Source organism: Protopterus annectens, chromosome 1.part2 (assembly GCF_019279795.1).
Source record: "Protopterus annectens isolate FY-2018-M chromosome 1.part2, PAN1.0, whole genome shotgun sequence".
NCBI lineage: Eukaryota > Metazoa > Chordata > Ceratodontiformes > Protopteridae > Protopterus > Protopterus annectens.
This window is the reverse complement of record NC_056727.1, coordinates 615,409,237-615,481,325: the sequence shown is the minus strand read 5'-3', so window position 1 is coordinate 615,481,325 and position 72,089 is coordinate 615,409,237.

Below are 72,089 nucleotides of genomic sequence, written 5' to 3'. Positions count from 1 at the left end.
CACACATAACATAATCATAACATATTCCAACATAAATATATGTAAATGTGTCAAAACACAAATCATGAACTCATGGCACAACTGATACTCAGATTGCTGTATCAATGTATGGTAAACAATAAGGAACACAGACACATCTATGTAACACACACATATTTCTACAATATAGTAGCATGAAAAAGAGAAATCACACAGGATATAATGCAGAAATTTTAATTTCAGAAAAAAACATAACACAGTACAGTGGTATTGCAAAAATGTGAGTCAGCTATGTGAAGTACACTACTGGACATACTTTAACACAGTCTAGGGTGACCTAACTGATGTCTCACACCATGGTCAGCTCTACTGTGACTATGAACAGATGCATCTTGCCCTGATTCTTCCACAAAGGAGATGGATGGGGCTACAACACCATGTTGAAATGAAGAAGCATGACTGTGACCCAAAGGGCTTTGTGACTGGTTGAACCACAGCAGGTGTGTCTGGTCCCCATCAGAAACCTGAATACTCACTTACTTGACTTCTAAAATGCAGAGACAAAAAGGCTGACTACTGCACAACACCAGTGTCCCGGCACACTGACTTTCCATTCCGGGTAAGTAACCACTTACCAATCCAGTTGAACTTTGCCCCTTACCTCCATGGTAGTGCTATCTCAGAGTTGGTATATTTAGTTAGGGGAGGGAGTGGGGGGTGCAGCTCCCACATGGGGGGTGTGGGTTTGCTTTCCTTTAGTTTTACTTTTTTGTCAGGATGGCCAGTGGTTACCTGTCCATGCTCTTGCCCTTCATGCATGACATGTAGCTGGTGTGTCATATGATCTGTGGCATGGGAAAGTGCACAGACATCTGAATGATCCCAATGTTGTGACCACTCATTTACCTGCAGGAGAAGGGGGGACACCATCTGACACATGGCCATGCACAACATCTGCTCAACAACATCTTCCATGATGCCCTGTTCCTGGTTGTTGTGTGGAACTGCCAGCAGCAGTGCTCTCAACTGTGGTGTGTTGGTCAACGGCCTCACCCTGTTCAACATCCACTGTGGCATCATCCTCTGAATGGCTAGACAAATGGACCTCCACATCTGAGGCTAATATGCTACAACATCACTGTCAAACTCATGGATGGGCTCTCCAAACAACTTAAGGTCCTCTGTGCCAGGGTCCATACTACCATGCTGAGACACATCTTGAACCACACCATGATCACTGGATGGGCTGCTGGATGATGCAGATAATTCATGTGCTACAAGATACAAAGACACAGATCAGGACAGTGTACCTACATCACATGACAGATATCATCAAATACATATAGCGTATATATATCTCACTGCAATGTGACAAATAATAATGACTTTACACGAGGTCTACTGCATGTATGTTTCACTGAATCTACATAAAATAAGTATATAATCTGTTTACATGACTAACACACATGACATATGTGATGCAAAAAAAAAAAACACACCTAGCAAAAACTCTTAGGAAGAGGATGGTTTGAACAGGAATGAGCTTCAACTTGTGTAGAAAAAAAAACAGCATTAGTGCTAACATCATTTACACCATTAACCAGGTGAAAACAGTTAAACTGTACAGAATTTGTGACATATACATACCACTCATTTGTGCTCTTGAAGTTGTTGATGCAGCCTGACCTAGAAATGGTAAGAAAGACACAGTATTAATGGAGGTCAACTACATTATTAACAGCAAGGACAAATATGAAACATACATAATAGCATACCACTGAAAGACTCCTGCTGTGTAGAGGTTGTGGGTTGTACTGTGGATCATGCAGTGGGAAGGTAAGGAGAAACATAGCACAGTCATTTATTGATCAAAAAGAATACTGACAGCATCACATATACAGCACAGTATAATGGGGTCATGATGGATGTTGCAACTGTACACCAGATGGTCTGGTATTGGCAAATATTGGCAAAAATGTCAGGTATCACATGTGCTACACATTGTTGAAAGCTATGGCAATTTTGCTGTAACATACTTGATCTGTCTGTACTTGAAAATGCACTGCTTGCCCCTCCACTGGATATACCTGTAGTGAACAATGGTAGGGAAACAACAATATTACAGTAAACAGCAGTGTGATAAAATGAGGTTGAGGGGTTTATATCACATTGTCGAATACTTACTTTGTCAAATTGCTGTTCATCTAATCCACATTGTCAAGACCTCTCTTCATCGAATGGCCATTTCATCAAACTTTTTCAAAGGAAAAAGTAATGACCAGCCAACCTAGCGCCTGTTACTAAATTCTAAATATTTAAAACCCACCCAAGTTTGGGGCTTCACCCCCTCACCCCCCCAACAAAATATAACAACTCTGAGATTGCACTACAGTGGGAAAAATGGCAAATTCCCAATGATGACCAACCGTCACTTTTTCTTGTGAAAAGTTCAATGAAACAGATGTTCGATGAAGAGATATTTCGACAATGTGGGTTCAACAAATAGCGATTTGACAAAGTAAGTATTCGCTTAAAAGATATTGACTAGAGGTTGAGACGCTAACAAGGAAGTGTTCACAATAACAGTACACAGACACTTACCTGCCATTCATTGCTTCAATCCTGCAGTAGATGGACCTGTGAATATTAATGCAAACAGCATTACAAATGTAGTTTGTACTGCTGTGTCTGTAACTTAATTGTACCAATACATGCTGCTGTAAATCAAAATCAGGACTACATGAATATGTATGCTACAACAATATGCAGTAATTGTCTCAATATATAGCCCTGTAATGGAAATAAAGACATACGTGTTCATCCTGGAACTCCAGCTTCAATCCCACCACTAGGGATGCATCACTCCCTCTTGCTGTATGCAGTGAGGCCAGAAATATTGTGATGTCATTGGGGGTCAGGGTGGTCCACTACTGGTGACATCCCTCGATCTCTCATAAGATGCTGCTCTGTTCGCTGCATGAAGGATCATGTCCGAGCATCACCATCTACAGGCTTTGTGGGATTGGTTGTGAACTCCCACTGTATTAATCATATTGGTGAGGTCTGTCCATATTTCATTTCTCCAAACAGTATCACCTGAATGACCTAGGAGTCTCCTTCCATGTTGGCTGAGAGCATCAATTATGATGTTATTTTCCTTGGGGAAGTCCCCCCTAGGATGGTTGGCCATCTGCAAGACAGTCATACACATATGATAATAGTCATGTTTGAGACCATTTATGCATTTTGTTCTGTGAGCAGCATATGTCAACATAAACAATATGCTTTCCGATGCAATGCAAATGTCTGTATTATACTGTGTGTTGTGATGCCCGTGCCCTGGCCCAGCAATTAAGGAGCCTCAATCCTCACCACTAACACCAGGGAGAGGCATCTCATATAGGAGGAAAGGATAACAAATACACACAGTAAAGTGCAATTTCCCTTAAGAGCACACAGAGATCACAGTCAGTCTGGGGCTGATTGCTCCCTTGCTCTCCAGGTCCCCAATAAGACTCTCCATTGGCACAGCTATAGGGTCCAGATCTCAGCCAGCTGGTCAAGCTAAAACCTCAAGCACCCTCTCTGTCCAACCAGTGCTTTGTGTCCCTGCCCAAGTAGCTGACACACACACACTTTGAGATAAGAGTTTTATACAACCACACAGACACTCCTGGGGAAGGCTGGAACAGGCTGTCCAGCTGTGCCCCTTTTACCCAGACTATACGGTAGAAATCTGTCAAAGGAAAAAACTTCAAAGACCAATACACGTAAGGTTCAGTTAAGGCATATTTATTTACTTGCCGCAAGGAGACAAAAACATGCAAATACAAGGATTTGTCTAACTACTAACAGGAAGTATGCTTATTCTTATACTATTTTACAAGACATGGCCTTCTATGGCTGATGTAATCAAACACAACTTTCAGTATTGTTCTACAGCAGGTGTTACTCAGATTTTCTGCTGACATGACTAGATTTGTGAGAAACTTTTGAGAAAAACAACCTGGCCTTGGTGGGCACTAATTCGTTTACAAGCTTCCATTGTACAGTGTTACATTTCAAGGTACTCTTCTAATTCAGATACAAGCAAATGCTGATTGCAGTTCATATTTTCAAACAGGCTTTGTCCTAATTATCTATAGCTTCTACAGCTGTGTATTTTCTCACAGCACAAACGGAACTTCTTGTCTAAGCTTCATACAAGTAGTATTGTTCTATTGTTTTCCTAACATAAGCAGGAATCATCTGCTTCTCAGTAAATTTCCAAGGCACAAGCAAGATTTTAGCTAACAATACAAGGTCAGAAAAGCATCTGCAGTTTGTACAGATTTATGCAATATGAAATAGAATAAATGTGCTAACCCTTTTCAAGCTCTAAATGCACTAAGCATATTACTAATACACACATTAATACATATTTTTCTGACATTCCCCCCTTTTAATATTTTTATTCTACTTTCAAAATAAGCATAGACAGTTTGTTTTCTTCTACCAACCTCTTCCACTTAGGATTTGCAGTTAAGAGAGTCATTCAGGTTTAAACTTATGAAAGCATTTTCAATCTTTTAACAATTCTTCAAACTCAGTACTTTGATATAAGGTTTCAGAAACTGACATGTCTATAAAGTCTTTAATCAGTCTTTTCATGCAGGGGATGCCACAACAAACACATACTCCCAGTATGAGCATTCCTACACAAATGGCAATCAGGATGTTCATTAGAATGGTACCCCACCTCCCAAACCATTTCTGGAAAAAGTCTGTCAGTGGGTTTGGGCCTGGTTTGGTCATGGCTGACACTTGCTGAATTACCTCAAGATGATTGTCTATCTCGTGTTTATGGTCAGGAATATATGAACAGCATTCTTCTTGGATTAAAGCGCAAGTACCACCTCTCGCTGCTAGGGTGAAGTCGAGAGCCATGCGGTTCCGAAGCACTACAGTTCTCATAGCATTCAGTTCATCAGTCACCAATTTGAGAGTGGAAAAAGTTGCATTACTCATTACTTTGAGAAGTTTCGACAGTTTTCTCAGCTCCCAGATCAATTTCACTGCTCCATATGCCGGTAATATGCCTGCCCATGATATAAAGCTATCACTCAAGTCCATATGTGTCAGTCCTTTGCCTATGGAATGATGGTCTTTCCAACATGCATCGATTTGTCCCACTGGATTTACAGGTTTCTTGACGACCTCTCGGACATTTCAAATTTTTCCTCAAGGCAAAACTGCAGTGTGTCGTATGGCCAGAACCAGGTAACCCAAAAAACAACTGCCGGACCAATTCTCAGGTAACCATTTGTATGCCTTTCTGCCACACACAAAATAACAGTCCTCTACTTTAGTAGTAACCTTGCTATGAATATACACTCTCCCTGCATGAAACATTTTTCTATCTATGATAGACGGTTGTTTATAAAGAACAGAATTATGTTTTACTTCATCAAGTGTTTTGTGCATCAATCCAAGAAATGAATCATAGTTTGTATTACAATAAAGATCTACATTATTACCTTTAGTGTAACATTTATAAGGAACAGTCACATTGCAGTTGCTCCAACCCACCTGAGCAGTATCATTTTTATAAAAACACACAGTTCCCTTTTGTGGAACAGACAAGTGCAATGCTATTTTATCTTGTGATGTAATGGTTGAGGTATCATAAATCAAGTTCTCCCAGGTCTCATTTACCCCTAGGGGGACTGTAGTCATTAATAACCCCCGTATGCTGTCGGCAAAGCTGTGCAAATCCAGCAATTCAAAACACTGAAAGTCTCAGCATACACATATTTAATTGCCTGGTAAGTGTTAAAGTTTGGATGCCAGTCGATGAGTAACACTTCATGTTTATTCAGTTCAGTCTGTGTGGCTGGGAAAAGGAAAGGCCACAACAAAAAGATTATTGTCACTAGTACAGTTAACAGTATGATTATGTAATACTTCTGAGGAAAGGGTTGTTCTGCATTCTTTTACTCTTGGCATGTGACAAGATTTTTGTCCAGTTCAAAGTTTTTTACTAATTTACAGTGCGTCAGGTGGATCCAGGAGGCACGCTCCGCTATCTTGACTGCAGTGTGTGTCGACAGAAGCACTTGATATGGACCTTCCCACTTTGGTGATGCCCAATTCTTTCTCTTTAATGTCTTCACCCAAATCCAAGTTCCAGGGGACACTGCCACTTCTGATGGTTTGGTTCATTCTTTATCTGAAACAGAATTTGACTGCAAGAAATGTTTAGAATTTAACAAGTTTTGCATGTACTCAGCTAGTGTACTGTCAGCTTCCTGGTCTGCGGGCATGAGAGATTTCCACTGAGGTATATAATAAGCCCTTCCAAATAATTTTTCAAAAGGAGTCAATCCCTTTGCATTCAGAACAGTTCTCATGCTCAACAGTGCCAGGGGCAGACAGTGCACCCAATTTCTCTGCGTTTCTACTATTAACTTCCTTAGCTTATTCTTTAAAATCCCATTATGCCTCTCTACTAGCCCTGCAGATTGTGGGTGATACGCACAATGATTTTTTAAAGAAATACCAAAATGTCTACTTAACTGTTGTATGGTCTGGTTTACAAAGTGTGGGCCATTTTCACTGTAGATCCTTTCCGGAATGCCGAATCTAGGGATGATTTCTTTAACAAGAACTTTGGCCACAGTTGCTGCGTCTGGATTTTTAGTCGGAAAGGCTTCCACCCATCTGGAAAACATATCTACAATGACAAGACAATACTTCTTATTTTCACATTTATTCAACTCTATGAAATCCATACAGATAGTATGAAACGGATATGGTGGTGTAGGGAAACTCCCTTGCTTGGGCTTTAACGCCCCTTGTGCATGATGTTTATTACAAACATGGCACATCGAACAGAATTTTTTAGTGTAATTTAAGAATCCATATGTCGTGAACACTTGGTTCACCAGCTGTACCATCCCCCCTGTTGAGACATGGCACTGCCCATGGCTCAACAAAGCTGCATATCTAAACAAATTAGATGGCAATATCGGTTTCCCTTCTTTAGAGATGTACAGCCCCTTTTCGAGAATTGCTCCTCGTTTTACCCATCTTTGTTTTTCAACTTGCATAGTAAGTGTCTGCATTGTCTTTAACATTTCTAAGTCTAAAATCTCAGAGGGTTGTAATTCCTCATTCAAAAGAAATACTTCTGAAGCTGCCTGCTTTACAGCTGTATCAGCTCTCGCATTACCTTTTGAAATCCTGTCCTGTTGCTTGGTATGAGCTATGCATTTACAAATAGCTACTTTCTGAGGTAACTGAATAGATTCTAAAAGATCTAAAATAAACTGTGCATGATTGATTGGTTTGCCAGTAGATGTTATCATTCCTCGATTTTTCCACTGTTGCGCAAAAACATGTACAGTAGAAAAAGCATACTGGCTGTCAGTAAAAATGTTCACACATTTATCCTTTGCTAAGGTACATGCCCGTGTCAAGGCAATCAATTCTGCTGCCTGTGCAGATAAATTGTGTGGTAAAGATTTCACTTCTATAATCTCAATATCAGAAACTACTGCATATCCTACTAGGTTCTGTCCTGCAGGACCCCTTTTGCATGAGCCATCCACGTAGTATGTCACCTCAGCATCATCCAAGGGAACATCCGTAAGGTCTTTTCTAGGCAGTGTCTTTTGCTCAATTACCTGCAGGCAGCTGTGTGGTGTGCCATCTGCAGGGGTTGGGAGCAAGGTAGAAGGGTTCAAAGTCGTACATCATTCAATTGTCATATGAGGTTGGCTCAACAATATAGTCATACAGGAAAGATGCCTAGCAGGGGAAAGATATGCTACCTTCTCTTGCAGTAAAATAATCGTGACTGCATGAGGCACTCTCAATGTGAGAGGGTGGAACAAAACTACTGAGGCCGAAGCCTGTACTGCCATTGCAGCTGCAACTACTGCTTGTACACAGTGAGGTAAAGACCGTGCCACTGGGTCCAGTTGTGATTAATAATAAGCAATAGGGCATTGCTTGTCCCCATGCTGTTGTGTTAACACTGATGTCATATAACCTTGCTTACAATCTACAGTTTGGAAAAAACGTTTATGATAGTTTGGTAATCCCAAAACTAATGAGGACGCTATTAACTGTTTCAGTTTGCAGAAAGCAGATTCTGCTTCTGGTGTCCATTGTAACAAATCCTGTGCTGCCATAGGCTTTTTATAAATCAGGTTGGTCAACAGTGCAGATTCCAAGGCATAGTTTGGAATCCAACTCTGACAAATATTAGTCGTACCCAGGAAGGACATCATTTCCTTCTTGGTAGTGGGTTTTGGTGCTTCCAAAATTGCTACTTTTCTGTCCTCATCTAATGTCCTACCCTCCTTGAATATTACATATCCTAGGTATTTAACTTGTTTTTTCCAAAGCTGCAGTTTATTTTTGTTTACTTCAGTGGCTAAAAATTGTAATAGCGCTATGGTATATTCTTTAAAATCTTGCTGGGTGGGGGCCGCCAGCAGGATATCATCAACATAAAGCAAAATTTGGCTACCTCTTGGTGTGGTAAATCCCACCAAGTTGCTTGCCATTTCTTGTGAGAATATTGTTAGACTTTCACAATACCCCTGTGGTAGTCACGTATATGTATACCTTTTCCCCTGAAATGTGAATGCAAACCAATACTGGCTGTCAGGGTGGATCGGTATCGAGAAGAACTCATTGCTGATATCTACCACAGAAAAATATTTCTGTTGAGGTTTTAAATCATTCAACAGGGTGTGTGGGTCTGGCACCATAGGTGCCCTTGGTATTACTGCATCATTTACATCTTGTAAATCTTGGACCATCCGCCACTCTCCATTCGCTTTCTTAACAGGAAATAAGGGTGTGTTACATGGTGAATCAGGAGATTCCACCAGCACCCCTTCCTTAAGTAAGGCTGCTATAATAGGTTTGATTCCTACCTCTGCATCTTTTCTTAAGGGATACTGTCTTTTTTGTGGTCTAAATGCTGACTTTGGCGTAATAGTAACTGGTCCCGCTGTACGAATAAGTCCTACATCTGATTTTCCTGTTGACCAGAGAGTTTCTGGTATATTCTGTAAGGCATTCTTTTCCTCCTTCAATAGGAGTGCTAATCAGCTGTCCTTGCTAGACTGCAAGTGTACAGCTGGGTGGGACTGAGTTATCCAATTCAACTTCTGCATTTGTATTCCCTGTTCTGACAGTTCTAACTCTGTCTGTTTTTCCCATCTCGTGACTTTTTCTCCTAAGTCTACCCATTTTACATTCTTGTCCTTAGTTAAGCTAACATGTGGTAATCGATTAGATTTATAGAGTGCAAAGAACTCCTGGGCAATGTACAGCTGGCTACACTGTTCCCTTCCATGTCCCAGTACAGATTATGTAATATCAATCTGTTTGCACAATTTCTAAACAATTCTTGCTCATATTCCTTATCAGGTCCTGGTGTGTTACAATATTACAGAGTACAGTGCAACAAATGCTGTTTATCAATGTCAAGGGAGGGGAACTTGCTAATGGCTATGTTCATCAACTCTTTGGTCACTGCCCCTGGACTAGTCGTAACCAAGTCTTGGCTGTACCAATAAAACATTTTACCCTCCGTTTGCACTGCAAAGGTATCAATTTGTCACTGTGCTTCCATACCCTGCATAGTCGGAACTACTGCTATACCAAATAGCTGCATAAGGTCTCTGCCCAAGATGTTTACTGGGCATTTTGCAGAAACAAAAATTTTGCTTTTCTGGGTCAATCCTAAAACAGAATCAGTTATCACAATATTATGGGAGAGGGGCTCCCGATACAGCTGTCCATTAGCTGCTTTCACTAATATGTAATCAGGTGACTCTGAATTCTCTGGCAGTTTGGAGGGATGTATCAGGGTCCGTGATGACCCTGAGTCACACAACAATCTGACTTCCCTCCCTTCTACCAGGAGTGTAACTTCTGGTTTTGTGTCTGCTAAATAAAGCTCTAAGCTCAATAAAGCCAAATCTAATATTTAATTTTCTTCACTATCCGTGACTTCCTGCACTTCCTCTATTTTTTCTGTCACATTCTTTACTCCCTCTATCACATTCTCACTTGTCCCTTCTCTGCTATCCCCTTCTAGTGATTCCTGACTATCATATAGTCAGTCCTCACCCTCCTTGTCTTCCATGGTTACTTTCTTGTTTTTCTTGCAATCCCTTGCCAAGTGTCCCTTTTTACCGCATTTAAAACATTCACCCCTTTTCTTTCACACTTCAAAGTCCTCTGATCGCTGATCAGATTGTTTGTTTCCCTGGGCATTTCTCTTGCCTTTCTTCCCGGACTGTACTACATAAACATCTGCTCCATCATCTACAGAAAATACTTGGGCTTTCTTTTTCTTTTTGATTTTAAAATGCCTTTCGGCATGCCTAGCATATTCAAGTAATGACTGCAACCTGATTGTATGATGATCTACCATGTGCTTTGTAATAAAGCTGCTTATGGGTGCAATACTGCCTTTCAAAAATGCATTCTTTAACTGCTGCTCATATGGGGAATCGTGTGTCTGATCTTCAGGAACCTGCATTCCACAATGGTTATTAAAACATTCTAATAGTCTGGCATAATATCTGTCAATAGTTTCACCTTCCTGTTGGATGCATTGATTAATGCAGGTCCAGTCTGCCCTAGGCTTCCATTTCTCAGAGATTTGGTCTGTAAGACCTTTCACTCTGTAGTCTAACTCTTCGCTGCTATGTGGGAGGGGCCTGAGCGCAACTTCACGGGGATTCCAGTCGCCACTAATCATGTGCCAATCTGGTCCCACAATTTGTCTGACTACTTTTTCTACCTCTTCTCTGTTTAAGTTATAACTTAGCCTCATTCCTTGCAAATCTTCTAAGAACTTTCTAAAATGAACTTTTGGATGGGGAATTCCCTCAGTGGCTTTCCGGATGTCTTCCGGAGTCCAGGGTCTATACACTAGGATAGTTGGGTCCTGACCTTCTTACCCTGACTGAGGATTAGGCACTTCTATAAGTGGGCATATTTCTTCTTCACTCATAAATCATGAATTTCTACCCGTTTGATATAACTCAATGTCCCCTTTTGAATTTCCTGCCCGTGTTCGAGACCTGGTCTCGACGGGATCTCTAATAAACAGTTTCGCTTTTGTAGTGTCTCTACTTACAGTGACAGCAGGATATCGCAGGGGTGGACTAACCTGTTCACTTGCCTCATATTCTGGTAAGGGAGGCGTCGGGGCTGATGCTATTACTAAGTTATTGTCCTCCTTATCTAAAAACATTGCTTTTGAATTATTACTCTTTTGTTCCCTTCGGTTTACTTCCTCAATCCACCTGTGTGCCTGAGGAATTCCTAATTGACGTTGCTTTTTTACCTGACCTTTAGAATCAGTTTTAAGCTGTTTGGCAAGTTTGACAAGCAAGGATTTTTCTAATTTACCATCAAATTCATACTTATTAACCCATTTTGAGTAGTATTTAATATTATCAGCACTCTGTGACTGCATGTATTTCACGTCTTCAGTTAACGGCGGACTTTGGGATCTTTTTGTACAATTATTACCCATTTTGTTCTACCCTTTTAATCGTTACGTAACTCCTTATTTTTAACGTGGTACCACGGATTTTGTTATAGTCTCTTCAGAATGACTGCCTACCTGCTCTGTTTCCCTGATCTATGACAAGACAGTAATCTTTTTGTCCCTGACTTGTATAAACAAAGTCTTAACAGAAAAAATACAAATCTAGTCCCTGATCTAAAACAGAAAAAAAGGTAGATTCACCTTACCTGACCCTTCGTGATTGATCACCTGGTCCGAGTAAACCCATCCTTCAGTCACAGATCAGAAAGTGTCTGGCCCTACAACAATTCAGTCGGAGGGCTTTTCAACTAAGAAGAACCAATGTGGTTTCTTCCCCGTATGGTTTCAAGCCACCTGGCCTGTCTAATCCGAGGCGAAGTGAGGGTTTCCGGTCCGAAGGAACAATCTGTCAAAGGAAAAAACTTCAAAGACCAATACACGTAAGGTTCAGTTAAGGCATATTTATTTACTTGCCACAAGGAGACAAAAACATGCAAATACAAGGATTTGTCTAACTACTAACAGGAAGTATGCTTATTCTTATACAATTTTACAAGACACGGGCTTCTATGGCTGACGTAATCAAACACAACTTTCAGTATTGTTCTACAGCAGATGTTACTCAGATTTTCTGCTGACATATCTAGATTTGTGAGAAACTTTTGAGAAAAACAACCTGGCCTTGGTGGGCACTAATTCATTTACAAGCTTCCATTGTACAGTGTTACATTTCAAGGTACTCTTCTAATTCAGATGTAAATGCTGATTGCAGCTCATATTTTCAAACAGGCTTTGTCCTAATTATCTATAGCTTCTACAGCTGTGTATTTTCGCACAGCACAAACGGAACTTCTTGTCTAAGCTTCATACAAGTAGTATTGTTCTATTCATTATTTTCCTAACATAAGCAGGAATCATCTGCTTCTCAGTAAATTTCCAAGGCACAAGCAAGATTTTAGCTAACAATACAAGGTCAGAAAAGCATCTGCAGTTTGTAGAGATTTATGCAGTATGAAATAGAATAAATGTGTTAACCCTTTTCAAGCTCTAAATGCACTACGCATATTACTAATACACACATTAATACATATTTTTCTGACAAAATCACTGCCACCACCCAGCTAATATTTATTAGCTACTCAAATGACCTTAAAAGAGTGCCCAATTATCACTATGCAATATTATTATCCAAATGGTAAGTGCGACTGAACAGCAAGACTTATTTGGAGTGACTTGGACAGTAATCACTATATACATGCAATGTACTCTAGAGCTTAAATTAACTCTACACAAATCAGCTACAGTTGAAAGGTTTAAAAATATTTAATAATAAATACTAAAAACACAAGACAATACTTCTTACTATACAGTGCTAGTCAAGAGTTCAGAGATCACAGAGCAATACTTAAAATAATTCAGTAGTACAGTTCTGACATCACAGAAAAACACCTAGTTTAATCTTTCTAGTTTCTAGCTATTTCTAAGAGAAAACACAAGTCTAAGATAAACTTACATATAGAGCAAAGGCAGTGCTGATGAGTTGGATGGTCAAGACAAAAAAGCTTAATGCTCTCAGATTCTCTCTGTTTTTAAAATCACATTCCTGGTTCACATTACATCATTCTTCACACTTCCCTGAGTTCCCAGGCTAACAGGCTACATTCTTTAGTAAGCTTACACCAGGTCAGGAAGCAAAGCCATTAAGGACATTTATGCATACAAATTCTGGCCATTCAATCTGGCCTTAAAACAATAGCAAGAATTCCTTCATCTAGACCGGCCGGAGAAGTGTTTACATCAAAGGGCCACAACATGCTTTACTTGGTCAGTAGAGTGCATTGTTGTTAAATTTTTGTAACAGCATTTTTCCATTTAAGACAACAAGCCCGTGGCTTACATTAATATTTACAAAGGACAGAATTATCTCCAAAATTCTATCTGGCTAGGCAGGCAGTCTTCATCTATCTTCACCCAACCTTCACATGTGTAATGAATACTAATGCGACATAATACAAGTAACATCAACATAACTTGTAATATCTTTACAGTTTGTGAGTGGGATTAGCACCCCTGACAATACATATGTATTACACGTAGGTCAAAAGACAACAGCATTATGCCACATGAGTCTGCTTGCATGTCACATCCAAACACTACAACAAGTAATTTGAGGAACTAATGGAATGAGTGTGTAAACCTCAGGATCCATAGCCAGGCTATAGACTGTACAGATCCATAGCATATTGCGCTAGTACTAATAATATCTTTGTTAAGGATCATCATTGAAAACATATCCATAACAGCAACAGCACATGGTTTTAACAGTTTTGTCAGGAGACACGAATTAAGAAATATCCATTTCAACATCACATACTAGATACAGATAATGTCGGAATCCATAGCTTTCCATAGTTACACAACAGAGTGCAAGGAATTACCAGTAAGAAATGCAGATGATCAATAAATTGGCCTTTATATACTTTTGACATTTGTAATGGAAGTCTGTCTATGCAACTGCGTATGGGACTAAAATAATCTATTTAGAAGAACAACACCTGTATGCATAAAGTTCAAAACAATATCACTCCAGTAACTTATAACAACTTTGGTTAAAGATGACATTTTGAATAAATATTAATTTAAACTTTTACCGTTTGGAATGACTAATTTTAAAAGATTTACTAATCACCAAAACAGAAATGCTACCAATTCCTAATATACATCTTACTCCAAATCACAGAATCAAAGTGCACCTTGTGTGCACCCACCTTTAGGTACCATTTATGCCATACATAATTAATGACGTTCATGTTTTTGGAATCCCATTTGCGCATATCCATGTTAATTGTCTTTATGCATCGAAACACCTAGGTATGGCACATAACCACCCAATAAGTATCAATAAATGATAGCGAGTGTTGCAAGTGCCTGTTATATTTGAATAATCTGATTACATGATATCAGTGCTACTTTCAAATATTGATTTTGATACATTTACTGATCAGATCATTGCTAACTGTGACCTGAGTGGAACCTCAGTGAGCATTTTTCTAGTTTTTGTATTGTCCAGACTTTTTAAACTTGAAGATCATGATGGCGACTTCAAGGAGGTTGAGACATCTCTGTATACCCAACTGAACTGATGAGATGACACAGGTGTTGCCTGTGTATGCTGGATTGGAGCAGAGAATGACAGCCAGACCCAAGAACTTCACCGTGATCAACATGTGGAACTGGATCATGAGGGAGCATCAACAAAGGGCAGGGCTCTACCACACTGGAGTGCATGTTCATCACTGCTATGATGATACAGTCAATACAGTGATTCCAATCCAACTTATAGAAAAGCTAATCAACCTTGGCATAAATAAAGGGCTATGCAACTGGAGCCTTGATTTCCTGACTGGAAGCCCACAAAAGACCTGTGCTGACAACACCGGAGTACCCCAGGGCTGTGTGCTGAGTCCTCTACTGTTCACAGTCTTTACCCATGACTACTCTGTGAAAACACCACATCATCAGATTCACAGAAGACACCACAGTGGTGGGACTCATAAGTGGTGATGACAAGAGTGGGTATATGAATGAGGTCAACTCCCTGATTGAATGGTGCAATAATAACAATTTGTACCTGAACATCAATAAAACAAAGAAAATTATTATTTACTTCAGAAAAAACTCTATCATGCACCTGCCCTCAAGATCAACAGTGAAGAAGTGGAGAGAGTCCAAACTACAAAGTTCCTGGGGGTACACATATCAGAGGATCTTTCTTGGAGTACAAACACAGATCAGCTAATTAAAAAAGCCCACAAGCAATTACATATCCTAAGAAGGCTTAAAAAGCAAAGCTCTATAGGAATGCTCTAAATATCTTCTATAGGGGAGCCACCAAGTGCATTATTACCAGCAACTGCACTGTATGGTTCAGTAGTAGCACAATGGCTGACAGGAAGAAGCTGCAAAGAATAATAAGAACAGCAGAAAAGAGTCTGGGCACTAGTCTTCCTACCTTACAGCAGCTCTTTGAAATGAGATGTAAAAAGAGGTCCCACAAAATACTGAATGACACTTCTCATCCAGCGTATGATTTGTTCACTAAACTTGCATCTGGTAGAAGGTTATGGAGTATCTGCTGCAGGACCTCCAGACTGATGAACAGTTTTTGTCCAACTGCAATAAGACTCAGACATAAATCTTGATGTATCAAAACTAAAATAGATTGTGCGGTCTCATTTTTTTCCTTTTTTTATACAGGAATTCTGTTTATTTATTGCACACTAAAATGAATATATTCTCATTCAAGTGCAATTCCAATCACTTCCTTATGTGCAATATTACCCAATCTCACCTCTGTGTATCGTGTACTTTTCTTTTCATGTGTAATTATCAGGTAGTCAGTGTTGTCAAGTATATATAAATAGTGCACAAGCATGTGCGTCAGCTATCAGTCATTTACTTATGTACTATAGTTATTGCTTTTCTTTAATGCCTATCATGTCTTGTCTTTTTATATATGTTTTTTCATGTAGAAGAGCTGACACTTGAAATTTCATTTAGGTAGCACTTGTGTTTCCTAAATGACAGTAAAGTTTCTGTGAATCTGTGAATCTTTGATGATCTGCATTGGAAGGATACAGAAGATCTTCAAAGGACAATTGCTGACGTGCAGAGGAAGCCTGTGGATTTCTATAGCAAGTCTCATAGCTCTACATATACCTGAGCATTGCTACAGATTTTACAGATATTTCTCTGTCCCATATAGATCAGATATATGTTTTTATAAGCATGTATTAGCTGCTGTGACAATTAGCACATGGAGATAATTAAGAGGACATGGTATTCCTCTTAACGATCCAAATCCCATGGTGTTAATTTATTTAATAATGTGGAAAATATCCATAATTGTCTCCTTTGCAGATGTACATATGCTTTACATCTAACTACATGATTTCACATATCCACTGTCCTTGTGCATCACAGATGCCAATGGTGGCTAGGCCATGTATGACTGTGCAGTTTGTAGTTTTCCATTATAGTCCCACAGTATCCCCTATTGCACAATTACACATTAGAATAAAAACACATATATTGCATCCTTCCTCCTAAACAATTACAGAGGTATATTTATTAGATTTAAAAAAGTAATGCCTCTTCAACTGCTTACACATATATTTTTAGTTATGTGTTGATAGCTGTTATTTCTTTACAATAAAAGGCCCAAAATTGTTTGCATTTTCTGCATTCATCCATTTTCTGCAGGAGTTCTAATAAACACATGCAGTACCTATTTTCTAACATGAAATCCTTGCTGAATGTTATCTCAGCCTGTAAAGCAACTGGCCAGCATGTCTAAATGTTGGTGTGCTGTGGGTTCCAATCCACATAGGGGAAATATATATCTGTACCTTTTAACTTCACTCATAGCATTTTTTGGATGAACCATATTGCAGTACATGTTGTGTGTGGTAATGACTGTCTGATACAGCCTTAGAATTTCTAAAAACATGGCTGTAATCCATAATGGTCTGATAAGATCAGCTTGAGGGCCTGTTTTTATTTTTGTAAGAATAGCATGTGCTGACTGGTAGCTCAGACTGTAACCAAACAACCAACATGTCTATATCTTGGCATGCTGTGTGCTTAAACAAAGAGAGAAGACACATATATCACAAGCTGTTATCTTGCTTTAATATACCTATAGGATTTATTTATAGAAGTATATTACACTTATTGATATTGATGTATATTTTGGGCGTAGCTGTAAATAACTCGGTTATTTGTCAAATTCCTGCTAAGATATCCATAATCAGTAGCATTCTGTTAACATTAGCTATCTAACAATGGGAGGCAGTACATTTTGTTAAATCTTGTTATATGTCTGAGCAATTTTTTTGGTTAATATTGTATACTTTGTAAAAGTGATATGAAGGTCTGTTTTCTCATAAAATTTTAAAGTCAATAGTAGAACAACTTCGTCCTCAAATTTTGAGAGACTGGGATGGCCAGACTGACAAATTAAATGAAGAACAGAAGATGCATGTATTTTCCTAGTGTTGTACAATTTAACAAGGAATATCATGGTTCTCACACATATCTTACTATGCCCATAATGTACAGCAACATGTATGATCCCAGTCACAGAAGCTGTATGCTGCATAACACTGTCACACTGCCTGAGGGATGTATGCTCTCCATTAATGTTAATGTTTCTTAACACAGTGATAACATGAATGCATTTTTCCAGCTGTTTAGTTACATGAGCAGCATGTGTTCATGCTTTGCAGTCATAAGCCAGGATAATTTTCGGTAAACATCCCCCATTCAGATGATGTCATATCATAAACTCTTTTCACTGCATGCAAAACATACTTTTTTCAGTTAATATGAGTTGGGTAAGCAGGTAATTTTCAAAGTTAGAGTCTGGATGTAGATTGCGGTTGCAGGTTTGAATCTCACATCTGTGTTCAAAGAAGTTAACACCTGAATATAAAAATGTCAACTGTGTATTGTGGTTATCTAATGTTCTTCAGAAATAAATTTCTACAAACTGTAGTGAGAAATGTATATCAGTGTTATTTGAGGAATACATTATTCATATATTTTATTTTTTGATCTCAGACGAGGAAGATTTTATGGAGTGGATGCACAGGTTTGAAAATCAGAGGAGGGAGACAGGTATGTTATTTTACCTATTTTATGAACTGAAATGCATCTTCTCCTGTTTACAGACTTGTATTTTTACAATAACATGTATATTGATTAGAATGCAGGAATACCCATCATGCATCAACAACTAAATGAAATCATTACGCAGTAGCTGTGCTTAAAACTGTGAATAAAGTCTAACAATGCTGATATTTTATGTAACACTGAGCCATTGTTTTAGCACACATGTTTTGAAATGTTCTCCACAACCTAAATAACAGTTGGGTTGGTATAGTTGTCACATGTGAACCTGTTGCTAATAAACAGTTGTAAGTGTTTTTATTAATGTTTGTGATTATAGTTTGTTATACTTGTTTGACTTACTTTTTCTTATGATTAGTTTGTTGTGTATAGGCTTCCCATTTACAGTCTGAATGACTGTTTAACTTGCTATATTGATCTTTGCACTGTTGTTAATAGATTGTGTGGTATGCCCCTCAGTTCAGCATTGATAATGCATCTACCTTGAAAACCCTGGGTGTTTTTTATAGAAACATTGTTATAGCTGAGGTTGATGGACACTTGAGCAGATACCCATTTTAATGCAGCAGTTCATATTGAGCATGGTCTGCTGGTCAACATTGTTATTGCATCTGTTTCCATCTCCTTGGATCACATTGTTTTTAGTATTTTACTCATTATACTGATGTGTGATCAGCCAAATATCATGCTGCCTGTCACAGATCCTTGTTATATAGCTTGCCTATTGTCCACAATATTGTCAGATCACTTTCTCCTCATTTTAACAGACATGTTCTGGTTGCTCATATAAATCAATGAGTACAGACTGTACAATCTATTCATTTGTGAATTCCATCAGAATCTATAAATCCAAGGTGATATATTTTAATGATACATGTATTGTGGAGATATCTGTAGTTGCATCTCAGTTTACTGTAAAGAGTGATGTAAATATATATATTAAAATAGCCTTGCAGCTTTGAAGCACATATTTTAAGTTAGTGGATAACATACATAAATATCCATAGTTGTCTGAGATGTTTCTCCAACTGCTCTTGCAAATTTATGTTATGAATGTCATGCAGCTTACTTTGGGAAATTGTTTATTTTTTTCCTATCATAATGGAGTCAATTACATTCTGTACCTGTTCTTAACCTTACTGTACAGATTTGTATACATATATAGCTACACAACTATCAGAATTCTTGAATTGTGATCATCTTATTTACACATTTCTAGAGTGCGCTGTTGATATTGCAATACTCCTTTGTGTACTGAGCTGTTCTGAGTTTCTTGTACATTAAAATATTACTATGTTATCCACAAGTTTTGAGCTGATATTGGCATAATGTGAGCTTTACAGAATGTGCCCCAGTGTACTGAAAATAGTCACATTGATAAAGCCACATAGTATTACTTATAACAATATTATATTTGTTGTCTGTTTTCACTTTTTTGGCATTAAAAAGCATAAAGTACAGGGTTTTCCAATTTACATTGTAATCAACATCCAGACAGTTAAATATCATTTTAAACCTTACTGCTTTTGAACAGAATTCTAAAGTTGAAAAATCTATACATCCAGAGTCCCAGGATTTGAAATGATATTGAAGTGCTCTTCTAGTTGTTTTCAGAAACCAGAGAAAGCTTAGTAATAAACTATTATTTTTTTAATTGTATTTGCGGGATATTAAAGCTTGGATTATATATAATGTTTCTGAAAATAAAATCATAATGATTATTTGTAATCTGTCTTCAAATGTGATGTGTTTTTCTATATAGTTATTAATGTATATATGGTATATATGATTTTTTCATAATTTGCACCTTTGGTTTCCTCTGTTTTCATAAAAGTAATACCAGAGTATGATAAAGATGTTAATTCCTTTCCTGTGATATTATTCTGTGTAATTTGTAATATATTTTTATTAATAAACATGTATTCTGATTTTATATTATTGAAGTATAAACCTGAGATTTTTTTCAAATTGTTTTATGACTAGTTGTAGTTCTTCTAATGATTCTTCAGAATTTAATGTGGTGATCATAATGTCATAAGAAAAAAAGCATAATATTAGAGTTATACTTGTTAGATACTTCTATTCCTTTTATCTTTGTGTTGGAACTTATTACTATTTGGTAAAATTTCAATGACTACTACAAAGAGGATATGAGATGCAGTCATCTTTGTTTCATACCTTTGGTCAGAGGAATAGAGTAAGAAGAAAAAGGACAGAGTTTAACATAAATTTATAAGTTTTATTACTGATATGTATACACACACACACACACATGCACACACACACACACACACACACATATATATATATATATATGTATATATATATATATATATATATATATATATATATATATATATATATATATATATATATATATATATATATATATATATGTATATATATACTTTTAAAGTTCAAAGTTTCAAAACTTTGAATTTCTTATGTTCGAGACCAGAAGATTGAAAGTTTTGAAACTTTGAAACTTCAAAAACAAAATAAATAAATAAAAAAAATTTTTGTACATTCTTGCAGGGTGGGGCACACCCCCTGTTAATTAAATATACCAACTCCAACATCACACTACAGCAAGGAAAGAGGTAAATTTCCCATTCCATGCTGTATAGCGATCACCATTTAAACAGTTTGAAGTTTCAAAACTTCAATCTTATGGTCTCAACCATAAGAAATTCAAAGTTTTGAAACTTCAAGCTTTAAAAGTAGACCCATATATATTAGAAGAGATATAAATTGTAAAAGGAAATCATATAATTCTAATACTTTAAATGGGTAATTCAAATTTAAAGAATCAAAGCCCTTTTTAATATCACAATTAGTGAAAAGAGCTTCTTGTTTTTCATTGCTTCTAAATACCAGTAAGAGTTGTTGTTTTTTTAATATTATCAAAAATTTGTCTTTGGTATATAAAGCCTGTTTGATCTCTGTTGATATGCATCAGGGCTCTTTTAATTTATCTACTAGTATAGACATAAAGATTTTGTTGGTGGCAGCTGTAGTGGTGCAATAGTTAGCATTGCTGCCTCACAGCAAGAGGTTCTCCGGTTCAATCCTTAGCTGGGGTGCCTTCTGTGTGGGGCCTGCACGTCCTCCCTGTGGTCGCATGGGTTTCATCCGGGTGCTCCGGTTTCATCCCACATACCAAAGACATGCTGTAGGTGGATTGGAGACTCTAAACTCACCCTAGGTGTGAGTGTTTGCATGTGTGTGCCTTCTGTGGAAGGTTGGGTGCCAGGCTGGCAACTTAACACTGTAAAACTCCACTGCCAATCATGAGCAGACAGGTGATCTGCTGTGGCAACTCCTAACTGGGAAAAGCCAGAAGAAGAAGATAGACATAAAGATTTTGAGTCAGTATTTAATAATGATATGTCTGTAAGATGAGCCTAACTGTGGGTTTTATTTTTTTTAAGTACTGGAGTTACTAATGAGTATTTTCATGAGGGAAGAATCTTCTTTTTTTTGGTTGAATTTCTATTAGAATTTCATGAAGAAATTATATAATGTTTTGAGGAATGATTAAAAAAAAACTGAAATTATACTATCTCTGAGAAAAAATCTGTTTGGCTTAAGTTGTTTTATTTTATTGTTGATTTCCTTAAGGCAAATTTGTTTAAGTAAATTATTTTTAAGTTCAGGAGAGATTTTTTTTCTAGTAGAGCTTGATCAATAAATTATGTTATTTCTGTTATAGGAGAATCATTCTATGTGTCCTTGTTTTTGATTAAATAATAAATGATGTTGTCTAAATGCTTTCAATATTCACCAATATCTGAACATATTTTTTATTTTGAGTTTTCAATACTTCTAAAATCTGATTATATCTAGTTTGTATGTTCATTATTTTTGATAAATTATGTGTATACTTTCATGACATATCATAGGGAACTACTTCAGTCTTTCCATTGGTAAGGATGCCTTATGGAATAAACTTTTTGAATATCTGTTATGCAGTTTTTCTGTATCATTTCTTATATTTTATCTCTTTCTTTTAGTTTGGATTTAGCTTCTAATAATTTGTTCTGTATTTCTGCCAAACCTTCATTCCATTCATTTACTTTTCCTTTATACCATGTTATGGTTTTGCCGTATATATATATATATATATATATATATATATATATATATATATATATATATATATATCTATATATATATATATATATATATATATATATATATATATATATATATATATATATGTCTGCTTCTAAATCTTGAAAGCTCCTAATCTTGAAATTCAAAGTACTGACTCCAAAATCTTGAAAGTGCAAAATACTAAAAACTCAAAATACTGAATTTCATAATATTGAAAAAACAAAGTACACCAACACTTATAATATATTAAGCACAACTACATAACAAAACATATTACTCTTCTCCAACTATTAGCAGGGGGCAAGCCTCCCTGTGCCCACCACACCCCTGCTACTTAAATATATCAACTCTGAGATCGCACTCCACAAAAGAAATAGCAAACATACCATTATGTGCTTCATGACTGCCTGTTGCAACCTTAGTCATCTTCCCTTTTAATTTGCTATACAACAACATAAATCATCTTAGTGTAGTAAAGTGTGATCTTGGAGTTGATATATTTAAGTAACAGGGGTGTGGGGGGTGCAGGGGGGGGCTTGCCTTTGTCTTTTATTTGTGTCTCTATGTACTTTTGGTGGAGCATATAAGTGTTAGTGGTTCCCTATTAGATGAACAAATCCTTAAAATGTTGAGTACATCATACTCAACAGCTTTTAAGCAAACGTTTATCTAAGCAAAACCTGAGAATGCCGAAACAAGGAGTTTCAAAAAGTTACAGTTTCCAGCCATGAGGAAGCCAATGGCTGACGTCAGAACGTTCACCCTTTCTCACCATCCTTACAGTCCTCCACTGTAGTGCAGTCTCAGTGTTCACCCTGTGTAATGTTATGACAGTCTTCCACTGTGGTGTGATCTTGGAGTTGGTATATTTAAATAGGGGGTGTGGGGGGCACAACCCCCGACATTGGGGTGTATGTGGGGTAAAGCCCCCACTTTATTTTGTTTGTCGATTTGTTTTTGGGTTTTTTGTTTTTTTTTTGGGGGGGGGGTTGTAATGATGTACAGTACATTGTAGCCACCAGCCGTTGGCTTCCTGATGGCTGGCCAACTAAAAGTTTTCAGAACTCCTTGTTTCGATATTCTGAGGTTTTGCTTAGATGAATGTTCACTTAAAAGCTGTCAAGCATGTTGTATTTGACATTTTTAGTGTTTGTTCATCTAATATAGACCCAGTGTTAGTATCCTGTAGTTTTTTTCAATATTATGAAATTCAATATTTTGAGTTTTCAGTATTTTGAACTTTCAAGATTTTGGATTCATTATTTTGAATTTTAAGATTATCAGCTTTCAAGATTTAGAAGCGGACCCATACACACACACACACACACACACATACATATATATATATATATATATATATATATATATATATATATATATATATATATATATATATATATATATATATATATATATTTATATATATATATATATATATATATATATATATATATATATATGCATGTGTGTGTGTGTGTAATATTTAAATGAGTCCCAAATCATGTATTATTAGTTCAGTTACTTGGAATACTCATGGTTTAAATTCTTTTAATTTGGTAATGTATGCAGGAATTCTACTTAGTAGTAATCTTTTAAAATCTACTTTGAATTTTAAGATATGAGCATTAATATTTTAGAATTAATATATTGAATTTAAAATTCTTTAATTTCTGGTATGAACACCATTTTGGCAGGAATAGTGTGTAAAACTTGAATATTTACTGTCTCTTATATTGAACGAGTCTTTAAGTTTAAAGATTTCTAGCCAGTTGTTTAAGACTTTTGCCAATGCAGTTATTTCTAGAAGTGCTAGGATCTGCTTCATATAATTAACAATTGAAATATCTTCCTATAACTAAATTGCCTTTGCCTTTACTTATAATTATGTCTAAGAGCTCTTTGGCTAAGTTTACCTTCATCCCTGGAAACTGACAGAAGTTGGCCAGTTTCCATATTCTATTACTATATGTTATGACTTCTAGAGACAATAATCCATTTTGGTCTTCATATTTATAAATGATTTGAGGTAATAACACATTATGTTTCCATCATAACTCCTCTTCTTTTGTTTTTAAAAGTGGATTGAGTTAAAACTGTATATGTATTAAATATTAAAGGACGTAGAAAAGAAATTAATGTACCTGTAATATTTGTTTTGTTTGTAAGGTAAGGTTATTTCAGAAATGTCTACACTTCTAACAAAAGAGCAAAACTTAATAAGAACTAATATCCTTATATGCATGTAATTTAGCTACTTATTAGTCTTGAAGTAAAAAACGTTAGATAATCCCTTTGAACTCAAACTATACCTAGAAATGCTAAAAAAGTCAGTTAATATAAGAGGATTCAGAATTCTACAGTTTATAACCATCCCTAAGGATGGTTACATAATATGTATCCCATTGATAATGAACTAAAATAATTCCAGTTCATATTAATAGGTAATAAGCCATAGGTTTTTTTATCTTTTTAAAACTTGAGAATAACAATGTCAGGAATTCAAATAACAAGTATACTAGTTATTTATCATGTAGTCAGCCTATTATACCTTTTTTATACTCATCTTCAGTTGTAACAAATGTCTTTCATTTTACTTGTTCTTTACATGTGGATCATGACTAGTTATGTCGAGTCATTTGGATCATGATGTATGTTTTCATTTCCATACATTAGTCACATACACTCAATTTGGTGATGCAAGTCAGCAGCAAGCACTGATAATATGCAACCCAAAAAAGGGTGCAATGGTGCAAAAGAAGAACAGATAAACCAAAAAGGCACCAGTGGGTTTTCCAAACTCCACACAGTTTTATTTAACACAAATTGTTCAGCACTTTCATCAGTCCAAGTTGACTTCATCAGAACAATTACTACAAGGAGAAAAAAAATTAAATAGGTTAAAATCAGCTATTGGCTAAAAATAAACCAGTCAGTTTACACTATTAAAATTAAGTTGACAAGTCTAAAAAAATAAATTTTCATCACCATTATAAAATGCATGAGACAATACAAATAATTTATGCACTATAAATAAATTATTTCAACAGATTGTTCCAAATGAACTAAAATGTATAAAATCATTTAAACCAGGGTGCAGGTTAGCACCTAGCCTTAGTTGCCACATTAACTCTTTTTTACATAAAATGTTCTTCCAATCCCCACCTCTCAGGTCTATTTGCACCGTGTCCAAAATAGCAAATTTAAAACCAGAAAAATTCTCACATAACATGCTGGGCCTATACAAGGCATTTGTTTCTTTCTTGTTTTCTAGGTCGTATAAATGTTTGTAAATCCTAGATTTGAGGGCTCTCTCTGTTTTACCAACATAAATCCCATGCAGGTGTTACATTTTGCAAGGTACATAATTCTGTTAAAACAGTTTCCCTTTCTAAAAAAACACTGTAGTTTCAGTTCTGTCAGATATGGTAACAAAAGGTATCTGCAGAATAAAACTACACTGAGGGCACCACCCACATGGTTTGGTACCATCGTTATTGTTTTGATCTCCCATGCCACCTTTGTTTTCTACGATTAATTTCAAATTGGCACCCACCTTAGTAGAAATAACAGGCTTCTCACTCACCACTTTAGATATCTCATTATTAGTTTTAAAAATGCTCCAATTTTTATATAAAATATTTTTCACCCCGCTATATAGGGGACTGTATTGTACAACACATGCTTGTGCAAAATTGGTGGGGGGTTTTAAATAGATGCACCACTCACTTCCTGTGCTTTCAAGGGTCCTTTGCCTAAAGGTGGCTTTTATCTCTTCCCCCCTCCATCAAGGATTCTTTGTAGAATAGTCTCAACCAAATTATTGGGGTACCCTCTGTCTACAAACATATTCCTCAAGTTAATGAATTCATTCTCAACATCCTCTTTTTGTGAGGTCATTCATGAGTCCTTATAGCCTGCCCCTTGATAATACTTTTTTCTGAGACAGAGGATGATGACTGTTAAAATGAAGGTATGCATTACAAAAGGTCTTCTTGCGATACACTCTAGATTTAAAACCTTCCACTCTTCTTTAGAAAAAGTGGTATCCAGATAATGTATTTTCCTGTCATTGTACTCATAAGTAAATTTTAAAAAAGAGGTGGTACTGTTTAAATATTCAATAAAACCTAGTATTCTCTTTTTATCACCTTTCCACAGAATAAAAATGATGTCCAAAAATCTATTATATAACAAAATCTCAGAAATGAAACTACTCTTAAAACGTATTCCAGTTCCCGTCCTAGCAAGACAATATTAGCATAAACGGGGGCACAAGCTGCCCCCATAGCCACCCCTTTGGTCTGTTGATAATATTGCCCTTCAAAATAAATAAAATTATTATCCAGTATAAGAGCCATAATCTCACATAATAAATTGACCTCTTCATGTTGCAATTTAGAACATGCAAAAATAATTTCTTCAAAATATTCCAACCCCTCCTTCCTAGGGATACAAGAAAACAAATCTTGAACATCAGTGGTCAAAAATGTCACTCCAGCAATTGCAACATGAAGAGGTAAATTTGTTATGTTTATTTTTAGCCAATTTAAATTCCCTTTTTTCCTTCTAGTAACTGTTCTGATGAAGTCAACTTGGATCGATGAAAGCGCTTAACAATTTGTGTTAAATAAAACTGTGTGGAGTCCAGAAACCCTGGTTCATAGGTTCATAGGTTCATAGGTTGGTACTAGGCCATCAGCCCTAGGGCCTATACAAGCCTAGCCATAACAATTCCCTGGCTATTTCTTCCCACATGATTTACTTCCCTGGACCCCTGTCTAGCAGGGCGACTGACGTGATCCCCGGGGTGAATTTCCTTTCTCCCATCCAATTGTCAAGGTTCCTTTTGAAGAGGACCAAAGAGGCACTCTACTTGACATGTATGGGCAATCTATTCCAGAGTCTGGGGAGTCTCTTGGTCAGGAACCCATCCCTCCAGCATGTTTTGTTTATTGTGATGACAAGGTTTAGATCCTTGGAGCGTGTGACTCTGAGGGATTGGGATTTCTTTAAGTGTAGCATGTCCAACAGCTCTGGGTTTGACATGGCCTTGTATGTTAAGCAAAGATCGCCTCTGAGTAGACGATATGTGACAGAGTATATATATATATATACACACACACACACACACACACACACACACACACACACACACACACACACACACACACACACACACACACACACACACACACATATATATATATATATATATATATATATATATATATATATATATTTTAGTTGTCAAGAGAAAAAGGTTAATTGACAGAGTTATAAAGATATCTCAGATTGGGTCTGTGAACAATATCAGAGAATATAGCTGGGCTAAAAAAGTGAAAGAAAATATGGATTTTCTGCAGTATATTATAAAGATGGCAATCTAAATGTTCAAGAATTGTGGAGCCCAAAGGAGGACACAGTTTCTGCAGCTAATTATGAATGCTATATGGGTGCAAAGAACAATTTCTCTAAGATTGAAAGGAGCTATAATTACTTATGCCAAGCAATTAAGAACATAAGCTTTAAAGTTGTTCAAAAAGCAGATTTTTCCTTCCTACTAGATCTAAGGATAAAAGATGACATTTTTATTTTTTTAATGCATACATTCTTCTAGTAAAAAGAAGGATGGCCAAATAAAGAAACACTAGAATGAGTTGAAATATTTGACATATTCCAAAGTAAACCTGGAGATGGATTATAATATGATATTACAATAACAAAGTATTCTAAACATAAAATCTGGAGAGTTTCAAAATTATTTGAATTGTTCTGACAAGGGCAAAGAATAAGAGATCAGGACATAGAAATGTGGTCAAAATCCTGTTGAAAATTATATAAAGAGATAATTTAATTGGCAATATTTTAAGGGAACTAAGGGAATTTTAAATTAACATTTTTCTCAAATAATCACTGATGAGTAATCGATTAGTTAATCATAGGAACTGAACAAAGTAAAATAAAAATTCACTATGATAATAATGTAAGCACTAAACAGAGTAAAACAATTAACACAATGTCAAACTGCAACTTACCAAAACCAAGAAACTTTAGTAAACAATACATATAAGTGCACTTGTCAGATAACATTCTCCAAAAACTCTCCATTTAAATATTTAGCCAAAAATTACTAGACCAGGAAGTGATGTCATAACATACAGAACTTTAAAGTTACATTGCTATCCAGCCAAAATGATCCTTTGCAATGAAAACATCTTATACTATACATTTACTAAAACTTCTCATCTACTTATAGCAATTTATTTTGTACAGCAATATGCATATAAACTATAATAAATTAAAATAAAATAAAAAAATAAAATATATCTATATATATATATATATATATATATATATATATATATATATATATATATATATATGGTTTATCTTTAGAAAGGCGATTCACACTCGGGCGAACAGCAATTATTCGAAAGGCTGTTTGCAAAGTTTGTAAACGCCGAACGAAAAAAGGTTTGAATGTGCAATGAGCGAATGCACAGTGAAATTCGTTCATTGCACATTTGACATTGTGAGGCAGATTGCACTATAGTGGAGTTTGGAAAATGGTCCCTTTCCCCACTGTAGTGCAATCTCGGAGTTAGAATATTAAAGTAGGGGAGTGTGGGGGGGTGCAGCACAGCATTTCTTTTTTTTTTTCGTTCGACATTAATGTTCGAAAAACAGCGAATCTGCTTTTCGATTTGCTGTTTTTCGAACATTAAGGACTATCGCTGTTTTCACTTTCATGGTCATGAGTCACTCATATGAGCATTCGTACCACTGTGATTCAGCTTTATAAAGGTAAACCTATATATATATATACATATATATATATATATATATATATATATATATATATATATATATATATATATATATATATATATATATATATATATATATATATATATATATATATATATATATATCGGGTTCATATCGTGTGATTGAAAATTGTAAACAGCGAATGCGTATTGAGCGAACCCGATTGGTCGAACTGTTGAAACATCGCGCATGTAACATGGAAAGCATCGTAGGGAATATTTTCCCTTTACTTCAATGCAGTGCGATCCCAGAGTAGGAATATTTAAGTAGTGGAGGTGTGGGGGACTGTTGTGCAGAGGGGCTTTCCCCCTGCCTACAGTATTTAGGTAAGTATATTTTTTTATTTATTTTTTTAATATATTTTCGAAATTTCAAACATCGCTCATATGGTGTCGACCATATGGTGTTCGATGTCTGAAACTTTCAAAAATATAATATAGACCCTATATATCTATATCTATATATATATATATATATATATATATATATATATATATATAGTCTTTATATAAAGATAAGTTTAAGAATAGGAATGTAGATGAAACTCAAGGAATACAATTAATCTCAAATAGAGGAAAAAGTGAGTATTTACAACTAAAAAGATTACTAGAATTTTGTAGAAACTAAGCAAATAAATAAATTCCATAATAATAATAATAATGACAATAATAATAAGGCGTCAGGGCCTGACAGCATAGCTAATGTACTTTTTAAAAGTGGAATAATTGAGATTTTAAAAATGTTAAAAAGGTTAAATATTTCATTTACATGCAAAAAGGAATTGATATTCCCAATTTATTAGAGAAGAGATAGTTATAATATACAGGCACATACCTTTATCTGATAATTCATTAAATATATGTACATCTCTTCTATTGCAAGAATTAAAATGGTGATATTAAGGGATTGGAAATGTATAAATTAAAGCGTGTTTACATTGATGATATGTTATCACAAGCAGCCTGCTTTGCTTTCCAACATTTCATTGAAAAAAAGTCTATAAAGTGTAGAACCCAAAGAGTATTTGTATTGTTTGTTGATTTCAAAGAGGTATTTTACACTGAAGGTAGAACAATGTTATGGGACATCACACATAAGAGAGTACCCAGAAATTATTTGATAACCAGCATTTAGGGTTGTATGTAAATAACCAGGAAAGGGTTAGAGTAGCATTAAAGAAAAAGTATACTGAAATGTTCCTTCTAAATAAAGGAGTCATCATGGCTGCATATCGGTGATCTGGCTATTCACAATCTGTATGAAGTAAATACTAGAAAAAAAGTATCATTGGTACAGGAAGATATACCAAAACATTGACAAAAAGTATTATCTGCTATGCAGATGACTTACTGTTACATTAAATTGTTCAACTTGAAAAATATGTATTGCAAACACTGGAATAAAATGCTAACAAAAACAAAGTTACAATAAATACAGAAAAAAGAAAATTATCACTTTTTTAATAAGAAAGAGGAGAATGTGATATACTTAAAACTCATATAATGCAATATTTATATACAACAACACTTGGCAAGAACAAATTATACATTTAAAAATAACAATTGAGGGAGCAATATATGGGCTGTTAAGATTTGATAGGCATTATAGAAACTATATAAAACCTTTGCTAACACCAATTATCCTAAAATGAACAGTATAATAACCCTTTTAAGGGAATTTGGTTGTCAAAAAAGAGAACTGGATAATAATTAAAGCATATGAATTATTAGGAATTCAATTATGTCTTTAACATTATTGCACTGAAAACTATCTAATGAAAGAAATTAAACCATTAAAGGAAGCGACTACAATTAGCAGGATCTTCATTAACTGGTTTACATTAGTAACTACACAGATGAAATCTACAATGAAAGAAATGAAAAATAAATAAATGGAAAGTGATGTTATTTTACATCTACAACTCAGAAAATTATTGACTGTGTACTACATGGATATATTTTGAAGTATATGAATGGTTATTTGGAAAAGGGTATTGTTGTCCTAGAAACTTTTTTACTAAGCATCAAAGGAGTAATTAAGACATTTTGGAAAAATGAGGACAGATGTGTTTAAATGGAGGAAAATACTCTCGACTTTATGCATAGACTTTCTGAATAGATATTAGCTGACACTACTCAATATATTTGTCATTGATATCTAACAGGAAGATGTTAACTAGTCATATAAAGTAAAAACCTGAAATCCAAAAAGTATGTTTGAACAAGTTTTTAAAAAATCAGGTACCTATTGAACCCTCAGATATTTTTTGTCAACAAAGAGAGGATAATTGAACCACACTTTATCTGGATGTGATACATGTAAGGAGAATAGGAACTCCTTTCTCAGGAATATATTAGGTTCTGGCTGTGAAAATAATATTGGTAATAACATAGATGAAGTATAAATTATCTTATTTAATATGTTTGATTGCATCACAAAAATACTGTGAGCACTAACACATAAGATTAGACATATATTGATATGACTTGCAGATACAAACAGTTGAATCAATTATAACAAAAATAATTTGTATGGTTAAAAGACATTTGTTTAATGTTACATCTTGTAAAAAGATATGACTGCAATAACTTTAAGTTGAGACAATTTTTAGTATTGGGATTATAACTATTTTAAGTGAATAATTAATGACTGCATTTATACATTGTGCTAAGGTAGTTAAATGGTCTTTAATGGAAATATTGCATTCTGATGTGTTTTTCTATTATTTCATAAAAGTAATATCTTGAACTAATATATGTCATAGAGTCTTGTATATCATTTTATTCAATGGTATTCCAGAGTTCTTTTTTTCTGTAGTTGTATTTAAGTTTCAATTTTTGTAATGTATCTATGGTTATGAAAATGTTTAATAGAATATTTTATATATAGAAAAGGATTCTTGCTGTGTAAAATGTACTCACTGCCTAATGCCATACTGCAGACTTTATTTCTGCCAATCACTGTTTTATTGACCTTCATAGTTCTCTTAAAACCAGGAATGATGCCCTCTTTATTGTCTTTTAAAATCTAGAGCAATATGCTCTACAATCATCAAAATCCCTGGTAGTTATTATATTTTCTGTACTCATCTTGAAAATATACTGTAATGATACCTTCACATTTACTAGGACCTAAGAGTAGCAATAATCTTTTCCAGAGAAACAAGAATTTCAATCTTCCTTTTTGAACTCTCTAAGGTACTCCTTTGATATTAAGCTGCATCTTCTGTGTATGTCTTCCAAACTGCCATTTTAATAGATACTGACTATATTTTTCTAGTGACCATTCAGTTCATAAGTTCTTAAGTCTTATTTCTGCCTCTTGATCTTTTTCAGGAAAACGTCCATTATAAAATGTTTTGATTCAACACCTTTATCTCATAGTCACTCTTGCAGGTCTCAAGTTTTGAAAGTGTACACATAGCTACTGACATTATGGCACAGATTTCTAAACTGGCCCCCTTCTGTTTTACATTTCACTAATTAGTTTCATCCTTTCCTTTTTCCTGGATCACCATAACGTTTTACTATATGAAATGAAAAAAATGCTCTTGTAACTTTAGGTCACAATGGTGCTATATGAAAATTAAACTGCAGTAACTGAACCTATGCTGTCCAATCCTTTTCTATAAGTTTAGTTTTCCATTTTAAGTAAGCCTCATAAATTTCAGTTCAAACTGCAATGTTTATTCTTTCTGTTAGGATTATTTCATGAATAACACAAACAAAGAATGACTGTCCCATCTATATGACATGAACAGTTATTGGCTCTGTTCTTAAAGGTTATGCCTTTCTGCTTAACTGTCTGATATGAATCATGATTTACAGGCACTGTGTCTAGACCCTATATATTTTAAAAATAAACCAATTGATTGGAAAAAGTGCCCATATATTGGCTTTTTGTGTTGTAAATTTGCCCTGGGTAGTAGTTTAAAATGGTCTGAAAAGTATTTGTTCACTTACCCAGTTACAAAATAATTACAGTTGTAATTGAAATGTCCAACTAATGCTCGTACTGGGATTATCGGCCTGCTGCTTTCAGATACTTCTTGAACACATTATTTTTTGCTGTAATCAAGATGTTCCATCTCACAACTATGCAGTCTAAAACAGTTGTGAGTTTTCATTATGCATGCCAGTATTATTTGAAATATATTTGCCCAATATATTCAACAGAATTGGTGGTATATTACAGTCTGAATAATTGTAATATCAGATTTTGTTCCTTTCACCAGTTTATTTCCTATCTTCTTTGAATAGTTTTTCCATTCAACAGTCTACATTTTGCAACCTCTGGTACAATGTTTTATCTCTTGATACTAATCTCACTTGCAGACTGATTACTTATCCTTATTATATATGAACATCTGCAGTCAGACTATAGCCAGAATATGCTTTGCATTCAAGACAGAGGACGTTCATCAGCCTGTTACTATCACTAAAATGAAACAAAAGCAAGAATTCAACCAAGACGCATGAATGGTGTCTGAGAGTCTAGTCACAGAAAATGAAAACAAAAGGCATACTTGTCTTTACTGGTGGAAACAAAACAATACAATAAAGTAGCAAGTTCTGAGCTTGACTTTTGCACCAACTTGATATACTCAGCACACTAATATTACCTGAAAAACAGGACTAAAAGAAGATCCTCAACCTATCATGGCCCCAGCCTGACAGTAATGCAAAATAAAATTAAAATATATTTAAAAAAAATTCTTTCCCATACTGGTAAGACATATAGTGAAAAAAGGACATCATCTGCACCAAAAATTAAAACTTTGTAATTATCTCACAAGATGTCAGTCATAATGGCCTGCTAGTACAGTTTAGAAAGACAGGTTTGAAAAAGAGGATATTGTGATGGGCAAAATGTATAGATTACTTCATCTTATTCTGTATTTCCCTCCTCCACACACATACACATGCACACACATAGGTGTGCTTACACACAAGCACACATGCATGCATGAGTATATACACACAGTTGCAGTCTGCAGGAGAAAACACTTTTTTTTTCTGCCTATCAACTGTTTTGCATGCAAGATCATGATACAACAGGCTCTGGGGTTTTGCTCTTTCCCCAATGTTGAGTGATCTCAGAGGCAGTATATATAATTAGCAGGGGAGTGTGAGTGGCACAGCCCCCATTTGGACAGTGCAGGGATCTTCATCTACCATAAATATACAGTCAAAGTCTCTTCTCCCTCATAGTTTCATAAATTTTTTACGTGCATTTTAGTTATGGAACCATCAAGGAATATGTACTCCTTATAGTTGAAGCTATATTTATGTCACCTTACCCAGCCTAGAAAAAGTACTTTAAATACATGAAGTTCTAATCATTTCTAGCATGAAATGAGAGTTAATTCTATAATAAAGGGATCAGCTTGGAAACAAATATTCCCTCTTTACTAATTTTTTAGTGCACCCACAACAGGGCCTTGTGTGACACTCATGCTTCCATATGAGTGGACGAAAGTGAATGCACCAAAGATCGGAATCCAAACTGCATTCACCAAAAAACAAATTCTATTAAAAACACTCTTTACATGTTTTTGCTGGGGGGAAAGCCCCCCAGCACCCACCCCCAACGTGGGGGGGGGCAAGACCCCCACACCTCCAACCTTATCTATACCAACCCCACAGTCATACCAACTTGACCAAGGGGGAAATTCTCTTAAAAAGAGAATCAGTTCCGGCACAACTGACTGACAGTGATTTTCTGTGGAGGAACTCTGATCATTGGTGAGTTGAACCTTGGATAATTGAAGTTTGAGTGTTTAGTCTTCACCCACCACTAGATCACCTGATGCTCATACTGTCAAACTTTCTAAGCTATATATTTCAAAATACAGAACTATCATGGCATGATGGAAAATGTAAGTTAAAGTGAAAAAGTTGTACCCCTTCTACTAATTATTATTTTAAAATTATATCCAGTTTCAGATTATCTTTCCAGCATGATTAGCCTTTTCTCTGGAATGGTAATTCTCAAAAAGTTGTTTTTCTATTTATCAAGCTTTTGAATTGTGAACTTTTTCAAGGATGGTTTAATCCTTAATGTTTGATTGTTTGCATAATGTTGATAGCTTTCTGGTCCTTCTGTGTTTGGAGAATTTAACTGCATTCAATTTGGTCTAGAGAAATAATCAGTAACTGTTGAATTGTACATGACATCAGCTGTATATATAAATCATCTGAAAACTGCTCTTATACATAAAACTAATACTGAATTGTTAGACCTTAATAATTGTCCTCCATTAGCCTTTATTATCTTTGAGATAAAATGCATGCTACATTTCCAGGAGATAGATCAAATACTTATAGTCTGTTCTTATTTCCTTATTTCAGTTGTGATTTAAAGAAAATAGGCAAATAAATGATCAGACTATTAGTAAACATACTTTGTTATGGATCAGTCATATGAACTCTAACTTTGTGTTAACAATTGAGGGTGTAAAAGCATTTGATAGGGTTAAATTTTCATTTCTTTTTAACCATGTAAAGATTACATTCTCATGACTTTTATAATAAATCTGCTTGAAAGCATAAAAAAACCTTTTGTCATTATCTGTGTTAATGTAAGTCATTTAGAACCTGTTAAAATTGATCATAGTATTTGTTAGGACTATTCTGTGATGGCCATTCTTTATAATCTTTTATATAGAACACTTACTTTGTCTAAAAAACAAAGCCTACATTCATTTTCCAAAGCTAAATGGAGTGGTGGTTCCTTTTACTGAATTGGCTGATATATACTTTATTTTCCAAATAATGATAGCTAAAGGTTTACTGGAAATCAAAGCTCTCTAATTATGATTTACATGTAAGTAAATCGTATTTCTTTTAAGTGACAACTGTTACTTAATCATTTGGATATTTTTGGCTTAAAATAACAAGCATAATATATTTCACAATCATCTACTCACGGAATAATGCAGATTTCAATAAAAAGTATAAAACAGTTTCAATAACAGTAAGCTCTTACTAGAAGGAAGGATGCCCCCAGCCCCCTCAGTATAGAAGGCTAAAAATGAGCCACAAAGGTGACAGAGTGGACTATTGAGGATATGGATGAAATTATATATCCCTAGTATAAAGCAAGAAGCCCAGGATTCTCAGATAGAAAGAAAGAAATTACAGAAATAAAAATACTTGCACAAGAAAAATTGTTAAAAGCTTCAAATGCAAATTTGTTTTCATTGGTACAACAGATACATGAAAAAAATACATAGACAAAGCAGCTTTGAGCCATCTACAAAAAGAAGTAACAGAGGAAGTGTGAAAATATAAAGAACAAAACCCAGAGTTTTTTTTTAAATGTTATAAAAAAGAAACATGGACATGGGAAAGAAAAGCAGATCTGCAAAGGACAAAGTCAGACTAATTAACACAAAAAGTACCTCCAAAGATATTTGAAAAGAAATACAGGCAAAGGCACTCAGATATGTAAAATTTCGCAATACAAAAAAAAAAAGAACTCAATGGAGGAATGTAGAATAGAGGATTAGTAATGTAGAAATTAAGCAAATAGAAACTGAAGTTATGGAATACCCGTGAAGTGAAGGACTTAGCATAGAAAGTCCAGCATAGGTAATGTCCAGCATGATGGAACAATGAGTGCCCAAATTAAGGAAAAACAGGTAGAATGGGAGATATCTGAAAAATAAATATAGACATGGGAAAGGAAATTATATTTGATATGGTGCAATATTTATGCAAAGGAGAAAACAAATGTATTCAATACAAAAAGCAGCACCAAATATATTTGAAGAGAAATATAGGAAAAGGCACCTGAATATGGAAAACTTCACAATACAAAAAATAAGAAATCAAAAGGGGAAGTAGAAAAAAAGTTTAGTAGTGGAGAAGTTAAAGAAATTGCAAGTGAAGTTATGGATTACATGCAAAGTGAAGGATTTGGTATAGAACATCCAACTCAGATAGTGTCACAGCATGACGGAACAATAAGTCCCCAAACTAAGGAGAAACAGGTGGAATGGGAAGCATCTAATGACTTGCCACATGATAATGCTCTAGAGCCTTCAGCTGGAAACCAATACAAACATTCGGCTGGAGTTGCACAGCAAGGGAAGGAACAGGAAACAGTGGGAATTCTGACACAGGCAATATTGTGGCATGATGGGTCAAAATAAAAGAGCTGAGTAGACATATCACGATTGATGAAAGAAATAGATTGCAGAAAGGAAGTAAAACCCAAAATGTTATAAGTCTGATAAAACAGAGGAACATGGTAATAAAACTATTAACAAAAATTCATGTGATATAACAGAAGTAATTTGGATATATCACTGTGCAGGGTGGCACAGTGGTGCAGCGGTTAGCATTGTCACCTTACAGCAAGATGTTCACTGGTTCAATTCTCAGCTGGAGTGCCTTCTGTGGGGAGTCTGCATGTCCTCCCTGTGTTCACATGGGTTTCCACCAGTTGCTCTGGTTTCCTCCCACATTCTAAAGACATTCATCAGGTGGATTGGACACTCTAAATTGGCCTTATGTGTGAGTGTGCATGCAAGTGTGTGGTACGGATGCGCTACCATGGCAGGGCTAGCCACCTGGTGGTGTAAAACTTAGCTCTAGATGATTGTCAATGTTGTAGTGACACCCTGACCCCATGTGTAAAAATGGGAAAAGGGGATGAGGATGGATGGATGGATGGATGGATGGATGGACTGTGCAGCTAAATTAATAACAGATAACGTCTTTCCTCAAAATCATAGAACAATAAGGGAAAGGAGAGGAAGAAATGAAATGCTATTATGGAAGCAATGAAAAGAGAAAGCATTGAAGACTGATAGAAATAGGAAAATATTGGTAACCAAAATGTCTTGTAAATTAGAGGCTGAAAATATATGTATTGAAAAAGTAAACAAGGAAAATCTAAAACTAATGTGTGAATCTTTTCAGTGAGCTACAATGATACTATGGAGAAAGCTTGGTCCCTGAGGTAATTGGAACAATGGCATATGAACAGGTTTTCCAACACAATGCCCATTAGAGCTGCAAAAGCTGGATTCCAAGGAGTAAGGTTTAAAAAAAAAAGCCATGACTGCTGGAATGATGAACATGACAGTAATAAGATAATTATAAAGATTGTTTAAATGTCCAAATAATTTTTCTTAAGAACATCTATGCTTGTAGTAGTTTTTTTTTTTCAGCAGAAAGCTCATAGGCATTCAGTGTAGTAAAATGTAAAGAGGTATTTAGTGATGTTTTTCAAACTGTTCAAATGATTGAAACATTTACATTTTAAGTTTCAAGAAATGAAAGAAGATAAGATCATAAAGCATTTCTCTGCATGTCTACTGACTCACTTTAAAAAAAAAAAGGATCAGTTCTGTTTGAAAGTGAAATTGCTAACACTAATAATATGCTCATATGACCGAATAGATACTTTGAAGCAAATGAAGATCAAACACCATGGTCAATGTACATGGTGTCTGGGAAGATAGAAGGCAGACTTTCATTAAATTACAGATGAATGCCAATAATGTATTTTCCACTTTTTGTTGTAGTTTGTGTCCTTTCCTGTGCCAACTGACAGTCTTTCTATCAACTTCTAGTCCAGTCTTTTAAGTGTAATCACCCAGACCATTGTCCACTAGCCTCCAAGATGGTTCATCAGGTCAGGAAGGGAACTGGAAAGCATTCCTTAATAGGGACTGCAGAGGACTGAGTATGTCCACAGCATTACAAATACTGCTAACAAGAGGGCTTATTTTGTTATAAACCCTTGGAAAACCTGATTTGCAGTACCATGCCACAAGGGTGGGTTTGCAATGACACAAAGTGAGAAATGTTTCAAACCATACAATAATGAGGTCCTCTTATGCCTGCTAACTCAGCAATTCAGCAGCTGTACTCCAGACATAGCTTCAGTTTCACCACCTGAGTTTGTGCTCTTGGAGTACCCAAAGAACATCTTTATGTCCTCATTTCTGACACTGTTAACCAGGCATTTTCAGATTATTTGTCTCACGTCACTACCATTTGCTCTTCTGCTACCTAGGTCATTAATCTACCCTGGGACATCTGAGTCACAATCATGGCTTCATCCCTCTTTGCCTCAGAGCTGACCAAAGACATTCACCAAATGTCTTATATAGTGGCAGCAACTGTGGACAGTATGTTTATGATAGCCAGGAAAAAACTGTTTCAAGTGTGGTAATAAGGGTCATCTAAGTGATGTGTGACAGAAAAGGAAATGCTGGTAGTGTGAGCAGCTTGAACACTAAAGGAGATACTGCAGGCATGAGATACAGCATAACTTTTGTCTGCAGACAGGTTATATGTTTACAGAATACTTTACATCACATTTACCAAAAAGGAAGGTGGAACAACAACAAGAATCTGGTGAGAGATGGAAACACTGGAAGTCCTGTGGTGGAAAACTGCTGAACTAACATATCTTGCTATATGGAAACTAATAAAAACAAGGAAGATAAAGATTAAGATGAACATTTTGCAAATCATTTTCCTACGTTACAAAAAGATAAAGTAGAAGGGATAAAAGGGAAAACAAAAATTAAATAGTGAAGATTTCACTGATATTTGGAGGGAAAGCGTAAGGAATAAAAATGGAAACATTTAAATGATAAAATGTACTACATAAAGTAGAATATGTTTTAGAAAGGTGTACAAGCAAAGAATTGTTTTGTTAACAAAGTGCACAATCAAATAACTATCTTTTTTTCAACAAGACTTGTGTATTAACAAAAATGCCACAGTAAAACTTTAATGAACATATTAATGGGCTTGAGACCACTTAGTCAGGTATCAGTTAGAAGTTTGAACGAATGGCCAGTTATTTCTGAAAGAAGTAAAAATGTTGCATATACGAGAATGACAGTCTAAGAGAATGTTGGTAATTGTTACACAAAAATGAAACATATTCATTTATCATGGGTATGCTGTGTTCATAATTAAAAAGCAAGAAATGCACATGGGTCAACTTGGCAAAGTTTTTTGTATCACAAAAAGTATACATTTTGGGGGCTGCTGGTAAGAATGTTGCTGCTGGAAACAGAACTGTGCTTAGAGTTGAAGAAATTATAAAGGATGTTATGAAAAGCTTTGAAGTGCATAATGTGATCTGTGTACAGATGTGATGAAGTTATAAAGGTGGTCACGAAAAGCTCTCAGTTATTTAATGTGATGTAGTTATAAATGAGGTTATGAAAAGTTTTCATTTACAGACTATGATAAATATAGATAATCCAAGAAGAAAGTAAATATTTATTAATAAATATAGATACAAATGCTCACAAGTGTCAAAGCATGAGGCAGCAATAGATTATTTTTACCCTCAAAAATATGAAAGTGCTTCTTTTTTATTTCTTCAAAAAAAATCATGCCAACTGTGCATTGGAGATTGTAAATATTATAGGGGATAGTGTAAACAGGCAAATGTGTTATTTATCTTTTTCAGAATTTTCCTGAAAGATGGGCTTTTTATTGAAAGGGTTGAAATCTTTATGAAAGCACAATAAATGTTCAGGGTGGGTTTTGTTATTTGTTATAGTGATGAGTGTTTTTTAAACAAAGATGTGGAATTTGTTAGACATTATACAAAACATAATGCTAGAAGTGATTACAAGGTATCTCAGAATAAATAAAGCTTATATGCTACAAAGATGTCAAGGAAGGGGAGATGATAGGTGTAGTAGTTTAGTAAGGAAATTAAGTCAGAACCTAAGCTGTTTGTATGTATACTTGTATACAAATGTGAGTATTTTGAATGATGCTAAACTTATGAGTCATATTGTAAACACAAATGTGACTAGTTTCCTTTCCACTGCAAGAAACAGCAAATAAAAAGGGCTGTTTATAGTTTTTATTTTTATTTTTTTATTAATTTTGTATCTTTTAGTCAAATGAAACAGTATAGTGCACATTTTTGTGCTGATAGTAAAACTTTTTTTTCAGAACGGGCAATTTGCTGCTGTTAAGGATGTATATTTATTCTTGTTCCTACCTTGTAGGAATACATAAATAAATTAATAATGAGGATATGGTAGAGGTTAAAGTCCTTTTAAGCCATCAATTTGCTTTCTTGTGCTTTTAGGCAGCCTGTGGCAAAACATACAAATAAATAAATAATAGTTAAAACAGTAAACTAAAAAAGTCACAAATATAAAAAAGGTATCCTGAAATTAATATTAGTTTCATCTCTTAATATAGGCAAATGGATTTTAATTCTTCACTCATGCACTAGGCTAAGATAATTTCCTTGTTTACATCATGCCTATGTCATAGTGGAAACGGAACTAGTTGACTCACATCTCTTAATTTGACTTCTGAGAAAGCCTTCGACATTTTCACCCAGTGTAAAACTATTGCCTGCCAATTTGTGCTTTGCCAGATTTCCTGTATGTATGTCAGTGTCCTCCAAGTTCTAATGTAACAAAAGTGGACTACCTGATTAAAAGCATTTTTTCTTTCATTGTGATTTTTGGCTTCCTGCAATGATTAGGCACGTGTACTTAAAAGATTTTGCAGGAGTAACTAAACGTTCCTTTTTCAGACACCCTTATATTTCAGTGAATCAAACTGTAGACAAAGATTAGTGACAGCAAAGAACATAACCTATTAACTAATCAAACAAAGCTCACACTTAAGTACTAGGCTTAATGTTTTCTCATGCATTTGCTTATGCAGTCATAAAATGAGAGCACTTCGAAGTTAATGTAGAATTATAAACAATTACCAAAATTAAATGACTTTTCACAAGAGAACCTAGTTTTTCTTATATGAGCTCTGTGCTGATTAAGGTCTTCTGTTTTGTAGCTTTGGTTGACAAAATAGCTTGCATTCATTCTTTTGCAACCAGAATAGGAGATACCTACAACACTGAGAATACATTTGCGAGGAAGATGTAACTTTGAAAAATGACTCAGCATAAACAGAGTAAGTACAAATGACTTAATTGAAAAATGTAGTGGCAGGGAAAGCTTGTCAAAGTAAGGACGCAATACCACTGTGGGAATTTTTTTTTTTTGTACAGAGCAAAATGATTGTTAAAAGAACCTAAAAGAAAATTTATAAATCTATCCTGTAAACACACATGTTGGCAAAATCTTCAGACTTACTTAGCTTCCCTGTCCACTGCATTCTTCTCCTACATGAATCACTCCAGTGGAGATAAGAAGACCTCATCTATTCACTGGAGTAACCTCACTCTAATAAGCTCTGAAGGGTCCTGGACCCCAAGTATGTGATTAGACTTTGTCACAGTTTATCCACCCATTCCCAGTACTGTTACCAACCTCCTTCCCATCCATGAATATTCAGACATACAGACAACCACAACTAGTCACAACACACCAAGCTAGTAACATGCCATTTAATTACACTGGTCTTTCAGTGGCTAGATCATAAGAAGTCTATTGAATATGGCTAAAGAAGGCCAAAGTGTTGCTGTACTGACATGGCACTACTCTCACCTTCAATAGTACCAAAGGACACAAGAAGATCTGCATGGTCAGGAATTTACAGTACTATCTAGGCAATGTGATTTATACAGCAATAAATATTAACAGACACAACTATTCTGTAGTCTGTTCATTTAATGTATGAACTGTAGCTATATTTGTTAGGTTTACACATGTTCCATATCAAGCTGGCCAAGCACTTTTGTAACTCAGTTTACACATTTTTAACATCTCTAAGGATTGATTCTATAGGGAGTAACCCTCTACTAAAAATGAGCAACTATCAACACTTCTTTGGCCAAGAAGCTGAATATAATGTAGCTGGTTGCTTCAAGTTCCTACACTTAAATGCCCCAAGAATGTGTAGCAAACAATAATTTTGCTCAAAAATCATTTTATTAAACAGTTTATAAACCCTACAGTAGCAGGTATAAAACATATTCAATTCTGATCAGTGAACAAAAAACTGAAGAAAAACACAAACAATACCCAAGTTTATTCATAAACTATACAGAAAGAGTAAGTATCTGTAAACAAGAGGCTACAAAACAATAATCTCAATTAGCAAAATATAACTGTAGAATAGATTAAAACAACTGTAGTGTAAAGACTTGGAAAATTTAGAGATAAATGTATCTGCTACTTAATAGAATGGTTGTATTTAATGGGTACATGACAGCTTGTTGGAAAGAGAACACTGATAGTCATAACACTCAATACAAAATCCTGAAATGAGAAAATGTTGAAACTTTTACAATTTTGAACTTAAAATACATAATAATATACATGAAGTACTTGTGAACAGTGCTTCAGTACATGGCCAATCAATGAACAATATCATTCCCCTGTAAGTGAAACCCTGAAATGAGCACTATCATGGGTCCTGCAAACCCAGCTCTCTACACATGGTAATCAGTAGGTATTTTGATTTCAATATTTTAATATTTCAGCATTTTGACATTTCAACATTGTACATTTAGTACTGTGACTTTAAATTTAGTGCTTTTCAGTAATCCATGTGATGAACCTGTATTTTATATGTTTTATATCAAAACTTTATGAAAATAGTTGAAATATATGTTTCTACAAAGTTTAGCTGTTTAGTAGATTTAGTAAGGAAAGCCCAGCATAACAAACAAGAAACCACTTTTAGCAGGAAACACAATGCAGTATCCGATGACCAAGCAGCAAGAATTTTTTTTGTTTCACCAAAAGGAGTTTAATGTTTAAAAAAACAAGTACACAGGTTTAGCACTTTCATTTAATCCAGACATCCTCAGTACCTGCAGTAACTCATTTACCACTTCCCTTTATCAGTTCCCAATCACATGACCAAAACTGTAAAGGTAGAGGTACAAAATGCAAAACCCGTAAGAGCTTATACTTAAGGAATTGCAATTCACAAACATGTTTGTATAAACCATCCTAAAATGTAAAAAAAAAAAAAATGTTGAGAAAACATGTTTCATATTTTACCAGCTCTAGTCTTAAGGGTACATATTGGCACAATAATTTATGGCAGGAGTTACAGTAGCATTAGTCCTTAGCTGCCCCTACAACTCTTTCATTTTTAAAAGAGTTCTCCAGTCCCTATGTCTCCACAAAATGTTCATATTTTCTAAAATGAAAAAAAAAAATGGTATGAGTGTACATATGTGAGGTGTGGAAGAGCTACCATGGCAGGGCTAGCCACCCAGTGGTGTAAACTTGGGTCTAGATGACTGTCAGTGCAGAAGTGATACCCCTACCACATGTGCAAAAATGGGAAAAGGGGTTGTGGGTGGATGGATGTTTATAATTTAAACATTATGCTGTATGCTTAGACTGAGTGAGGTTTAAATCATTCCCGTCAATACAGTATATTTTGATCTGGTATATTTTCTGTTTTAAAACATTAACAGTTTTACCAATATAGAAAGCATCAGAGGACTCACAGCAAATGAGGTATCCCACATTAGCTGTAATACAATTATATCTACCAGGTTTTCTCCATTTTATTATAGTTAGCATGATACTGCCTATCTCCTTTGTATTAATGAAATTACAATGTGCAGATCTGTTACATTTCTATGTTTGCTCAGAGTGACCCCCTGTGATGTAATTTGTGTCTCAAGTAAGTCTTAAAATTGCACCTCCTTTTACACACAAAATTAAGTGATCCACCCATAACATCTTTGGGCAGTTTTGCCTCTTCCAACACCCACCAAAATGTTCAAAAATGTTCAGCAGTGTGGTCCATTAAAAATTCTTTTTGGTATGTGTTGTTTTATTTGTTAATGCTTTACCTTTATGTAAACAACAGCTATCCCGGTCATGTTTAATAATTGTCCTATGCTTTGTCAGTCTTTCATTCATGATTTCATATTTGTTTCTGTTCAAGTAACTGTTGTAGGCATCCACTCTCTAGGAACATTCAAATTAACTTCATAACTTTCATCTGAAATACTTCATCATCAGAGGTGATTTTAGAGGCTCTAACAAATTTGATTTTTAACAATACACTTTTTCCTGGTACATGGGGTGGCAGCTGGTGTAATATAGAAATAAATTGCTATAAGCTCGGTTTCTATATATACTTGAAGCCAACCCATCCATTACATCCTTTTCAAACTACACAAGAAGCTGATGCTATCATAATTAGTACAGTATGTCAAACATAAAGAAATCTGTTAAACTTTCCAAATTTATAATAAGCTCAGCAAATTATTTTTCACTACCTATCCAAATAATAAAAATATCATCCAAAAATTGAAGGTAAGTCTTACAATGCCTAAACATCTTGCTTGAAAAACTTAGCCTTTTTCCCATGCCTGTGCAACATAATTTGCATATACAGGGGTACATGCCAATCCCATAGTGACCCCTTTAGTCTGTCCATGATATTCACCCCCAAAAATATAGACATTTTTTCTTTAAAATAATATCTGTGAAGTCAACCATTAGTAATATTTCAATCCATGAAACCAAATTTAAGTTAAACATGGCATCACCAAATAATTCAAGAGCTACAGAATGTGGTATCATAGAAAATATGTTTTTTTTTTCCACATTCATTGTCACATAGTGGCTCCATTTTGACCCACCTATTGAGATTATTGGTTTTAAGAGCAGAATCTCAATGGCACAGTGTATCTTTGGGATATCACAAATGTTAGGGACTCTGGGAAATTAAGTAGTTGTACAAGCATACATTAATGTGCCCATTCACTAATAGCTCCTTTAAAAAATCTTATTTTTGTAAGCTCCATTAGTTTCATCTTTAGGACACAATGCATAAGTTTCTTCATCCTCTCCCATGTCCAACATCTTACCTGACTCGCCCACTGAATCAATTATAACTGGTCCTCCACTCTTGTCTGATTTCATACATATTTATCACCAGCCAAGATCACATGCTCACTCCTAGTTAAATTATAAAAATGTATATTTCTAGATAGTTTCAACAGGCCCCTAATTTCATATTTGCATAGTCTCCAAACGCTTGTATAGCTAGATATAGTGGAGGGTTAAAAAAACTTTTCCTAACTGGGTTGGTCAATCTGCTTTAAGTCTGTCCACCATTTTCGTTTTCATCAAACATGTCCTAAGTTTAAATTCCTGGTAAACATCTTTAAATTAATTAGTGTTGATGCTAAATCTGCCCTAGTGGATGGTACAAATGTGAAGTCTTTTAAAACAATTTGTGGTGGGTTTTACCAATGTCCAAATGACTATAATTAAAACTATTAACATTTTTGAAACTAGAATCATGAACACTACCTGAAAGAGTAGACCCAAAGTCATTGTCTAATGTCATTATTTCCTTCACGTGTTCATTTGACCACCTCAATAACAATCCCTTCCTAGCCTGGGGTGGGGGTGATGATAGCTATGAGAATAATGACTGTTGCTGTTCTTTTTGCATTTCCCAACCAGCTCCAGTTCTACTTCCTTCCCTTTTGCTATCCTCACTGATCTGCATGGAAGCAGAGCTTTTAAACGGGAACTTTCATGTTCTTTATCAGCATCGTCATCCTTTCTATTAAAATTACTATCATTATTTGTTGCCTGTCTCGTACCTACACTTGGGTAGGCTGTGTTATTCTGATACTCTCTTCCATCCCTTTTCAATTTATGTTTTTTCTGATTTTAGTGCCTTCCATTCTTCTCAGTTTTAGTAAACAGCTCAGTGTATTGCTTCGCTATGCAGGTAAAGACAGATCTTGTAGATTACAGTGTAATATTGTCCTTAATAATAAGCTTCATTAAAAGAAAGCCTGTATTATCTAATAGCTCTAATGATTCCCCATGCAAGACTAAATTCTTATCTACTCTCCTGGGGAATTTCCACAGCCTTGGGTCCCTTGGAACCCACTTGCACTGCAGGCCTTTCTTCTAAAAAATAATTGTCCATCTTGAAAGATGTGTATCTAAACAAAGTCCTGTCTAAGTTCTTATTCTGCTGTTTGACTGTGCTTTCTCTTGGTGTGCTTTATTACTTGTAAATATACTGTTCTCATTGTCTTCTAATTACACATCAGACACAGACGTGTAAGAAAACTACTGGCATACACATTTTTATCAATCCCAGATGCAATTTGTTGTATTGAATTGCTTCAATACTAAGTCAATGTTGCATGGTGATGCTAGTGTGTCTTAGTAAAAAAAAAACTAGCTTAAAATCTATATAAGCTACTGAACTGACAAACAGTAAATTACCTACTACACCAAGACGTTCATTCTGAATTCCCATCGATGTCTGTCTGCTCTCACTGCTGGAACCTTTGGATGGCATGGCTTAATTCAAGGTAAAGCAACTAAAGTTCACAAGTCAAACAATGAAGTAAACACTGTATAAAAAAGAGCAACCAGATTTAGCAGGAAATGCAGTGCGGCATCCAAGGATGGAGCAGCAAGATTTTTTCTTTCACCAAAAGGACTTTAATTTTTAAAAACCAAGAACACAGGTTTAACACTTTCATCTAATCTAATCTAGACAGTATTGTGCTAATATTAACTGTGTCTTTAAGATTAGAGCTATTCAGTTACGAAACATTTTTTCTCACCACGTTATTTCTCTCTCTCTCTCTCTCTTGACATTTTATGATGGTTTATACAAATTTATATGTGAAATGTCATTCCTTAAGTATAAGTTGCATTTTGTACCTTTACCTTTAAATTTTTTATCATGAAATTGTGAAATGATAAAATAAGTGATGAATGAGTTACTGCAGGTTCTGATGATGTCTAGATTAGACAAAAGTGCTAAAGTTCAGTACTTGATTTTTAAACATTTCCTGCTAAAAAATATTTTAAAGTATGCTAGGAAAATGGTTAAAATTTACCTCTTCTAAACTGAAGAAGTGAGTATATTCCTGGATAGCAAGAACATAAATATTAATCACAAAAACCAACAAGGAGATGAAAGGCGGACAAGTATGAAACTATAACCAAAACAAATGTTCGCTGGAGAACCAAGTGAGAGCGTCGAGACTGCAGTTTAAAATCCAATAGTTTATTTCAAAGGCAGCAAAATGTTGAAATTTAACGCTGACCACTGCAAATACGTTTTCGAACTTCTTCATCAGAATACTAAACAGAAATGATGGTTCACAAGCTCAATATATAGTCATCATTCAATTAAAATTAAAACAATTATCCAATAAAAATAAACAATCAATGAACCTGCTTACATAACCTAATATGAGTTACAAATACCCATGTCTAAACAACTCTATTTGAATGGAATGTCATGGACATTAAAATATTTAAAAAAAAAATCAAGAAATATTGTATACACAAGTATAAATAACTTTTATAAATACTGAATATATAAATAAATATTTGTAAATGTTACATTCATAGTAAAGCAATTTACTGAACCAAAGAAAAATGCATTGATGCTGCCATCTGCTGGAATTTTGTGGTAATTAAAGTTTGGCTGCTCTTAACTTGTGCACTGGAATGATTGATATCACATCATTTAAACCAGGATGTTTAGTGACATCCAAAATAATCTGCCAAAACAGTTCCCTGTATTCTAACTTGACCTCCCACATACCACCTCTAACTTCTTTGGGGACTATTTCCAAAACAAAGAAGCTAAAAGAAGCCTGTTGGCATGTTAAAGTGTGACGAAATAATGCATTGTTTACATTCTGTTTTCTAATTTCGTAATGATGTTCGTAAATTCTCAACTTTAACTTCCTCTCGGTTTTCCCTACGTAAAATGAGTTACAGGAGTTACAAATAGTCAGATAAACAACACCATTGGTATTGCAATTGGAAAAATTAGTACTGGTAATCTGCCTATTTCTACTGGGTATGTATAAACTAGAATTGTTGGCTATGTGTGGGCATTGAGAACAGAACCCACATTTAAAAGTTCCAACCCTTCCTGATCTACTTCCAGTTTTTGGACCACCACCAAACTCAAATAATTGCTTGAAATTCAAATCTTTTCTATAAATAAATTTTAGGGGTTGACTGTGTATTAAATCCAAGTCAGAAATCTGTCTAAATCTGTCCCATTCTCTGATGACAGTTTGTTTAATAACACCTGAGTCCCCAGTGTAGTCCATAATATATGCCTGTTCCCAATTATTGAAAGTGTTTGAGAGGTCCTGGTTAGGCAATGTGTCAGATGTAACAGGATCGTCCTGACCCAGAATAGGGGCAAATCTCCCCTTTCTTCCTTCCACCACTTCCTGAACAACCTCTTGAATCAAATTTTCTGGATATCCTCTCTCCCTAAACATATCTGTAACAAAATCACATTCTTTGTTGAAATCCTTGTCGTGGGAAGTCATGCGGCTAATCCTGACTAATTTTCCCCTAAGTAAATTTTTCTTCTGGAAGAAAGGATGGCCGCTATTAAAGTGAAGGTAGGAATTAGAAAAGGTCTTTTTCCGATGTATTTTTGAAGAAAGGGCATTATTGGCCTTAATCAGGGAAATGTCCAAATATATCAATTCTTGGTAGTTAAAATTAAACGTAAAATCCAAAAAATTAGTTGTTCCCTTAATATAAGAAAGAAATTCAAAAAATCTATCCTGAGAATCAATCCAAAAAATACAAATGTCATCAAGAAAGTGTTTGTACAAACACCAACAGCTGGCAAATTGGCTGTTGGTGACAAATTGTCTCTCCCACCATGATAAAACTATATTGGCGTATGTGGGGGCACATTTGGCCCCCATAGCTACACCTCTTACCTGCCTGAAAAACTCACCTTGGAAGTACATAAAATTGTTTTTGAGAATGACTTCCATAAGTAAAAGACAATTTCTAAAATCGTTGGGGCAAAATGATCCACTTTCTCTCATACTTTCTTCCAACCACAACAATCCCTTATCATGAGGTATAGAACCAAATAGATCAACAATATCCAAGGTCACAAAAAGTATGTTGGGGGAATATAAATTGGGCTTAACTTGCCTAAGAAAATCCCAAGAATCTTTTAAAACTGTATCACCTTTGTTCGAGAGATCCTTCAGTTTAACATCCACAAATTTAGCTAAAGAGGTGGTAATAGACCCTTCAGAAGATACAATAAGACGTAAAGGGGGATCCGTCGGGTCCTTATGTACTTTCGGAATGCCGAAAACTGACGGTACCCTTGGATTTTTGTTTAACAAAAAATTGAAGGTGTCAATGTTAATAGAACCTTCAAGTAGTAAATCGTTCAACATTATATTAATTTTGGAATTGGCAATATTAACCTCATTGATAGAGGCTCTAGAATACTTGGAGGTATCATTTAACAATTCTTTCATTTTGGATTCATAGACAATAGTATCCATAAGAACTGTCCCACCACCTTTATCTGGTTGCATAATTCTAATGGACTTATTAGTCTTCAGATCTCCAGTGAACATTTGTTTTGGACATAAATATTAATACATTGAAAGCTTCTCTATCAACTTGAACATTTATTTAACAAAACAAAACTACCAGATGAGGTCAAATTGAATTAGGTTGTATAATTTCTGTTTGGAAATGAGTTCAATTTAAAGCTTATGAATGCAGGGGGAAATTTCAGAAGATATGCAGTATATTTGAATTTATTGTATTATATGATGTACAAGCAGTTGAATGACATAGAAAATAAGTATTTTTTATATGTAGTCAAACATGCATTATGAAGGTCATAAACAGAGTATAATATACCTTTTGTAACAAATACGGTTGCTGGATATAAAACATAAGTGACTTCTACTGATCAACTTTGGAGCAAATTGTCAAAATTAGTCCATACAGATGTATTATTTGCAGTAGAGTTATATTTTAATTTGAAAAATAAAGGATACCATTTAAGCCACGGTGGTGCAGCAGTAGCATGTTTGCCTCACAGCAAGAGGTTCTTCCGTTTGATTCTCGGCTGGAGCGCCTTCTGTGTGGAGTCTGCATGTCCTCCCTGCAGTCGAGTGGCATTTGAAAGACATGCATAGGGCATGCCTTCATTGAAGGTTGGGCATTGAGCTGGCACCTTGGCACCATAAAAATCTACTGCCAATCATTAGCGAAACGGAGTTCCACTGTGGTGACCCCTAACCGGGAAAAGCCGAAAGAAGAAGAACAGCAACAACTATTTAGAAAATAGCTTAGAACAAAAAGGTGCATTCTTATGCAACAACAAATTAGCACCTTTTTGTTTAAATTTCTGTGACATGGTGAACTTTTATTTTTACATAACCCCAAATAGTATTTATTATGATGGTTTACTAAGCTCCATAATTGTAGGTCACTGTATTAAAATGTACATGAAGAAGCTCCCATGGGCTGAAAAAAAGGAGCAACTTGCTCCAAATCTGTTATGTAAGGCAATTTGTAAAATAAAGAGATCAGTTTTTGAACATGGAATGGACCTTGAGACCTGTCAACATTTGAGAATCTAAGAAATAGTTAGTATCCTAATGTTATAAACCTGAAGGTGTCCACATTATATTGTTAGTTATTGCATGTATAGCTTTCAACAGGGGAACGTGAATAAGAGAGATGGCAATAAAGATACAAATTTAGAAGCTTGAATTACCAATAAATGCTTAAAAGCTGAGAGTTAATTGTAATGTCTAACAGATGTGGGAGACAATATAAATTTATCTAGTTTTGCATGAAATGCCTGGAGAGTTTTGGGGAAGAAACCAAGACGAAAAATAAGAAGTAACAACGAATAGTAATCTAGGGAAGATATTAATTTTTACAATGACTACTTCTGAATGCAGGAAAACTACATTTGCAGATGTCTACATAAGTCTTGATGGATGATGTTCCAATTTTCATTAACATTAGATGAATGATTATTAATATTGCTTTGTGAGAAGGTGGCAGTCAAATAGGTTAATAGTCTTGTATGTAAGTACAAGGCTAGCTGCCCTTGTGGGATATTTTAAGCCTATCCAATTTACCTTTTGGTGCTTGAATTAACCTACCCCATTTGATGATAGTTTGGCCTTGCCCATCTCATGATCAATAATATTACCCCAAGTGAAAATAATTGAATTCATACCATAACATATTTAGAAGCTGCCTGTGTCCACTAGTACTATAGGAGACAGTCCTGGAGTAATGTTTTTGTTACACCTACATATATTCAAGTTGTGTTTGAGTATGGACAGACATAAGGTTTATTTTGCATTGATGGGGAGTCTGTTCCAGAACAGTGATACCCTCTGTGAGATGTACATGTCCCTGTAAACCATCCTGTTGATGTTTCAAAAGAGGTTTAGATCCCAAGACTGAGTATTTCTAATGTCATTTGACTTGCTGATGTGCTGTAGGTCCATCAGTATTAGGTCAGAGGATACCATGTATGCCAAACACAAGTCATCTCTTAGCAGTCTGTAGGATATTGAGTGTAGTGACAGGTTTTTGAGTCAGTCCATGAAGGGCATATTATTTAGGTCTTGTATCATTTTTGTAAGGTATCTCCATTGGCATTCCAGTTGCTGCATATATCTGGAAAGATACATAGCAAAGGGGATATTATATTCAATGACTGGCCTAATACAGACTAAGTAAATGGGAAAAATGACATATCTAGATCTAGGAATAATCCCATTGTTTATAAGCTACAAAATATGGAAAGACTTTATAGAAAGACAACAGTGGACACATGGTCGAAAGTTAGATCACTGTCCACATAAGTTCCCAAATCCCAAGCTCTTAGTTTTGTATTGTCAATATGGTAGTTCTTCAAGGTAGACAACTTCCAAAATTATACTATAATACTATTTTTTGTATTTAGTTTCAGTCCACGATTTTAGCAGCAGCTAATTGTTTAGGACAAAACTTCTTGCAAGATGGCTAAGTCATTCGGAGATTAAACAACTGTTCCCAGTATTCAGTCATCTGCAAACTTAATCATCCAAAGCCCTTTGGAATTGGCTTTTACTTCAGAGAAGTAGATGCCAAATAGGAGAGATACTAGCACTGAACCATGAAGGATTCCACTGGTGACTGGTCTCTTTATGGAGGTAGCTATTTTGATCTCCTGCATCCTCTCTATGAGTCAGTTGGAAATCCAGTGGGTAATGTAGGGGTTTATTAAGTTTCCCAGTTTATTTAGCTTTTCTACTATAAAAAATAAGTTCTATATAATAATAATAATTTCTACTATGCCTGAGTGGGTAATTGTGTCAAAATGTTCATCTTTTTTATTTTGTATAAAAAAATCATATAATTGAGATTTCATGAGTATGTTGTAGAGAGTTAGGGGATTGGGGACATGCAAATCTTCACACAGAGCAAAATATCTGATTGTGACTTGTTCAATTCATAGCTATATGCACAACAGTAGCTGTTACTGGTGCTATATGTTTTGGGGATATGTGTAGATGGATTCTGAAATAAATAATAACATCATCTCCAAAGGCTGTTATGAGTCCTGTGAATCCCTGAATAGTAGGTGAAAAGTATATGCTGTATTATATAGGTTAATTACAGACGTTGAACAAATATGGGGAAAGGGGACAGCCTTGTCATGTACCATTCTTGTTATAAGCTGATGAATATGTGCAGACATTAAGTGAGATTTGACTTGAAAGATTGGCACCTAATACTTTTATATGGTTGACAAACAGTGTTGAGAACTAAACTCACTCATTACTAAAATGACTAGCACAATCATTCCCAGCAAAAAACTTTCGAAACAACACTAACTAGACCAAGATATGTAATGTGAGGGGTTTCTCAAGAAACAGAAAAAATATCCATCTAATGTTTATGTCTGCTTCATAAACCACGACTGAAAAGATAAAATTAAAGGTAAAATGTTTTTCAAATGATTGACTATAACTAAAGCATAATACTTAATATTAGTGTTAATTAGTGAGACTATTCGATAGTTCAATGACTTGAGACAATCAGACTTAAATTTAGGGAGCACAATTTCAGATTGATTGAAGTACGATTCAGAAATTGCATTTAATGGAATACAGTTAAACAAGATCAATAGTTTTCCTAGTTGTATCAAAAACTTCTGTGATAAAGGGGGATACTGCCAGCACAGCTATCTTGAATTTTATAAATAATTATATGTCATTTGTGAATATCAACATGATTTATATAAGAAGCGTGTGTTACAAATGTATTAGAACTGTATGTCGTGTGTACATCAAACTGCTGGTACAGAAGTGTGTGTTGAAAAGGTTTTTACAAAGTGCTATTTGAAATGTAACCACAGTGTTCCCTACTGGAATAGAAGAAATGTACATGTGCTATTGTAACTGGTTAAATGTATATATTTTAACAGAGGAAACTGGAATACACAAGGTTAACTTCAGAAAAATTGTTGAAATTAAATTACTTTATGGCTACACAATAAAAGATGGTATCTTTCAGTTTTAATGCAGCTAGAGACATAATGTCTGTACTAGGGAGCTCTCTGCATTGTCATTAGGGTGAAATAATTATTAGTCTTGAAATATAGAGAAATGTAATTATATTATGACTTCCAGCATCAGTTAAAGTTCTGAGGTCTATATATTTTCACAGGTAGATGCTAAATACTGCTGAAAATACAAGTTCCACAGGTATGGCAAGTGCAAAAGAACAAAAAGCAGAGCATCATTCAACAAAAAGAAGCTGACCAGCACTCAGAAGGGGAAAACATTGAATTTAATGTGGTAAGCACAATCCAAAGGTGCTTACAAAAGCACGGACCCACAAATAATCAAACCGGTTTCAGAATAAAATGCCTTCTTCAGTGAATACCACAAAAATACATGATATACCCATTTGTATAATGAACCATCCCCTAAGCCCATATCTGATTGGACATTTAGAAATGCTCATTAAAACTGACTGTACCAGACCCCCAACCCTTAATAACTACCTTATAGTCTGGGCAGAAGGAGGCATAGCTAGTAAACCTGTGCCAGCCTCTCCCAGGTGTGTGTGTGTGTGTGTGTGTGTGTGTGTGTGTGTGTGTGTGTGTGTGTGTGTGTGTGTGTGTGTGTGTGCGCGTGTGCGCGCGTGCGTGCGTGTGTGCGTGTGTGCGTGTGTGTGTGTGTGTGTGTGTGTGTGTGTGTGTGTGTGTGTGTGTGTGTGTGTGTGTGTGTGTGTGTGTGTGTGTGTGTGTGTGTGTAAATCAAACCTCAAAGAGTGTGTGTCAGCTACTTGGGTAGGGACACAAAGCACTGGTTGGACAGACAGGGTGCTGGTAGGTCTTGGCTTGGTCACTCAGCTGAGATCACAACTCTATAGCTGTGCCAGTAGGGAGTCATACTGGGGATCTGAAGAAAGAGGGAGAAGCCAGCCCCAGACAGACTGTGGTCTCTCTGTGCTCTTAAGGGAAATTGCACTTGATGCAGAGAGCTGCATCTGGAAATACCGTGTGTGTACTTGTCATCCTCCCAGTGTATGTCCCCCACTATTGCCTGTGGTAAGGATTCCAGCACAACTTCATAACAAAACATATTACTCTTCTCCAACTATAAGCAGGGGTGCAAGCCCTCCTGCATCCCCCATGTGGGGGGCTGCATCCCCCACACCCCCTGCTATTTAAATATATAAACTCCAAGATCGCACTCCACAGAGGAAAATGGCAAACATGCCATTATGTGCTTCATGATTGCCTGTTGGAACCTTAGTCATGTTCCCTTTTAATTTGCTATACAATAACATAACTCATCTTAGTGTGGTAAAGTGCAGTCTTGGAGTAGATATGTTTAAGTAGCAGGAGCACAGGGGGATTTCCCCCCTGCTAAGAGTTGGAGTAAACTTGTATGCTTTGTCTTTTATTTGTTTCTCTATGTACCTCTTGTCGAGTATAGTAAGTGTTAGTATCCCGTAGTTTTTTCGATATTATGAAATTCAGTAGTATGAGTTTTCAGTATTTTGAACTTTCAAGATTTTGAATTTCAAGATTATGAGCTTTCAGGATTTAGACGCAGACCCATGGTGGGACATCACAACTTCTATAAATGTTGCATGTGTTACTGTTTGGGTCCAGAGACCTCAGTATTCTTATGAGACCTAACAGCTATTTGAATTTACACTAGAATGAACATTTTATAAGTAAGTCATGAAGGTGTGAATTCTTATGTTTAAAAATAATATAAGTAAGAACATTTTCAAAGTGATGGTTCAGTATAAAGGAGATTGCATCACTGTAGAATCCATTATATGCATTCAAAAACACCTTCAAAATTGAATTATATGTATGAAGTACCTCTAATAATATATTTTGATGTTTTCTATATGAGTAATATAGGTAAAAATTTGTAATTTTGCAATTTGAGTTTTAGTATGGTCATCATATTTATAGCATTCATGTTAGTCTGTAATTTTGTAATATGACTTTTTGAATGGTCATCATGTTTAACTGTCAGCTAATGTTCCAGAATTTTACATTTATCTTGGAATCCTTTTCCTTTATTCTTTCTCAATCACTTAAGATATGTCTTTAGTGATGTGCCACTCATTGTATATCTAACTTGGCTGAAGCAGAGTTGGGATAACTAATCAGCTCAGTAAGTTGTAGGTAATGCTATCTGTAACCTGTTAATTATTCAGTTGTGTTGACTTTGAGTCCAGTTCAAAATATTTCCCATCTTCTGGGCTTCTTAGCTGAACTTTAATAGAAGGTGTATATGAGACTGAATGTGAGAGTTATGAGTTTCACTGGTGACATCTTGTACAGTAAACTCCCAATTAACCGGCAACATGGGGATTAGTAGATGCTGGATAACTGTAGTTTCTGGTTGCTTGAGAGTTACTATTAAAAATAGGCCTGACTAATACTGCAACCTGTACTATTTGTTTGGTTTGACTTGTTTTCAGGTTGGGGAGAGGGAATTTGTTCTTATCTTCCTTTTTCAAACTCCAAAGCTCTAAAAACATAAGTTAGTATGTTTCTGTGGGGGGACATGAAAATTGTGCTGTATTTCTTTGATATTTTTGCCAGTTGCTCGAGTTCTAGTTAACTGACAGTTTACTGTATAAAATTTGGCAAGTGTTTTGAAATCAAACAGAACTTAATCCTTGACTAAGATCTATATAAGGGCAAGAAATAGCAAAAAAAAAAAAATTCGCACTGGAGTTGCAAAGCCATATATAATTAATGAGATCATAATCTTCTTTAGAGTGCCAAGGAGGCTTTGTGGATTTAGCCATAATACTTCTATCAAGTTTAGGATTTATTAACTCATAAAACTCAGTCAGCTATGGCACAAAAAACCTGTATCTGTGCCATCTTGAAAGATTTCAGTGCCCAATAATGGCTTATTGTGTACTATAAATAGCTGTACTGTACTTTGTAACTCAGAATAGATATTAAAAACAGGTTGCTTCCAGTTTATGTTTTATACAAATGTTTTGTAATTAATTTCTCTATTTTTCTCTGTTTTTCTCTCTTTCTCTTTCTGTATGTTTATGGAGTGTGGTTGTGAAGATTTATATATATATTAAAATAAAACAAAATGTACTACTTATGCAGAAGCCAGTAAAGTTGCACATCATCTAAAGCTTGACCACTAAGTTCGATTGTTTTATATGTTACTGAACTACATAAATGTTCTGAGTTTTGAGAAGGACAGTACAGAAAATGTAAGATTAAACAAGCATCTGATCAATAAAGCCAACAAAAATGGAACTATCAAACTGAAGGAACACTTGTCTTTTTCAAAATATGACACAAGTCATATAAATTCCACAGCACTTTACTTGTTTTATACAATAGTAAAACTTAGAAATCATAGACCAGCACCTAACAGTTTCAAGTACAACTTGTACTTTTCTATTGAATAAGAAGCATTGCATAGAGCAATAACTTTAAGCACGTTCCCTGATTGCATAATTAGGTTTTAAGTAATATTTGTTAACATTACACTCCTGATGCATACATGCAGCTATAATGTTGAATTTCAGTCATTTGGAAACAGAAACCCTGAATGATTCTGTGTTTTCATTTTCGCCGATTATGTATTTGTACATTGACCTTTATGTGTCGATGTAGATGTAGTCACTCTTCAGTGCTGTCAGGTTTATATTATAGACCCTCAGAATGCAGTATATCTGTTAATAGTAGTATTGCATGGGCACAACTGTATGCATTCTTTTCTGAAACAATCTGGAATCAGAAGGCTTACAAAACAAATATTGTGTAACATTATTGCCGATTACAACCTGACACAATCAAATAGGTACTCGCTCAAGTGTCAGTCAACGTAAGCTATAGCAGTGTTTGTTTAGTGTTTGGAGACAGAAGGAATACCATGCTATCCCAAACAGAACCAAGACGCTATCCTCCAAAAAACAGAAGCCCATCTGGTGGTCCCCTGCCATAAACAAACTGTACAACAGAAGGAAGAAACTCTTGCAAAAGAGAGTAAAATCCCACGATTGGAGGAGCTCCCTGGTCAGCCTCAGTAAGAAGCTGTGATCCCTGTTAAAATCCTCCAAAGCTAATTACGAAAACAAAATCGCCACTGATTCTAAAGACAACCACAAAGCATTCTATAGCTATGTCAAGAATCTCAATGGCAACACTCAGATCTGCTCTGAGTTACAGCACAATGGCACTAAATATACAGACCCAACTGATATTGCCAACATCCTGGCAGATAGGTTCAGTGCTAACTTTACCCCCCTCTCACCCCCTAAAGAGCCCATCTCTATAGCCGGAAGAATGCAAAGTTCCTGTAATCACGGCTGCACAGGTAAAAATCACACTCTCCAAAGCCAAGAACACAGCATCCATGGGACCAGACAACATCCCAGGCTGCGTTCTACAAGAACTACAGAACAAACTGGCACCCCACCTAAGTACCATGTTCAATCATAGCCTCACCTCAGGCTTTGTGCCTGCTGAATGGTGCGCAGCAACAGTTATCCCACTCCACAAGGAGGGAGCCACCACGGACCCTGGGAACTACCGCCCCATTAGCCTGACGAGCCTGGCCTGCAAGGCCATGGAACATATCATCATGGAACTTATAAACAAAGACATTGGTAATCTCCAAACTCTGGATCCCACCCAGTTCTGGTTTGTAAAAGGCAGATCATGTCTCCTAAACCTGATAGACGTCTTTGAAGCAGTCACCAAAGCCGTAGACAAGGGTAAGGTGGTTCACACAGCCTATCTAGATCTTGCCAAGGCTTTCGACACCATCCCCCACTCTGGAATTATAGATAATCTCACTAACCTAGGTATAAATCCCTATGTCACAAGATGGGTTGCCAACTGGCTCACTGACAGAACCCACACTGTGAAAGTAGCAGACTCCAAATCCAACTTCAGACCAGTGACAAGTGGAGTACCACAGGGTTCAGTTCTGGGTCCTCTCCTATTTGGTATCTACTTCTCTGAAGTACAGGCTAACACAGAAGGTCTTTGGCTAACAAAGTTTGCAGATGACTGCAAACTAGGAGCCATAATTGAAACTCCTAACGATGTGGACATCCTACCTGAGACAGATGCCTGGTGTCAAAACCATGGCCTCAAGCTCAATGCCAAAAAGTGCATTGTCATCCCCTTTGGTAAAAACTCTGTACCCATGAGCTACAACATAGGCGGTAGTATACTTAACACTGAAAGTGTGATAAGAGACCTTGGGACACAGGTGAACAGTGGTCTCTCCTTTGATAATCACATCGCCACATTAGTCAGGAAATCTTTCTATGTGGCACACCTCATCACAAAAGGTTTCTCATCCAGAAAAAAAGAGGTCATTGTTCCCCTCTACTCATCACTCATTAGACCCACTATAGAGTACAGTGCCCCTTTTGGTATGTACCTCACAAGACATCTACAACAACTGGAAAGGCCGCAGAAATACCTCACAAAGAGGATTACCGGCCTGAAAACAGATGCCCTACGCAGACCGTCTTAAAAAACTCCAGCTTTACTCCATCGCATATCGACTACTCAGAGGTGATCTCTGCCTAACATACAAAGTTATGTCAAACCCAGAGCTGTTGGACATGCTCCACTTAAAGAAATCCCAATCCCTCTGAGCTACACGCTCTAGGGACCTAATCCTTGTCACCAAAATAAACAGAACATGCTGGAGTGATAGATTCCTGTCCCAGAGACTTCCCATACTCTGGAATAAACTACCTATCTATATCAAACAAAGCTCCTCATTAGCACTCTTCAAGAAAAATCTTGATGACTGGATGGGAAATAGGAAATTCACCCCGGGGATCACCTCTGTGGCTCTGCTCGACAGTGGCACAGGAACATAATTTTCTTGGGTCGCAAAAGCCAGGGTACCTTTTTTGGCTGTGCTTGTATAGGCCCCAGGTCCGATAGCCTAGTACCTACCTATGAACCTATGAACCTATGAACTGAGATAATACATTCCTTATACACTGTGACAGTGTCTTGTAACATCCAGCTTGTGGGAACAGAACCATGCATGTTGCTGTGCATTATGGTCACAGAAAGTTATGTTTGAGGACCATTAATCCTTGAAATTGCACATCACTAGTTAAATATGTAAATCATCCCTGCCCTTCATTGCAACTGTTAGTGGACCCATCACAGACCCTCAAAATTACAGTTTGAGTTTGTTGTACAAGTGACTTCAATATTTCATGACAAAACAGTTCTTCATAGAATTTTATTAAACAGAATACAATTATTACCCTACTAAAGTCCTTGGACATATAATCCGGTTCGATCCTCGGCTGGGGTGCCTTCTGTGCGGAGTCTGCATGTCCTCCCTGTGGTCGCGTGGGTTTCCTCCGGGTGCTCCGGTTTCCTCCCACATCCCAAAGACATGCTGCAGGTGGATTGGACACTCTAAATTGGCCCTAGGTGTGCGTGTGAGTGTGCCTTCTGTGGAAGGTTGGGCGCCGGGCTGGCAACTCGACACCGTAAAACTCCACTGCCATTCAATGTGCGGACAGGTGATCCGCTGTGGCGACCCCTAACCGGGATAAAGCCGAAAGAAGAAGAAGAAGAAAGTCCTTGGACATATAACAGGATTTATCAAGATATACTGGCACCACTGTTAAATAGCTGATGTTAATGGTATGTTATGGATTATGGATATATCAGTAGTAATTAGACAAATAACTGAGATATGTGAAATGGCACACACCACTCTCTCCCCTGCTACCAGTCTCAGTAGGTGTCCCTCAAGGGTCAAGCCTCGGTCCACTCTTCTTCTCTATATTCACCAATAAACTATTTACTGCCACTAACAATTCTACCATTATTCAATATGCTGACGACTCTTCTCTTATATGTTCATCCCCAGCTCTTCCCAAACTCCAGGAGATAACACAAAAATCCTCCCTTGACATAGAACAATATCTTTCTATTCATCAGCTAATACTCAACCCAAACAAAACTGATGATCCTTACTAAAGGCAAATCAGAAGGAACTCATGCCCCCTTCAGAATCTTTTCATCTAACAATATGAAACTAGAACCAGTGTAACATATTAAACTTCTTGGTGTAACAATTGATCATTCTCTAAAATTCGATAAACGTTTAGCCTTAACCATTAAAAAACTGCACATAAAACTAGGTTCCCTCTACAGAGCTAAACCGTTCCTCACCAATACCACCAGACAGACTACAGCCAAAACTCATCTCCTCTTCACCCTGCTATGTGCCTCCCCCATCATTACTAATCTCAAAAAACAGACCTAAACAAACCGGGGCTTGTTATAACAAAATAGCTAGGTTCACTCTTAACCACTCAAATAGAACTCATCACCGCTCTCAAATACTTGGCCATATACCAATAATAGAATTTTGAGATCCTCTAAAAAGATACTGCTAATAACTACAAAAGTCATCAATAGTTTTGGTGAATCCCTATTCTCACACAAAATATCTAAGATCTGGAACTCCATCCACAACAAATTGTAAACACCACTAATACTAATACTAATACTTTTGAATCACTCCTCAAAAAATACATAACCAAGAACTGGATGTGCTCTTGCTCTTCCCCTGGGTGACCAGACATCTCTTCTCCTATATGACATCTCATCCCACCCACCCCCTATTTTTCTAGTCCAGATTCTTTTCCTAGCAACTAAGTACCAAAGTCTAATTTCATAGTACTAATATCTAATAACTAATTTCAAGTTCTTCTATTTCTCTCTTCCCACAGAAAGTTTTTTTTCTCTAATATACCATCTGGTAAACTACTTCTGCTCAATGGACATAGTCAGAACATTACAAACAAAACACACATAAGCGCTTGTATAATACACAGATTGATTATTTTGTTGTTGTTGTTGAACTGTCTTTTAAACACACCTCATGTCTTGTATTGTTTTAACTGTATTAATTGTTATGCTAATTTTGTATTTTTTATTAGAATATTTAAATTGTTTGGACTCCTTTTGTATCTTTTGAACATTTGCATATATTCTTACTTTCTATAAGATTCTTTTTTAACTATTCTATGTATAACATGGAGCTTTTCTCCCTTGATCTCCACTGAAAATGGGCCACTGGCTCAGTCGACCACTCCCAGTAAACAAATGAAAACTAAATAAATAAAAATATTTGCTGCAACTCTCATAGGTTCATAGGTTCATAGGTTCATACTAGGCTATCTGCCCAAGGGCATTTATAAGCCTAGCCCATAGTTATGTGGCTTTCGCCACCCCTTTAGTTTGAATAAAAACTATGCCTATCATTTTTCTGTGCCTCTATCAAGCAGTGACACTGAAGTAATCCCTGGGGTATATCTGCGATCTCCCATCCATTGGTCAAGATTCCTCTTGAACAAGGCCAGCGAGGTGCTTTGCCTCACATGTACCGGGATTTTGTTCCACAGCATAGGGAGTCTCTGGGTGATTAATCTGTCCCTCCAGCATGTTCTATTTATAACCGTGTCAAGGTTTAAGTCTCCCCCTTGTGGTTCTGAGGGATCTAGATTTTTGAAGTGAAGCATATTCATCAAATCTGGGTTTGACATGGCCTTATATGTCAGGCACAGGTCACCTCTGAGCAAGCGGTATGAGACTGAATAGAGCTGGAGTTCTTTCAGTCGGGCAGCATAAGACATATTTTTGAGACCCTTTATCCTTTTGGTAAGGAACTTTTGGGGCCTTTCAAGCTGCAGCAGGTGTCTGGTCAGATACATTCCAAACGGGGCATTGTACTCAATCATAGGTCTAATGAGTGATGAGTACAGGGGGATGATGACCTCCCTTGATCTAGATGTGAATCCCTTCATGATCAGGTGGGCGATATAGAAGGTTTTCCTAACTACTTTAGCAACATGAGTGTCAAATGAAAGGCTACTGTCAACTTGGGTCCCCAGATCCCTGATAACTTTTTCTGTGCTCAGTGGATTGCCACCTATATGGTAGCTAGGGGTAACCTTGTTTTTCCCGAAGGGTATGACTATGCATTTTTTGGCGTTTAACTTCAGGCCATGGCTCTGGCACCAGTTATCCATTTCTGTGAGGCCCTTCTGGAGGATATCTGTGTCAGATGTGTTTTCGACTATAGCACCCAGTTTGCAGTCATCTGCAAACTTTGTCAGCCATAACCCTCCTGTGTTTGCTTGTACTTCAGAAAAGTAGATGCCGAACAAGAGTGGACCCAGGACTGAACCCTGTGGGACACCACTTGTGACAGGCTTTGAGTCTGACATGGCTCCAGCAACTCTGACCCTGTGGGTTCTGTCACTTAGCCAGTTTGCAACCCATCTTGTGATGTATGGGTTTACATTCAAGCTGATGAGTTTTTCGATGATACCTGAGTGGGGTATTGTGTCGAAGGCCTTTGCCAGGTCGAGGTAGGCTGTATGGACTGCCTTTGCCTCATCAATGGCCTTGGTGACTGTCTCGAAAAAGTCAACCAAGTTTAAGAGGCAGGATCTGCCTTTGACAAAGCCAAACTGGGTTGGATCCAAAGTCTGCAAGTTCCGTATGTCTTTATTTATGAGTTCCATTATGATCCTCTCCATGGCTTTGCAGATAAGGCTTGTCAAGCTAATGGGGCGGTAATTTCCAGGGTCTGTGGAGGCACCACCCTTTTGAAGTGGGACCACAGTCGCCGTGCACCACTCCTTGGGTACGTATCCTGAGGTGAGGCTAAGATTAAACAGCTGTCCAAACTGTGGGTTTAATTCCTCGTTGAGTTCATGAAGCACACAGCCGGGGACACCATCCGTCCCATGGATGCTGTGGTTTTGCCTTAGTGAGGGCAGTTCTCACCTGGGCGTTGCAGATGTTTGGGGGCTACAATCCTCTGGAATAGATATCTCTCCTCTTGGGGAGGGGAGAAGTTTGCACTGAACCTGTCAGCCAGTATGTTAGCAACGTGTGTAGGTTCAGTAATTTTCACATCATTTTGAACTAATTCTGAGCATATCTGGGAGTTTCCTCCTAGGTTTCTAACATAGCTAAAGAAGGCCTTATGATTGTCTTTAGAGTCCTTGGCGATTTTTCTCTCAAACTTTGCCTTGGATGATTTTATGAGAGCTCTTAGTTTTTTACTTATAATGATCAAAGGTGTCTTACCTTTCAAGGATTTTGCTCTATCTTGTAGTAGCTTCCTCCTTTTGTTGTAGAGCTTGTTTATGGCTGGGGTCCACCAGACTGGACGCTTGCCTTTGGTACAGAGAGTCTTAGTTTTGTTTGGGATTGCCTGATCCATGCAGTCCTGTAGGTGCTGGTAGAAGGCATTTGTAAGTGATTCAGTGGTTTGAGTAATGTTTACCACTGGCTCAGGGGCCTTAAAGGAGACCACACTAGTTTTTAGAAGTGTGAAATTGGCTTTTGAGAAGTTTTTCACTGTGGTCTTTTTGTTTCAGGTGGGCGGGATGAGAACCCCAGCGAGATTAGTTTATGATCTGATCTCACCAGTGAGGGGTATACTTCGGTGTTGAACATTTTGATCCCATGTTCGTGATGATGAGATCAAGTATGTTTTCTCCTCTTGTGGGGATGGTGACTAGTTGTTCCATGGCATTTGAGTTTATGAACTCCAGGAATCTTTGGGTTAGAGTGTTCGGGCTTGAGTAGTGTTCCCAGTCTATATTAGGGTAGTTGAAGTCACCTAGTATGATGGTGTTTGGAGATACATTTATCCTCCAATGTTTTCAGGAAGGCCATGTGAGGTTCCTGAGTTTGAGAGGGTGGCCTGTAACATGCTACAAATTGCAGAGCAGTCTTGCCTATGGTTAATTGCACCTGGATGGTCTCCGATGCATCGTGCGTTGCCACCAACCTTGAGGTGTGGGTGTCCTTTATGAATATGGACACCCCTCCTTTCTTGGTGTTGTCCGGATTTTGGGGCCGGAACGCATGATATGAGGTGAAACCTGTTAGTGCTGGGGTGCTCTCAGGAGCCTTGAACCAGGTTTCTGTCACAGCACAGACATCTATGTTCTCCATATTGAGAAGGGCCTCGAGTGCGTGCATCTTGAGAGTGAGACTTCTGGCATTGAGCAGCATTACCCTTAGTTTTTTCCTTTTGGTGTTCTAGGGTGGTAGGTTTAGAATTTGAGCCTTGCCTAAAAAGGCACTATGGGGGTGGCAAGAGCCTTTGCCAATATCCGGAAGCCCAGGGTGACTGGTGCAAGCCGTCCCTTGAAGCAGCGTGGCTTGTCCAGCATGTCATCCCAGGCAGACAGACATTGATCCCTTTGAATGACACCAGAATTTAAGCCAATTATTAAAGCTGATCATCTTATCACTGTATTGTGGCATCATTCTAGGTGAAGGTAGGATACTGCTCAAGGTCAGGATCATACCTGCCTGGGCTACATAATCAGAGAGCTCCTCGATGTCCCTTTCATGTAGTCCAAGGAGGTACGTCTCAGGTTGTTGACACCAGCGTGGACAATGACTGAGTCGTACTTGTACCTGCTGTTGAGAGACCTGAGTGCTTGCGTTATGTGGCGGATTCTAGCGCCCGACAGGCAGCTTACTGTGACCTTCTCCTTACTCAGTCTGGTGAGCGGGACGTGAGTGTGTCTGACTATGGAATCACCAATGACAAGTGTGTCTGGCATTTTGTTTGGCCTTAAGGGCTGTGACTGTTTGACACTCTGACTGTGTGGTCTATGTGTTGCATGTGTTGGGTCGTGAGGTGGTAGTTGTTTGGGCGTCTGCTTTGGTGGCCTCTGCTGTTTTGGTAAATTTTTGATCAGAGCCTCCGAGTATGTCTTTGTGTGAGTATGTGTATGATTTGAAGTTGTGATGGTACCATGTATGACTGGGTATGTATTGTGTGTGGTTACTTTCTCCTCCTGTCTGGTCTTGCCAGTCCTATGTTGAGAGAGCTCAGCCTCCAGTTTGGCCGTATAGTTGCATCTCTCATGTATTTGTGTTTTGTGGGAGAAGGAGAGGATTGTCTGTGTACATGAGGCAATTGTAACATTGCCTCAATATTCCCAGGTTCACCAGTTGAGCTGGAGAGGACACTAGCAACTGATCCCTCGACATACTAGAAGTAGTAGATAAAGAGACTTTCAAAGGACTCAGGGGGAAGTGGGTTTTAGGCTGGTGGGGTACTATCTATAATAAGAGTTCTTTATCAAGGTGCAAGTACTGTAGGAGTAAGTGCTAGGCTTTACAGATAGAGAATAGTCTACTTGGGAATCAAGTAGAGATGAACTTTTCAGTTATAAGATATGCTGGTTAGATCAGCAGTACAGCTCGAGGAAGGTAGTTCTAAGGGACAATTTGAAGAGTGGAATTTAGATGGCCCGAATAGTTTAACCTTGTTTAACCGCTGCTCTTGTGTGCAACAGTGGCAACTCAGCTAACTTGGCGTTAGCGTGTTTTATAGCAGGGGCTGAAGGAGCTAGGAATTGGCCCAAAACAACCAATGGACTACTAGTTTCTGGCTGAAACTTCACCAAATCAGACAAAAGGCCGCTCAGTGCTTCCCACTCCCACTGGTAAGCAAAGAAACTCCCTCCTTCCTAATAAGGCAATGGATCAGTAACAGGAACTAAAAACAAAGCCCAGGGATCAGCAACTCTGAAACTGGACTACTCTAGTTCAGTAAGGCGGGAAAACAAGAGATTTTTTTGTTTTATTACAGAGATAAGGAAAAAAAACAGACAGTAAATGCTATAAATGCTGTAAATTGGCTAGCACACTTTAGTGTGTAGCCTACAGAAACAATTTGCAACAATTAGTAACTTAAAGTGCAATAAACAGTGTAAAATGCAGAAATCACTTAAAGTAGCAGTAAAACAGGCGAAATGCAATCGCTAGCTTAATAACAGTGGGAAAGCCACAAAAAATACTTATATCTGGTAGAAAGTCACTCTTTTAGCTCTCTGCTGCTTGGATCACTCTGCAGGCCACCACGAGGATCTGTGCTGAGTTGGTACAAGCTGGAAAACGTGTGTTTTATAGCAGGGGGCTGAAAGGAGCTAGGAATTGGCCCAAAACGACTAATGGACTACTAGTTTCTGGCTGAAACTTCACCATTTCGGACAAAAAGGCTGCTCAGTGCTTCCCACTCCCACTGGTAAGCAAAGAAACTTTCCTCCTTCCTAATAAGGCAATGGATCAGTAACAGGAACTAAAAACAAAGCCCAGGGATCAGCAACTCTGAAACTGGACTACTCTAGTTCAGTAAGGTGGGAAAACAAGAGATTTTTTTTTTTTTTTTTTTTTACAGAGACAAGGAAAAAAACAGACAGTAAATGCTTTTAAGCGGCTAGCACACTTGTGTGTGTTAGCCTACAGGTAAAATTAAGCAACAAATAACTTTTTAAGAGTGCAAAACAGTTAATCAACACAAAAACAGTTTAAATAGAATGCAGAGCTGTATAAACAGGCTAAGATGCAGTCGCTAAGCAGTAAATATTCAAAAAGCCAGAAAAAAATACTTAAATCAGTTATAGCAAATACAGTTATAACAAATGCTCTGAAATATACTGTATATTTCCAATATGTTAATATCTATAAGTATTAGATGCTTTGTTAAAGAAATGCTATGGGTATGTGACATCATCAGTATAAGTTTAAGATGTATGTGTTCCCTTTCAAGGCTTGAACACACAGTGCACAAAATGTAGACAGGCTTGTTTGTGTCCTTACAAGCTGAGCTAGCAAACAGCACATTACTTATAAACAAACAGGTACTGCTCTTTAAACACCATTGTTCAACAACTGATGTTGTTAGTCTGTTATGGATTACACCATTTTTCCTAGAAAAACTAGATCAGTGAGTTATTACCATACACAACAGAAAATGTAATATAAACTATTGCAATATGATTTTTAAAAAATTATGGATGGAGTTAATCAAAGTAAGATGTTTCCCTATGTGGTTCTGAACCCACAATATGCAAAAATGTAGACATAATGGGCAGTTGTTTTACAGGCCATGCAAAATTGTACTAGGCTTTCATTGTAGACAATAGTTAAGGCAGCTGTTTATTAGAAATCCTGTGATGAATGGCAGAATACAGAAAATGCATAAAATACACTTCAATTACTGAGTACATAACAGTTATCAGCACATACACAACCGAATATATTTAACCAATGTTACGGGTATTAACTTAATTAAACATGTCTGTGTACTTGTATAGTAAGAATGATGCAAGTAAGCTATATACATGAATGTTTTTCACCTTGTAATAGTCTTTTAGGTGATACAGTGAATCTATAATGGAAAAATATGAAATGTGCAGTCATCCGTGACCTAGGCATGATAGGCGTCAGTGGTGCACGAGGACAGTGACTATGTGAAATTATGTAGTTAGATGTAATAAAACATATGTACATTTTCAAATGACATAGTTATGGCTATATATGATATATACTTTTATATATATATATATATATATATATATATATATATATATATATATATATATATGTGTGTGTGTGTGTGTGTGTGTGTGTGTGTGTGTGTGTGTGTTAAATAGTGGGATTATAACTATAACTGAAAACTATGAAATGACCAGTCATCCATGGCCTAGCAGCGCTATAAGCATCAGTGATGCACAAGGACAGTGGCTATGTGAAATTATGTATTTAAATGTTGTGAAACATATGTATATCTTCAAAGGATATCGTTATGGTTGTTAATTAATTATCAGATAAAATAACAACATGCATTTTAAACCCATAGTCAAGAGGACAGTGAGTACAAAGTCCACTGAATTATTTCCACAACCTTATTCACACAGCAGCTAAAATGTGTTTATAACAAAATGTATATAAATATATATATATATATATATATATGGATCCCCTTCAGTTTACCGAAATGCCACAACGCCGAAACACAAACCACCGACACCAAAAGACCGACAACACAAAATACCGACAATACACACAGCCATACATGTACTAACCGTAACCCTAAGGTCCGACACAACCTCTACCCACACCCTAACCCTAACTCACTTAACCCACCCCTAAACCCACAGTCTGTCACTATCGCACACACACCCTACCTGCACCCTAACCCTAACTCACTTAACCCACCCTTAAACATATATTCCGTCACTACACTTACCCTACCCATTCTAACCCTAACTCACTAACCCGCCCTAAAACTACAGTCCCTCACTATTGCACACTTACCTGTCTGCTCCTAACACTAAATCCTCACTCTATCGCACTTACCGAGTCCGTGGGTTCTCGCCTTGTCGGTCATCTTGTCGCGCGGTCGGTCCTTTGGTGTTGGTGATTTGTGTTTCGGCATTGTATTTCGGTAAACTGAAGGGGATCCATATATATATATATATATATATATATATATATATATATATATATATATATATATATATATATATATACACTGTATGGGTCAAATAAATATCTCTAAAATCTGTATGAACACTAAGGAATATGTGGAATATTAATACTTACTGTATGGATCTATGGGTTGCCTCTACACCTCATCAACCCTACTCTGTTGCTCAGCAGTGTCCCACTGATGCAGGTCATGGTCATCATAGTTGTGACAAACTTGTGTTCCATTCTGCAAGATCCATGTCTTCCATTGGTGCTCCCTTGTGATCTGGTTCCACATCTTGATCACAGTGAACTTCCTGGGTCTGGCTCACAGCTCCAATCCATCACTGACCATCAGCATCTGTCTTGTCTCCTCCTGGGTCCAGTTGGGCCACAGACATGTTGCAGTGTCCTTGAAGTCATCATAATAATTTGCAATTCTTTCAAATCTGAAAAATAGAAATACAGAGGACTGCTCACTGAGGTACCACTCAGTTCACAGTTATCAATGGTCTGATCAGTAAATGTATTAAAATCATATTTGAAAGTGGCACTGCTATCATGTTCTAAGATTATTGGAAGTTAACAACCACATGCTATACATGGTACCATTTAGTAATACCTACTGGGTGTTTTTATCAGACACCTGTTTTTTTTCAGTGCATAACTATGTTTTAAATGGATGTGTGTGAATGGGATTCCAAAAACTTGAATTTTGATTAACCTCATTAATTATGAATGGCATAAATGATACTTAAAGCTGTATGCACACAAGGTGTGAGTCTGAGTCTGAGTGAGAGGTATATTGGCAACAGGTGGAATTTCTGTAGTGGTAATTAATACATCTGTTAAAGTTAATCATTTCAAAATGTACTTATTTAAAGTCATATTTAATCCAAATGGTCAGTTTTACAAACGTTATCATAAGTTCTTAGAATAATGTTGTCTTGAAATTTATGCACACGTGTTGCTCTTCTAAATTGTTTACTTCAGTCCCATATACAGTTGTGTAGACAGACTTATAATGCAAATGATAACAGTATTTGGAGGAGAACTGATGGATCATCAGCAATTCTAAGTGGTAATTCCTTACAGTCTGTGGTCTAACTACAGAAACCTGCAGATTATGATAGTATTTGTACCTAGTGTGTGATATCTAGTATGTGATGTTGATGTTACAGATATTTATTAAATCATGACTCCTAAAAATATGATGTTTTGTAACACAGGTGTTACCAGTATTATGTCAATTTACTATGAATCTGTACGACCTATGATTTCAAAGGTATTCTGCTGCTTTCCATAATTTGTTTAATTGTTATGTGATTTACTATTGCAAAAAGTAAGTAGACTGTGGTGGCATAATGCTGCTGTCTTTGGAACTGTATTTAACATATATGTAAAGTTAGCATATTATAAGTTATGTTTTTTTAAAGATTTTTGTATGACGCCATTGCTGATACTTTTCACATATCATGTCAGTATTTCTCACAGATAGTGTTATATAGATGTTTGCATTGCACAGGAATACATTATTTTGACATATGCTGTACATTGACTCAAATGCATAAATGTTCTCATCCATAAGTCATGTGCATATCAATGTGTTCCAGATGACCCACCATCCTAGGGGTGACAACTTTTCCCACCAGGAAAATGGCATCAACATTGATGCTCTCCACCCACATGGAAACAGACTCCTAAGCCATTTCAGGGTATACTGTGTGGAGAAATTAAATATGGATGGACCTCACCAACATGATCAATGCTGTTGGAGCCCACAACCAGTCCTGTGAGGCCTGTAGATGTTGCTGCTCAGACATGATTCTTCATGCAGCTAATACAGTCACATTTTATGAGAGGTCGAGTGATGCCACCTGTGGTGGACCACCACTGACCCCATCTGATGACATCACAATCTTTTTGGTCTCACTGTATAGAGCAAGAGGGGACCTAAGAATCTGTGGTGGAGGAATTGAAGTGGGGTTCCAGGACAGACATGTATATATCCATGTACAGGGATGAGTATTTTAACACTCATTGCATATCGCTTAAGCATGCACATTCATGTATTCCTGTATTTGGTTTACAGCAGCAGAGTTGAGCCATGAACAAACTTCCACATAAAGTGAGGATGATGAACATAACTATAATTACATGTCCTGGTAGAGCTGAGTTACAGACAGAGCAGTGAATACTGCAGTTGTAATGTTTATTGCATTAATATTCACAGGTCCATCTACTAAAGCCCTACATCAGGGAACAGCAGGTGAATGTCCCTGTACTGTTGCTGTGCACTCTATCCTGTTGGTGCCTACACCTCATGTAAGGGCACTGCT